This window comes from Rattus rattus, chromosome 2 (assembly GCF_011064425.1).
Source record: "Rattus rattus isolate New Zealand chromosome 2, Rrattus_CSIRO_v1, whole genome shotgun sequence".
NCBI lineage: Eukaryota > Metazoa > Chordata > Mammalia > Rodentia > Muridae > Rattus > Rattus rattus.
The window spans coordinates 68,957,824-69,018,771 of NC_046155.1; the positions used below are offsets into that span (position 1 = coordinate 68,957,824).

General features: G+C 41.4%; 2 protein-coding genes across 7 annotated transcripts; one reads left to right on the plus strand and one right to left on the minus strand.

The window, feature by feature from the left end:
- Positions 1–5,202: 5,202 nt before the first annotated feature.
- On the minus strand, positions 5,203–30,263 carry Abraxas2 (abraxas 2, BRISC complex subunit). The gene is made up of 9 exons (XM_032892410.1): positions 30,149–30,263; positions 24,993–25,083; positions 21,380–21,416; positions 18,813–18,879; positions 15,817–16,007; positions 14,137–14,256; positions 12,083–12,167; positions 9,376–9,490; positions 5,203–7,346 (listed from the first exon to the last, which is right to left on the minus strand). Exons 1-9 carry the CDS (start codon positions 30,245–30,247, stop codon positions 6,877–6,879), a joined length of 1,275 nt encoding a protein of 424 aa, XP_032748301.1. The 5' UTR covers positions 30,248–30,263; the 3' UTR covers positions 5,203–6,876.
- Positions 30,264–36,431: 6,168 nt separating this feature from the next.
- On the plus strand, positions 36,432–60,331 carry Eef1akmt2 (EEF1A lysine methyltransferase 2). 6 transcript variants are annotated; one of them, XM_032892411.1, is made up of 6 exons: positions 36,432–36,618; positions 37,706–37,771; positions 38,588–38,702; positions 49,740–49,847; positions 54,953–55,169; positions 59,768–60,331. In XM_032892411.1, exons 1-6 carry the CDS (start codon positions 36,509–36,511, stop codon positions 59,884–59,886), a joined length of 735 nt encoding a protein of 244 aa, XP_032748302.1. In that variant the 5' UTR covers positions 36,432–36,508; the 3' UTR covers positions 59,887–60,331. The 6 variants fall into 6 exon arrangements, with proteins under 6 accessions (XP_032748302.1, XP_032748308.1, XP_032748303.1 ...); XM_032892412.1 differs by lacking the exon at positions 36,432–36,618 and adding an exon at positions 36,662–36,717; XM_032892413.1 differs by lacking the exon at positions 36,432–36,618 and adding an exon at positions 36,715–36,806.
- Positions 60,332–60,948: the final 617 nt, after the last annotated feature.

Genomic DNA, 60,948 nt, shown 5'->3' on the forward strand with positions numbered 1-60,948 from the left:
TACTTCAGGACATGGTGTTTTCAGTGTTTATACTGAGATGTCTGTAGTATGACTGGGAAGCAGGGGATTGGTCACTATCCAAAAAACCCTAGCTTTCAAACTGATGTTGGTCCCATGGGCACCAGACACTGAAGGTAGCTTTACACATACTAACCAGAGGTAGGGTAGTCCTGTGGCCTTCCACCTGTGTTGGTGGCCAGGCAGGGCAAGAGAAATGTCCAGATCATTGCCATGAATGGGAATAGCTAAGCCTGCGGAGTTGAGGGCAGTGATGCAGTCCTGTAATCGCATCACTAAACTGGCAGAAGCCAGAAACAAGATGGTGAATGGTCCCCCGGAAATTGCTGCAGTAAGGTGTCGTGCGCCCAACGTCTCGCCAGCAAGAACGACTCGAGGCAACAGGATTCTTCTGCGAACAAGCATTTATTGTACAGCTCTCTTGAACAGGGACCCTGAGGGAGGAAAAGGCACTGCTTATATATACTTAGGAGACTCGTGTCGCTACCCGATTGGTGCAAGCCCCAATGCCCAATTTGCATGCCCCGAGAGCGGGCTGTGACGTGCTTGGCTCATGTGCACTGCGTCCTTCGGGGTGGACAACAGCTGTGCCCTGTTGACTCACTCACAGGAAATCAGCCCCACGTTGGTCACAGTACGGGCAGCTACCAACAGTAAGGAACTCACACTGTGCAGTGAGTGGGTGTGGCTTGGCCTACCACCTTCAGAGGTCAACCTGTGATGAACGTGACTACCCTACCAACTGCTAGAGAAAGTCTGATTGGAGCGCCAAGGCTAAGAGATGAAACACTGCGGGACCGGGAGGATGAAGCACCTGAGAATTGTCTATCGTAGATTCAGACAATTCTGTGTAGATTCTGTGAAGGAACAACACCTAAACCCAAGAGGACAACTGGGACACTGTAGGACAGTAATTCTCAACCTTCCCAATGCCTCAACCCTGTAATACAGTTCCTCATACTGTGGTGACCCCGACCATAAAATTATTTCCCTTGCTACTTCATTAGTCTTGCTGTTATGAATCATAATATAAATATCTGATACGAGACTCCCAAAGGAGTCGTGACCCACAGGTTAAGAACCATTGCCCTAGAAGATGGTGTGCTCTGGCTAGGAAACACAAACCAATAGAGATAACAGAGGTTGCTGGGGGAATTCTGAGTGGCATCCTTTATCAGAGGAAGTGCTGGGGAGCCAGGGCCAGAGGGGAGCGCTCCGGAGACTTCAGGAGCAGAACCTCTTGGGCCACGCCTCTAGGCTTTGGGCCCCGCCCCCACCCATGACTCAGCTCCTTGAGGTTTTATATAGTTCTACAAATTTCTAGAATCTGATCGGCTTCACTTGGGCCAGGCATATAGCACTAGAATGAGGTTGAATGGTCGTCTGAGAGACACACTGTGAGGTCCAAGGCCACTCAACAGTGCCAAATGCAACAAGTACTCACATACTCAGAGAATAAATTCACATGTGGGCACAGGAAGCCACCTTCTGTGGCCTCAAACTCCCTTCCTGCTCCATGTCAGGCTGTGCCTAGGACTTTATTTTGTCCGTCTATGAATGGCTGCCTCTCTGAGAAGGACACTGGGAATAAGAGCACCTGGTTGACAGAACCACAGACCCTAGAGGGAAATGTCAGCCCTGGCCGCTCGCTGATGGAGAATCCAGAAATTCAGACCTCAGATTCAGGACCAAACAGACGGAGGTCAGTACTCTACCAGATTCTCCACTCTTTTTTGTTTTGTTTTCCCGTTCTGAGTTCTCTGGGTACACAACACTAGCTTCATCTAGAATTTTCCACAGAAACTTAGAATGGGACCTAACAAGCCATTAATGGCTACCTCTTGCTCTTGCAGAACAGGAAACTGAGACCCAGGAAGGGGTGTGTGTGTGTGTGTGTGTGTGTGTGTGTGTGTGTGTGTGTGTGTGTGTGTGTGTGTGTGTGTCTAAATCATTGCTTATGTCTGAAAGGTCTCCTCAGTCTTAATTTGGGGTTCTTTGTACTGGGGGCAGGAATCCTCTGTTGCTGCAGTGGGACGTTGAAGACACCAGCTTAATTCCCTGTTTATTTCACACAGCTGTGAGTTGGGTAGATAAGTCTGCAGATATTGGCATATGGGGGTGATCTTTTCAGGACTTATACATTTAGGGATTAGTTGACTAATTCCTGGTATATTAATTACTTGACTCGTGATGAAATATCTAGCAAAATTAATGTAAGGAAAGGTGTTTATTTTGGTGTACAGTTCCAGAGCATGTACCCATCATTATAAGGAAGATACAGCTGCAGGCATGTGTGTGTGTGTGTGTGTGTGTGTGTGTGTGTGTGTGTGTGTGTGTGTGTGATAGCACACAAGTGGAGGTCAGAGAAGAACTTTGTGGAGTCAGTGTGTGGATCCTGGGGCTCCAATGCTGGTTTGTGTGGCATATCCTTTACTGAGCCATCTCACAGCCTAGTCAGAGTTCTCGCAGCACCTCCCAGGGGCTAACTAACCTCCGTCATTCTCCTAAGCAAGTATATCTGCAGAATTTTATTTGACTCCTTTTTTTTTTTTTTTTTTTAAACACAGTGACTGTCTTCCTTTACTCAACCCATATTTTCTGGTACCCAGCCTGCACCAGTCCCTGGAGTCTGAGGTGCTTTCATCACTATTCTGCCCTCTAGGGCATCACCACCTACCAGCAGAGTGGGGTTTAAGTCTCAATCTGCACTGTGTTGGACAGTGACTGCATCACAACAAATGCATGACACTTGGGTTACACAGTTCTCCCCAGGCACTCAGAGGGTTTTCTAAAGGAGACATTTGAGCTGGCCCCTAAACAATGGGCAGCCTTGTCCCAGACTGAAAACTCTTTTAAAGGCTTAAGTTGCATAAACTCTGACTCCTAACTTCCCATCCCCTGCAAGCCAAGGATTCACTGCTTAAGTCCAGGAAGCTACTGTTTTTTTTTTTTTTTGTTTTGTTTTGTTTTTTTTGTTTTTTTTTACTCCTCCTACACACCTGGTTTGAAACTGTCAGAAAGGTCTTTTGGGTGATCCATGTTTTAATACAGCTAAACCACATCTGTTTGTCATTGAGACCTAATGCCCCTAGCTCTGCCAACCACAGTGAGCTGGCCACAGCAAAAGTTCCTAACAAGGAAATGCTTGTTTTGGAATCAAACACCTCCCAGACTTGTTTGTATGGGGACCAGACTAACCAGACACTCTGCACCTCCTGATACAAGTTGAAGGCCACCACATTAAGGAACAGTAGCAGGCAGGAGGCAGAGTTTTGTGAAGGGAGTATCCCTATGATCAAGAACATGCTTGTGTGACCTCACACGCCCACTCATGAGTGCACGCACACACACACACACACACACACACACACACACACACACACACACACACACAGGGGTGTATCAAGGAAATTGTTCCTACATTTTAGGTCTCTCAAATCCTCACAGTAGCACTTCCTGGCTTCTGCCTTAGAGTCTGGCTTCATGTGTCTATTCTCTGAGACTTTATGGACCTGTAGGAAACAGATTCTAGGCTAAGAAAAATTAACTTGGTTTCAGGTTTATTAGGGAGAAAAAATCATTGTGGACAGAACCTTGAAAGAGTGATGCTGCCAGTAACTGAATGGAACTTGTAACCAACACAAAACAGATCCAGGACACAGTTCACAACTGTTACTTTCTCCTAAGTTTTTATTTACATTGACTTAAAAAAATCTTTTTTTAATGGGGGGCCTTTTTTGTGTCTGTGTGTACACTGTGTATATTTGCCCATGCCTATACATGTGGAGAGCAGAGGTCATTAGCTGCCTTGTTTTATTCATTCATTGTGTATGTGTGTGTCTGTCTGTGTGTGCATGTGCTCGAGTGCGTGCCATGGCACACATAGGTCGGAGAACATACTGGAATTGGTTATCTCTTTCCACCATGTGGATCCTAGAAATGAACTCAGATCTTTACCAGCTGAGCCATCTCTCCAGCCCCTCAACCTTTTTTTTTTTTTTTTTTTCGACAGGGTCTTGCTGAACCTCGAGTTTATGATTGTGCTTGAATAAGTAGATCCCCCAGTCCCTCCCCAGTACTGGGACTATAGATATGCATTACCAAAGCTGGCTTTTTATGCAGGTGTTGAAGATCTACACTTGGGTCCTCATTTTGATAGCAAACACTTTACTCATTGAACCCTCTTGACCACTTCTTAAAGTACATTATTTCATGTGTCCATGATGTGTAGACACAAGCGCCATGGTATATGTGTGCAGGTTAGGGGATAATTTTGTCTCTCTCTACCTTTGTATGGACTCTGGGGACTGAACTCAGGTTGTCAGACTTTGTAAGCAAATATTTTTTCCTGCTGAGCAACCTCACTAGCCTTTTTAAAAACCTCCTTAACGTAGTTAAACTATTTTGTTAGAGTAGTATCACCTGCCCAATTGCCTGGCGTTTAAAGCTCTATATCCTATTTAGGGACGAGATTTCCAATTTTCTGTTTTGACACTACTTCAGAAACACCAATCACACATTTAATTATGCATCACTCAACTGCCACAGCTCGACTGAGTTCAGAACACATTTGCTGGCCCTGTTCTGGGAGCCCACATGTCCTACGATACTCTCAGAGCACCGACTTCTGCTTCCCAGTTGCTGGGTGACCAGGGCAGAGCAGTCACTTCAAACCAGAGAGGATCTTCTGGGTAGGTGCCATCTGGCCTCTCCAGGCTTCAGCTTTATCCACTCTGGGTACTTCTCTATATAGCTCTGTTCTCACCACACCATCCTTGCAATCAACATGAACACTTTGGGCACTTGTATTCCTTTTCAACCAGACAGACAGGTCCATATGGAGACCGAGAACAAGTCTTAATGCCCTTTAAAAACGACTTTCCATGGCTGGAGAGATGGCTCAGTGGTCAGGAGTGTTTGCTGCTTTTACAAAAAAATCACTTTAGTTCCTAGTTCCTATATTGGAGGCTACCAATCATCTGTAAATCTAGTTCCAGGGGACCTGATGTTGTCTTCTGGACTTCACTAGTACCTGCACACACAAATGTACACCCCAATAGATACACACACACACACACACACACACACACACACACACACACACGAAGTATTAGAAAAAAATCCTACCCAATAGGCACCACACACTGTGACAAGAACTTGCTGGTACTCAGACAGACACTAAAATAATGTATCATGATTAAATAAGTTTTTATTGTCACATTTAACTGCTTTGTCAGATATACACTGTATATTTCAGTATGGCATAAAAATAAGAATATTTTCCTGAATGTCAAAATCTGAACAGAGGAGATGGCGATGGCACTTGAACAAACTGGGATTCAGACCGTGCTGAAGCTGCTAGTAAGTAAGGTAGCTGAGAAAAGCTGGAGCACTGCAGACAAAGTGACCCCCGACATCCAAATCAAACGGAAGTGGTTTGAGCCCAGAAAAACGAGGACAGCAGTTACAATGCAGACCCTGGGGCACAACCCAAGCAGGGCAGTCCAGCATCTCATTTCTAAGCCTGTATCCACTGTCTGAGACTGGGAGCTGGAGCTCATGAGTAAATATCACTATAAAACAAAATGAATCCTTTGGAACCAGATTTTAAGCCTTTTAACGGCGTCTTCATCCTTACAGGTTTTAACTAGTCCAAGGAAAGGCTGGTCAGCGCCAAGCATCATGGGCTGATTGATTGCCATAAATGGTAGGTCTTGCCGTTTCCAATTCAGTGGCCCAACGTACTCAAAACTGGTTTTTAGTGGTTTCACACATTCTGGGCAAAACTAGAAAACAAGCAGTACTTAAATAAAAGCGTAAGTGCATCCCAATGGTCTCCACACATTTGCAGTTATCTCCTAAATGGCAACTTTAGGAAAAGAGAAAAAGTATGGTTATTCATACTTGACGTGGATCTCTGCAGTCCTCAAGATTCCTGGATATTTTCTTAAAAATGTCTTTCCTCCACAACTCTAGCTGGGACCTGCCACACCTAAGTACACTACATCCTTTACACAGGAACTTAGTTAAATCCACTGTGTCTGGGATCTGGTCACTACAGACTCAGCCTGGCTTCTCCCTTCTGCCATCCACGGGTGTGTGGCCTTCCTCTAAGACTCCAGAACAGAGGCCAACTGTGCTGGTGCAGCCCAGCAGTTGCTGCTGTACCAAAAGACAAGGAACTGACTTCAGGACACTGATCTGGATGAGTACTCACTGGGGATTAGTATTCCTACATTTGGAAAAAGGCAACCATTTTAAGTGACAATACGTATCAGGCTAGTAGAAAAAAGTTGAAACAAAGCCCTCTCTTCCCATCTTACAAAACCATGCAGACGGGAGAAGGAATGTCTGACTTGTTCCAATTAGGCTTCTTGGAATTAACAAAATTTCTTTTCTGGCAAAGATGAATTTGGCTCATCATAGAAAGGTCTTTGAAGGCTGCTGCTAAATTCGTTTCCCTTTGAAAAAGCAAATTTCAAGGCATGATAGTGCAGAGGTAAGTTTCTGACTTAGAGAGTATTTATAGACTAATTGTGCTTAGTCTCTGATCTCTGATTTATCTTAAAGAACAGACTACACTGAGGAGTTTCACTCTGCCTAAATTTACTAGTACATCCATGAATCGCACCAGAATTAGGACAATTTGATTATCATAATGATTTTGTTGTGAACCTGTGCACTGTACCCAGAGGTGAGGACCAGTGGACAGAGGATTCTGGGAGTTCTATGCACAGGATGCTCCACTCAGGAGCCACGGCATCTGAGAAAGAAGGTCTCCCCACAGATTAAGTCCTCAACAACACTCAATAAGCCATTAAGAAAAGTAGTGCCACGTGGAGAGTGTCATTTGTTTACTTAAATCTGGGAGGTCTGAGTGTTCCTGGGGTCCTCGTCGGGATGTGTCGTGGGCCGTGAATTCTTTGAATGTGAGTATTCGCTATGAGGGGACTCTGCAGGGTCAATCAAATTTTCATAATCACTGTCATCTGTCTCCTCCCCGCTGTCTCCAGCTGCACTCTGGGAAGGAAGAAGATCTGCTCCACTTCCAGTGAACTTCAGTCCGGCACTGGTGGAAGCATAGTTGGAAGAGCCCACAGCCTGAGGCCGGGGCATGAAGACACTCCTTTCCATGCGAGAATGGCTCAGAGTACTTTCTTGATTGTTTGGGTGGAAATCGGAGTAAGGAGGTGGAGGATCAGAGGGCTCGGCATCTGCTAGAGCACTTCTCCCTTCGGCTGAAAACCCAGAATATGGCATCCGAGGGCTGAATGCTGGCTCCAGGCTTTCAGATGGCATCTGTCTGCTTAACAGGGCCTGTTGCAGTCCTGCACAGAAACAGGGAGAATGTCTTAACAAGTTCTGCGTCTTCATAGCTTTTACCTTCACTTGTTAATGGTAACGAATGTTCTGGAAATGAGCAGCAATGCTGTGAACTCATCATTGCTAATATTTTATAAATGGTTTCTCTATACATTAATTTTTTTTTGCATATCAAGCATCAGACAGTTACACAGTCTCAAAAAACAAAAAACAAAAAGTAACCAGAGTTTAAAGTCCAGGCAATCTGATTAGAAGTACAGCCCCATGAAGCAGAACATAGACTTGTAACTCCAGATTTTGAGCTATTTTACCCATCTGTTGCCCACTGTGCTAAAAAACTTGGGACTACCAGCTGACACTGAAAACCATTCTTAATACCTTTACAAGTCACATGAACAGGGAATATTTATCCTATCAAATGCCATCTGCTCTTCTTTTAGTGCATATTTGTGTCTGTGCCTACCATTTGCATAAAAGTGGCCAATGAGGCCAGAAGAGGGCACTGCGTCCTCTGGAACTAGATTTCCATATAGTTGTGAGTTTCCCCACATGGGTGCTAGGAACCAAACTTAGTCCTCTGCAGGAACAGCAAGATCTCTTAAACCATCTCTCTGGCCCCCAAGAATTTGGTGCTAGAAACAGATAATATTGCAATACATTCAAAAATCTGAACCAAATTTCTTAGATCTGTTCTGACTTCTATCTGCTTCAGCTTTCTCTTTGGTCCTCTTGTTTCAGTTTTGGAAACTTGAGCAACAGCATGAAAACAGCATTTCTCACTAGGAAGGGAATGCCCTCCCTCCCTCCCTCCTTCATGTGAACCTGGTGTTTGCGTAGTGTAGGATTCTTGCCAAACTGAAAATATGGCTCAGTGAGTAAAAAGCTTACCTAAGAAGGACAAAGCCTGGGGTTCAGTCTCCAGCACTATGTAAAAGTGTGGTGGTCCTTGTACTAATTTCCAGAATTTGGGAAGAAAAATCAGGAGAATCAGAAATTCTAGGTCATCTTCAACTACAGAAAAAGTTCAAGGCCAGTCTAGGATATACAAGACTCATCATTACAATTGTAGGGACTAAGGGAGGAGGGTTTTCAAAAATGGTCTCAAGTCATTTAATGGATACTTTGATAATAAAATAATGAATAGTTTAGCCAGGTAACATGACCGTAATTCTAGCTACTTTGAGCTAGACATGGTGGCAACATGGCTTTAATTCCAGTTGAGGCAGGTGGATCTCTATGAGTTTGAAGCCACCCTGATCTACAAAGCAGAGGTCCAGGACAGCCAGGGCTACACAAAGAGCCCTTGTCTCTAAAAACAAACAGAAATTCTAGGTACTTTGGAGACTGAGGCAGGAGGATCACAAGTGTTAGGCCTGCCTGGATAATATAGCAAATTCAAAGCCTGCCTGGCAGCTTATGAACATTGTCTCAGAAATAAAAAGTAGGGCCAGTGAGATGGTGCAGCAGATTAAGAACCTGGTCTCCAAACTTGACAACCTGAGTTCAATCCCTGGGGCCTACACAGTGGAAAAAGAGAACCAACTCCTGCAAACTGACCTCCCACTGGTGCTCATAGTAAATAAATAAAAACAAATATAAACAAACAGATGAATGAATGAACAAAAACAAAACAATATTAAAAAGTAAAGCTGGGCATGGTAAGCACATGACTTTAATTCCAACACCCAGGAGGTAGAGTCACGTGGATTTCATGGAAAGACAATCCTTATCAGGCACGTAGCATACACCTGTAATCCTAGGACTTGGGAGGCTTTGGGGGTCAGATCTCAAGTTAGAGGCCAGCTTGGGCTACAGAGTAAACTCCAAGCCCACAAAGGATACATAGTGAGACAGTGTATAGGATAAATATAAAATAAGGCTGCAATAAAATAGAACAATGCCAGAAGGGCTGGAACGTAGGTTAGTGGTGGAGCACGTGCCTAGACCTGGGAACCCTGTGTTCAGGCACAGTCCCCCACCCAGTGAGCAGAGCGAATCTCATACTGAACAGGAGATCGATCTCTAGGTGCTTACTTCTTTCTTGTTCCTTTTCATTTTTCTTCTGAGTGATTTGTCTTCTCAATTTGTTCACTTCTGCCTGACAAGATTCAACAACTCGCTCACTCTTTTCTACATCTGCACACACTGCCTGAGAAGAAAAAACACAAGAAAAAAGATTAGCTTCAAACCCAGGCAGGAAGTAATCTACAAATTCAGCTTCACTACAATGGAAAAATGGGACTGGAGAGATGGCTTAGCACTTAAATTCAGAGCATTTGCAGCTTTTCCAGAGGACCCAGGTACGATTTCCAGCAGGCTCACAACCACCTGTTACTCCAGTTCCAAGAGATCCATATCTTACTTTGGCCTCCAAGGTTACCAGACATTGAAGTCATCAAAGTTAAGCACAGACATGAAAGGTAGAGCAATCTTGGGTGTTCATGAAAACAGAGCTGTGTTCCCCCACTTCCCTTTATGAGACAAACACTATGTAGTTCAGATTGGCCTCCAACTGGATATCTGTCCCCCAAAGCCTCCCAAGTCCTAGGATTACAGGTGTATGCCTGCTCAGGATTGCTTTTCTTCTGTGTGTTCATATGCTCAGTTAAGGGTTGGGGATTTAGCTCAGTGGTAGAGCGCTTGCCTAGGAAGTGCAAGGCCCTGGGTTCGGTCCCCAGCTCCGGAAAAAAAAAAATGTCTATGTGTTGGGGTTCACACACAAAGATGAGAGGAAAGCATCAGGTGTCCCCCTCTACCACTCCCTGCTTTATTTCTTTGAGAAAGTTTCTCTCCCTAACATGGAGTTCATGAGGTTTTTGGCTAGACTGGAAGCTGGAAGCTAGACAAGAAGCTATTGATTCTGTCTCTGCCTGCTTAGTGCTAGGATTACAGGTACGCACAGGACCATACCCAGCTTTTTACACGGATACTGGGATCTGAACTCTAGTCCTCATGCTTGAGCCACTTTTTCCAGCTTGATTTTTTTTTAAAGGCTGTGTATTGGAAGCTGTATTATATTAATCAATACAATGAAGAATCAGTTTTAGTCATCATTTTTTAAAAAAATTATCATTAGGGACTAGAGAGATGGCCCAGTGGTTAAGAGCAGGACTGCTCTTGCAGAGGACCTGAGTTTAGTTCCTACCACCCATTGGGTGACTCATAACTACCTGTAACTTTAGCTCATTGGAATTATCTGGTCTGAGTGGGTACTTGTGTGTGCGCTTTGGTACTTGTGTGTGCACGCAAGCGCACACAGAAGCACGCACATGCACACACACACATTTAATACATTTAAAAAATTAACAAGTGCAGAATTAGCATGTATGTGTATGGCTGGGGTTGTGCCATGCCATGATTACATGTGGAGGTCAGAGAGAATATTGGTGGAATCAGTTCTCTCCTTCTACCTTTTAAGTAGGTTCCAGGGATCAAACTCAAGTTCCAGGGGATCTGATGCCATTGTCTGGCCTCTACAGGCACTGCATGTATATGGTGCACATCCATACACAGGCAAAATATCCATATACACAGGCAAAATATCTATATACATAAAATAAAAAATTAAGAAACAGATAAGATAGATTTAACTAACTGAAAATAATTATAAGGGAAATCTGAAAAAGAAAGTAAGTTTCAAAGTTGAGGTTTGAATGTATGTAATTCAGCTACCAATAATGACTATGAGAGCTGGCCTTCTTTAATCAGCAAAGTAATGTGTGACACCACTTAGAAGCTGTTTGGCTAGTATAAACCATCTGAAAGGGCATGGTAATGAATTCAGGACAAAAAACTGTTTTCTACCACACATTCCTCCCATAGCAGAAATATCAGAAACTTCCAGGAAAGAAGTTTGGCACAAATGAGTGTGAATACTGTCCCCTCCACTTCCTGTGTGAACACAGGCCCTGGAAACTGCACTGTACCACTTTGCCCTTTTACTGAGGCTTTCCCCATTTTATCTTATTGTAGTCTTTGGTTTTTCAAGACATGATTTCTCTGTGTGGTCCTTGGCTATCCTGGAACTCACTTTGTAGTCCAACTCAGAGATCTACCTTCCTCTGCCTCCCAAGGGCTGGGATTAAAGACATATGCCACCATGCCCGGTGGCTTTCCCCATTTTAGATGCTTCCTTCACTCCTCCCTCTATCTGCTGTGGTCTTTCCCAGGCCTAGGAGAGTTTCAACTTTGCCACTTTTCTTCTCATTCTCAAATATAAGTGCAGTGGGAAGGACTGTCAGCAAGTGGCTGGCAGTTGGAGGTGGTACCATAAACACGTTGCATGATGGACCAGGAAAAGACAGATCCCACTGCAATCTTCTAACTCCACAGTGGCGGCTGGGGGCAAAATGAACTGATTAGATGGAAGCAGAGCTAGACTGGGTGTGAGCTTTTGACATTGTCTCCCCTTAGAACATAACTGACAGACTGTTCTTAGCACCTCTCTTCAAACTCACCTTTGAAGGTACTCGCCCTGAAGAAGCACCACTGCAAAGGGGTCCTGCATGTTCTAGGAAGCAGCACTACTAAGTCCTGCAGTGCCTCTGCCTCAGCACGCGAGGCAGGATCTGGAAGCTGATACCGGACTACGTTATCCTAGCAAAGTCCATCCTGACTTTTGAACCACTGCTCATTCATTGGTCAGCTAAAAGATACATTCACTTACTCACTCATTCACTCATTCATTCATTCCAAAAAAGTAGGGTTTGAGCAATATGAACAAGTTGAAAATACCAGTTACCTGTACTTTCTCCTGAAGTGCATTATAAACCTGATAAATTGCCCTGATGTCCTTCATGACTCCATCCTTGTCAAAAAAGTCAGTACTAGAAGACAGGAAAAAGATGTCAGAGTTATTAAAATCACCACGAACATCACTTCTACCACAGCATTAATTATGTGCTGTGACTCTAAGGTGAGGTCTAAGCAATAAAATGGGTATCCTGATAGAGTTACAGGAAGGAAATAAAAAAGAAACTAATTAAAAACAGAATATTTGGGCTGGAGAGATGGCTCAGCAGTAAAGAACACTGACTGCTTTTCTAGAAGTCCTGAGTTCAATTCCCAGTAATCATCTGTAATGGGGTCTGGTATGTCTGAAGACAGCTACAGTGTGCTCATATGCATAAAATAAATCTTAAAAAAAACAAACAAACAATATTTTTCAGTGACTATGTTTATCCTTTTTTTTTTTTTTTAACTATTTTTATTTTTAGAGAGGGTCTTTCTATGTACCCCTGGCTGGCCTGAAACTCATTATGAAGTCCCGGTTGGTGTGGACAGCATGACAATCCACCGCCCTCTGCCTCCCAAGTACTGGGATTAAAGGTGTGTGTAATCACATCTGGCTGTTGTACTTTTCAAAACCTGAGGAAAGCAGCTTGAGTGATGGCTCAGAGGTTAAAAGCACTTGCTGCTCTTGCAGAGGACCTGGGTTCAGGTCCCAGCACCAACACTGCCAATCAGAAAATCCATAGCTCTAGTTCCAGAGGATCCAATGCTCTCTTCTGCTCTCCTCAGGCACTGCACACACAGTGAGTGGACACACATACACCCAGGCAAACAGTTACATATGTACAATAAAATGTAAAAGAAAATCTTTAAAAACATAATACATAAAACGAGGAAAAATACAGTAAAATTATCTTTTTAGTAAGTATAAAAAAATTAGTACTTTTAGGGATTCTTTTATTTATGTGTCTGTATTTGCCTAAGTGTATATAGTGCATGTATGCATGTGTGTGTGAAGGTACACATGTATGTTTGTTCATGTGTGTATAAAAGTGAGCTCCAATGTGTATGCTTGTGTAGGGGCCAGAGGTCACTGTCAGGTGTCCTCTTATTTCTCTCCACCTTATTGTTTGAGACAGAGTCTCTCATAGAACCTGGGCTTCTCCATTTTGGCTGTTTTGCTAGCTGACTGGCATGTCCCAGACACCTGTCTATTGTGTGCTCCCAGTGCAGGAGTTATAAATGTGCTATGCCCAGCCCAGCCTTTGATTTTTAACTAATTAATTTGTTTTATGTGTATGAATATTTTATTTGCACGCATGTCTTTGATCCAAATGTACACCTGGTACTTGCAGAATCCAAAAGTGGGTCTCCTAAGACGGGAGTGGCTGTGAGCCACTGTGCAGGGGCTGGAAACAGAACCCAGGTTCTCTGCAAGAGCAACAGTGCTCTTAATCATTGAGCTCCCTTTCCCCAGCCTCCCACTCACCTGTTTTTACAGGATAAGAATCTAAACTCAGGTCTCATGCTTGCACAGCAAGTACTTAATCTCTGCTGAGTGTCTCTCCAGCCTCAGTTTTTTAGATTTATTTTCATCTTTTTGAGACAAGGTTTTACTATGTAGCAGAGGCAAGCATAGAAGTCAGCAGAAATCCACTGCTGCTTCTTCCTGGGTACTAGGGTTACAAGCATGCACTACCATGCCCTGTAGGGCAGGTTTGTTTTGCTGGGTTTTGTGGTTATTGTTGTTGTTGTTACTGTTTTGTTTTGAGGAAGGGTCTTACTCGGTAAGCTGGCCTTGAACTTATGACCACCTCCAGCTTCAGCCTCTCAGGTGATGGGAACGCAGGTGTGAGTCACCACACTAAGCTTTAGGGATCATTTCTACAGTTTATTAAGAACAAATTCTGATATATGGTGGGGATATTGTTGGTGGCCTAGAGAACTTTCTGTTTTCTTCAATTTCAGTTAAAACAAACTTGACTTTGCATTTCTCCTTACACTTTGAAAAACATCAACAAAGAGTACCATTTCCCAAAGAACCCAGTTTACCTTTCAACTTACCCATGCTCTTTAATAACTTTGGCATAACTCTGAGATGTGTTTGGCACTGAAGACACTTTGTACTCTTGCTGGCTAGTATTGCCTAGATTGGGAATAGCAAGTGATATCCTTTGATTATACCTATGAGGAGAATTGAGAAAAACAGCATGTAATAAGTACATTTCTCTTATATCTGAGGCAGGGTCTCACTGTATAGCTTATGCTGGCTTCAAATGTACACTCTGCCTATTCAGCCTCCCATGTGCTGGGATTATTGACATATGCCACCATACTTGGCTCTACTGCTATGTTGCCTGGCTAAGTGTTCAACTTGTGGGCTCAAACAGTCTGCTCCCCTCAGCACCTCACTGTTGGGTTTACAGGTTCATATCACCATTCCCAGGGTTAAAAGTATTCCTTCAAGAATTGGAAATGACAGGGTTTGATTCCCAACACCCACCTGATGGCTCACTATCACCTGTAACTCCAGTTCCAGGGGATCCAACACCCTCTTCTGGACGTACCAGCATCAGGCACACATGTAGTATAAAGAAATACATGAGGGCAAAACACATACGTAAACATTTTTTTTTAAAAAATGTAAAGAATTGGGATTGGAGGCTACAGATGTAGCTCACTGGCAGAGTACTTGCCTAGAGTGCCCAAAGCCCTGGGCTTAATACCCAGTACCACATGAACCAGACATGGTGGCACACATCTGTAATCTTGGCTTCTTAAGAAGTAGAGGCAGAAGGATCAAAAGTTCAAGGTCATTCTTAGCTACACAAGCAAGTTCTGAGCTACACGGTTAGTACCCAGTCTGTGAGGGATCAACAGGGAGATCAAAAGAGCAAACAATCAACCCAGGAGGATCACCACAAGGTCAAGGCTGGCCTGGTCTACACAGCAAATTCCACGTCATTTGTACTACAGAGCAAGACCCTGCCTCAAAAACAAAAAGCCAAACAAAAGGATAAGGTTGGCCCAGACTCCTGTGTCTCCATAAGCTAACACAAAGGGCTGCGGCCATCTCGGATGCATAGTCAGCAACTTCCTTTTCCTTAAAGCAAGACTCTGCTGAATATTCCTTGAGGGCAGTGGCTCTAGCTCATATATTATCTGCATGTCAGTGATTGACAGATCCTGAAGAAATACCTAGAGGATATCTAGTGAAATTCTAAACATAGTTACCAAACTGTAACTATTTCACTGATGCTGTCTACTGATCCTATGAGCACATTTCCAGAAAGAAAGCTTTCTGCAACTCCCAAACAGAAAACGTGGTCACGTAATGTTTTCACAAGGTCACAATGCAAAACCCTCATCACTAATAATGAATCATTTTTACAATTTCTGTCTTTGCATTCTGTGTTCTAAAGTCACAATTAGACTCCAAATGTATTGGAACTATTTTTACATAATGGGTCACAAAGAAACAAATTAAGTGCACACCTATAAGCATAACAAACGTATCTAGGTGATACTTACTCCAGACTACTTTAACTCATTTACAAGCCCTTGGGAATCTACTTGGTCCTGCCTGCTGAGTGTTGGGATTACAGATGCAGGCTGCCATGCCCAACTTCTACACAGGTGTGAGGGAGCCAGAATCTGACCCTCATGCTTGCTTTACCCACTGAGTCCTTCCCTCAGGCCGGGAGTCTCTCTTTTTATGTACAGCTGGTGGGAAGCTGGTTTTACCTGCGATTTGGTCGAAAGAGAACATATTCTAAAGCATGAGTAGAATTGTTGGCGGTAGAGATGAAGCTGAAGAGAAGGAAAACAAGGTCTGGCACGCCGAGGATGCGGGTGAGCTGCTTGTGGATGACTTGCTCTCTGTAGGACATCTGCTGCTGGGTGTTTCTCCGGAATCTGTACCATCCGATGACTTTCTACAGCAAAACCAGAAGACAGGACAGTATTAAGAGCTCAGTTAAGGGTTGGGGATTTAGCTCAGTGGTAGAGCGCTTGCCTAGGAAGCTCAAAGCCCTGGGTTCGGTCCCCAGCTCCAGAAAAAAAAAAAAAAAAAAAAAAAAAAAACAGCTCAGTTAATTCAGAATGCATCCAAAGGAGCACTTGTAAGCAAATGTCCATGACAACTTTACATTGGCTAGCCCAGAACTAAGAACAACCTTTCTGTCAACAAGTGAATGGATGAACTGGGTAAATTGTGGTACACCTGCATACTGGAATCATATGCAGTAATAAAGAGGAACAAATCACCATGGAGGAATCTCAAAATAACTATGCTTGGTGAAAGAAGCCAGTTGCAGGTTATGGAAAATAGATGCTGAAGGATCTTATTAGTATAAAATTCTAGAAAATGAATTTACAGTGACTATAGCATAGCCTCTTACACTGTGTTGTGACCCCATATAGGGTCACATAACTAAAAAACTGGTTAACAGTAAAAAGTTTCTAAATGAGAAATGATCAAAAATTAATTCAAACTCAAGTATGTAGGGCTTACGAGATGGCTAACAGGTAAAGGGGCTTGCCACCAAGACTGCTGACATGACTGTGATATCCAAGATCTACACAGTAGAAGGAAACATAAAAGGACTCACACAGGTTACCCTCTGACCTCCACATCTGTGACATGGCTCAGAATGATTGCCCAATGAGTGTGTGACACTCAGGTAAACACATCCACAATGAACCTGAGATGTTTGTGCCAGCACTTCCAATGCTGCACTGCATTAATTTCCGCTCACCAAGCACTCCCTCCTCATTCCCACCACACTGCTAGTACCTCCAATTCTGCGCCAGAGTGATGGGCAAACAATGACACTCATTTCAATTTGTGGTTTTTGGTTGAGGTAGAATTCCTTTCATGTGTGTCCTGGCTACTATAGACTTCTTTTTACATCTTGTAACTTGCCTGTTCTCTCAACCTTTTTCTTTCTTTCTTCCCTCCTTTTGAATACTTAGTCTCCAGTTGCTGTTTGGGGAGGCTTAGTGGGTATATGGCCTTGCTGAAGGAAGTGTGTCACTGGGGGTTTTGAGGTTTCAAAAACCACATGTTACTCCCATTCTGTTTCCTGTTTGATTTGAGATGTGATCTCTCAGCTGTTTCAGTTTCCATGCCTGCTATGCTGTCCAGCCATTGCAGACTCTGACCCTCTGGAACTATAAGCCCTTTCTATAACTGGCTTGGTCACAGTGTTTTATTTACAGCAATAGAAACCTAACTAAGCACTTGTCAGGTGGGTTCTGGGAATAGAATTCAGGTCATCTACAAAAGTAAATGTGATCTTAACCATTGAGCCATATCTTCACCCCTTCGTTCATTTTTAAAAACTTTAAAAAGAATTTCTTAAAAATTGATCTGTATGTGTGTGCATTGTTTTTACAGATGCCACTGGAGGCCAAAAGAGGACATCAGATACCCTGGAGCTGAAGGTACAGGCAGTTGTGAGTTGCCTAGCATAGGTGCTAGAAATTGACCGTGGGTCCTGTGGGAGAGGAGCAAGAACTCTTAGCTACCAAACCATTTTTCCAGTTCCTTCATATTTGGGGACATAAGGTGGTGGATGGTGCTGTTTTGAGACAGGGTGTCAGGTAGTCTAGGCTGGCCTTCAATTCACAATGTAGCCAATGAGAACCTGTAATTTCTGATCCTGCAGTCTTTCCACTTCTTAGGTCCTGGGATTATAGGTATATGCTACCATGCCCAGCATAAATTTACATTTTCCAGGATTATGTTTTGACTATAAAACCAATACATGTTTATGAGGTTTCACCTGAAGCTCAGGAGCTACAGCAACTGAATGCTGCTGGAGGAGGGCAAGCCATTTTGCACTGGGTATGTGGACACTGGTAAGTTACTCATGTACATCTAGGCAGCACTTGGACTCGGTGAGTTAAAGAAATGAAAAGAGGGCATGAAGATGAAGGAGATGAACGTTAGGAAGAGGTCTAAAAGAAGCAGAGGGAGTTGGGGGTGGATAGGATCAAGAAATACACTACCTATGTATGAAACTGTTAAATAAGTTTAAAATATTTTTAAAATTAAAAATCTACAAAATTATTTTTCAAATTATAAACTAAAGAGAGTGAAGCATCCATTTGGACTGACTTAGGGTTTTACTGCTGTGAACAGACACCATGACCAAGGCAAGTCTTATAAAGGACAACATTTAATCAGGGCTGGCTTACAGGTTCAGAAGTTCAGTTTACTACCACCAAGGCTAGAGCGTGGCAGTATCTAGGTAGGCCTGGTGCAGGCAGACCTGAGAGTTCTACATCTTCATCTGAAGGCCCCTAGTAGAAGGCTGGCTTCCAGGCTGCTAAGATGAGAGTCCATACCCATACCTACTCCAACAAGGCCACACTTACTCCAACAGGGCCATATCTTCTAATAGTGCCACTCCCAGGGCAGAACATATAAAAACCATCACATGGATTATTGTTAGTTTTCTGTATTAAAGTTCACTTTTCCCCCCAAAGTTTAAGTAAATGAGATCACATTATTAAGACTCATCCTCTCAATGATATAGTATAAACAGTATTTCGAGTCTATAATTTACCTTTAAAACCTACTCACAGGTGTAGCTCAGTGGCAGGGCACTGGGTTTGATCTCCAGCACCAACAGAGAATGCCTATCACACAGCAGATATCATGGGCCCTGGCTGCTCTTCCTTTTGCATGCTAGAATGTAACTTCTAAATTGGAGCAAGTAATACATAGAACATACCTTCCTCCGATCTTTAAGAATTCTGTCCAAACTCTCTTCATTCACTTTGCTTGCATAATCATAAAAACTGTTTTTTAAAGAAGAAAAAAATAATTAAAATGCTATTATACTGTGAATAGGCATAACCATGGGGCCTACAGAGCATCTAACCCTAAGAGATGCAACTGCTTCTCCTCCAAGGTTGGTAAACAGAGAATCAGCCTAAGTGCTTTCTTGATGGGAAGCTACATTTTGTATCAAATACTACTCAAGAGATTGCTTCATTCAAAAGACATTCCTTTCATGGGTGGAAAGTAATCAAGTAATTACAAAATGTGTGCTTTCAAATGGCTCCACTACTTTGTTTCTAAGTATCAATTACTTATGAAAAAAAAGATAATAGCAACTCATTTTCTGAGAAATGAGGGGAAATGAACATCTGTGGAATGTTTAACCAACCCTCAGCTAGATGCTTTTCTATTACATGTTCCAGCCACAGTGCTGAGGTACAAGTTCATCTCAATTCAACAAGGCTTTCTGCTGCTTTTATAGGAGACAGCAAAGCTAGCCAACTGGATGATGGAGGGTCTTGCACATGCTAAGCATGGTCCAAACTGCACAGCTAAGGGGACAGGCGAAGTGGACTAAAAGCCAAGTCTGGCTAGCTTCTAACAATATGCTCACCTCCAAAACAAACCAATGTGGGTTGTCAGATGTACTGACAGGATGGTCCTTCCTTGTCCCTGGTTATAGTCTTAGAAATGCCTCCCACCACACACTTCACAGGCAAGAAAGCATTCCTGAGTCAGGGAAAAACTGACTCAGAGGTCAGGAGATCCCAGCTCCAGCCCAGTAGCACCTCTTACTGCAGGATGGAGGACAGACTACCTATCCTACCGGCTTCTCCTTTCCTGCTTTGTAAAGCAAGAAGCTTGAAGTACAAAGATGATTTCTAAGATTTCCTTCAATTCTAAGTATGAGTCAAATCCTTGTTCTGAGAGTTCTGCACTTGCAATGTCTTGTGGTATTACTCAGGACAGTGAGACAGAACATGTCCAGTGAAACCTGTCATGCCCGCAACAGACACATCCATAGCCAGGCAGAGATAATATGTGGTCCAAAACCTGATCATCTTTCCAGATGAACCCACAGCTGCTCACCTGGCTTCCCTGCTCCTCTTTCAGTTATGTGGAAATGGAAAGACTTGAGGTCCTTGGCTACTTTGTGGCCTCACTTATAGGAAGCCACCCTGTTTGATGGTAATCCTTTGAAGTATATAAGGAATAAGGGTGTATGCATGGGGTGAGGATGACAGAAATCTCCAGGAGTGCTAGGTGTTTGCAGAGGGGTCTGGGTGAAAACAAAAAGGGACAAACATCAGGAAGAACCAGGCAAAATGACTAGAAGGGATGAAGGAAAGATATGGCTACTAAGAACACGAAGGAAATGATGGCCGTGGTGACACATATCTTTAATATACTTGGGGGGCAGAGGCAGAGGACCTCTGTTTGTCTGAAACTAACCTGATCTATAAGTTAGTTCCAAGTCAGCCAGGACTACATAATCCTTTGAGATCCTGTCTGAAAGAACAATGACTAATGTTTATGTAGGCACATTGGAAGGAAAATACCAGCCTGGGGTCTGGGAGGGGAAGAGGGAAGAAGCAGAGGCAGGGGAATTTTCTGAAAGACACAGCTCAGTCCTCAGGTGGAAGGGTATGGGCTAAGAAAGAGGACAGAGGACTGAAGATGTAGCTCAGTAGTAAAGGGCTTGCTTAGCAGTGAAGACTCCCATCATACAGCCATGCAACAGAGAGGCCTGGTGGGAGTGTGGCATTATCTACTCTTCACTCCAGGCGCCCTTCTCCTGCTGCTTTTCTCCTTCAGAATGTTTCTCTGCCATCAGGTTCTGTCCTTCAGTGGCCATATTAGAGAACTGGTGCATATTAACCAAACACAGAAAGAAATGTTTGTATTCCTTTTTTTACTTTGAAATAAGGTCTCACTGTGTAGGCTTTGAACTCACAGAAATCCACCTGTCTCTATCTCCCAAGAGATGGAATTAAAGATGTGCACTACCACTACCTGGCTCCTAACGCCTTTAATTTTAAAGCTGATCACTAAAAATTAAATGTACATTCAACTGTGATCCCTATAACTAACTTTATCTATATATGATCTTTGATTAACTTTCTTCTCTAAGTAAAGAATTCTCAACTGCAAGGTTGAAGGGAAGGCTCATACTAAACCACTGACACTATGATTTATATATCCCCTTCCCTCTTTCCACTGGAGCACAGTTCTTCAAACATAGTTAGCATCCAATAAATAAGATTTTGGAGCTAAGCATGGTTGCACACTTGAGAAGGAAGATCATGAGTTCAAGTTTAGCAAGATCTTTTCTCAACCAAACAACAATAAAAACACATACACATATAAAACCCCAGAAATAACAAACAGAAAAAAAATTGTAAATAGATGAGCACCCTTAATTAAACTTATAACATAATCAGTTACAGGCATAAATTTACTGGTTTCAAACAACTTTTTCAATGAGGACCCAAAATTATAAAACCAAATGTGTCTTACCTAAAGAGTTTTGAACAGGGTTGATGGTTATGGATTTCTGTAACCAGACAAAGGAAATCAACTTAGTTAATCATGTAAGACACAGGCAACTAAAAAATAGCTCAGGGTTTTTAAAATTTCCTGTATTTATCTTATGTACACGAGTGCTCTGTTTTCACGCACACCAGAAGGAATCAGATTGCACTGCTAATGGTGTTACGTTACCATGTGGTTGCTACAACTGAGCTCGGGACCTCTGTTAAAGAGGTCAGTGCTCTTCATCGCTGACCCATCTATTCAACCCTATCTCAGACTTTTTAAAATAAAGTTTAGGATAACCAAGACCATTTTGTTCCTGTAAACAGGTAGCAGTGTATGCTAGGAAGGCGGTGCCGCTGCTTCTCATTACACCCAGACAGAGTCTCAGGACAAAGCAGAATGGAGGCAGAGTGAGATGTCTGCTTCCTGAGTCCCTGTGTGGTGAGTGCACGTCTGACAGCTATTGTACAGCTTACTCAATCTTACCTATTTAAACAAAGCATCATAGGAAGAAGTAGCCACTGACTGGAAGCATTTAATCAAACTGGATAAAAGCTGTGGGGACAGCTTTGGAAGAGAAGGGCCTCAACTTTCCTACCATTAATAACCATGAACTTAGGCCAGGTGCTTGGAACACTGGATGTCCATTAACTCTTTCAAAGCTGGTTGGTATTAAGGGAAAGTCATTTATAAGACCGATCCTAATGGCTTCTGAAAAGATGCTGGGATTAAGCAGAATGAACAATTTCTTCAAGCTCATCAGGGGGCCACGGACTGATTTTTTTTAGAAGAGCATGAGACTAATTGACTATTCAATTCTATTTACCATATTCTCCCAGAGAGCAACTCATCACCTGCTGTTTAAAAAAGAGACAGCCTTGGGATTTTAGGCAATGATTTTACCTCAATTAAAATAAAGCCAGAGCCTTCGAGGACAGAGCTATTCTCACTAGTTAACACTGCCAAACCACACGTATGGATGCAGGACTGACACTGAAGAAGAGTTTATATTTGCCTCACTACGGCACCAACTCATGGCACAATGAGAAAATGTCAGCTACGAAAGTCCTTCTTCTGATGCTTAAATGATGCAGGACATGCGTGAGTTACTTCACGCACTGGTGGTCACTGGGATGTGGAGCATGGTAGCAAAAGTAATACTTAAGATTCAGAAAAAAGAAAACTTATCTTTTACTTAAAGGTAACACTATTTGTTTACTGAAAACCCTAGAAGCAAGTTTTGATGTCTGAACAAGTAGTAGTCCTCAAGCTAAACTGTCTAACAGCTTCCTTCTTAACTTACAAATCAGATTAGAGACACACCATAGACATGACCTAGGCAAGATACTCATGGGGGAAATATCTGTATAGTATATGTGGAGGGCCTGGATTTGACATCCATACTTGAATATATACTGGAAGTGCAATTTTTGCAGTCACTTAACTACGTCTGGCAATTTAGATTTAAAACAAAACAAAACAAAACAAAACAAAAACATCTATTTGCCTGCTTGCAACACCATGGCATATGTGTGGAGGTCAGAGGACAATTTAGTCTTTCCTTCCACTGTGTGGAAGGAAGTCTCAGGACCTTATGGTGGTAAGAGGTGCCTTTGTCTATTGAATTAGTTCACTGGCCTTGTATCTATCAATTTAACCTTTACTTACTAGATGAATTTTAAAATCCTAGGTGCAAATAATAGCTAACTACATACACAGATGACGTAAGAGATAAAATTCTATTTAGAGTTTTAACATGTATCTGTGTCTCTGGAGATAAAATTCTATTTAGAGCTTTAACATGTATCTGTGTCTCTGTGTGCACCTCTATGTGCCTGGCATAGCGTGGAGGTGGTTCTCTCCTTCCACCATGTGAACGTCAAGAATCGAACTCAGGTTGTTGGGCTCACTGCAAGCCCTATACTCAGTGAGCCACCCTGCCAGCTCAGTTTTTAGGATTTTAAAGAGTTAAGCAAAATGAAACCCCAAACTTCCTGATGAAAGGCCCTGCACACAAAACATGTCTTTGCAAGGCAGGGAAGGGCTATGTGAATGCTATTATAGTCTTTACTCTTGCAGACAGATCAGCTGTTCTCCCTCAATTCTAACTCCACCTCAGTCTTACCCTTGCCCCCATGCTCTGTACTAGAAGCCCACTAGAATAGAATTAGTGATTTGATCCAAGTGTAAAAGCCCAGACCCCACTCAGCTTCACTTTAAATTCTGTTTCAGAGTTAGAGAGATGGCTCAGTGGTTAAGAGCACTGTCTGCTCTTCCAGAGGACCCAGGTTCAAGGACCCAAGAGTGGGTACTCAGATCCCAGTACCCACATCAGACAGCTCACAACCACCTGTAAGAGGGAGCTGATCCAGACACCTATATTCACATATATATATACTCACACATCTGTGAGAGTGTGTGTGTGTGTGTTCTTTAATACATTTGCTATATAAATAAACAAAGCATCCCTTGCTCTATTCTGCTTATGAAGACTCCACTTGATGATATGTTTAAGGCATTCCTGAAAAGACTATGCTATTTATCAAAAGGAAACTGGTTGAAAGGGAGAGGATACATTCATTAACCCCCCCGCCCCTCAGCAATCTTCCCCAGAGTAACTGTTGAGTGCAGCCTTCGGACTCTTAGGAGCATGCGGAGCTGTGTCTTTGCCAAATCTTCTTGGAAAGACAAAGACAACACCTTCATTCATTATAGCACAGGGTGAAAAAAATCAACAACAGACTGATCCAGAGGCTTCAGCTTCACTGTGGTTTTGAGGACACTATCAAGCCAGCTGCTGAGTAAGAAACAGCTTTAGAAAAGACCCAAACGTGCAGCTGTGCACTCTAAGTGACATAACATCTTATATAACTTGTTTTTACTAAGAAAATATTTACTTTAGGGATTGCTCAGCAGTTAAGAACACTGGCTGCTTATCCAGAGGAACTGGGTTCAATTCCTAGCGCTCATATGATGCCTTGTAACCATCTATAACTCTAGTTCCAGGAGATACAACAACCTCTTCCGACACACACGTGGTTCCTGGACATACATTAGACAAGCCACCCATACACATAAAAACTAAAAATAAATAAGTAAAAACAAAATTTAAAAGATTTATTTAGGTCTGGCATGGTGGCACATGCCTTTAATCCCAGCACTCTGGAAATGGAAGTAGGCAATCTCTTTTGGGGACAGCCTGATCTACAAAAGTAAGTTCCAGGACAGTCAGTCAAGGCTACACAAAGAAACCCTATCTAACTGAACTACACTCCCATTTAGGAGCCAAAGAATAAAACAAACAAGTACACATTTTGAAAAGGGTATTTCTGGAGCTGGAGAGATGATGGATTAGCAGTTAATGCTGCTTTTCTAGAGGACCTACGTTTGATTCCCAAGACCCAAACAGTGGCTCACAACTGTGTGTAACTCCAATTTCAAGGTATCTGAAATACCTAGAATGAATTTCTAGCTTCTAGTCACCAGACTTCCAAGGGCACCAGGCACACATATGGCACACAGACATACTTGCAGGTAAAATATCCATATACATAAAATTAAAGCTATATATAATTTATAAAGACTGCAAGCTTACCAATTACTTGTAGAAACTCTGTGTTGCTGATTTGTGAGTCACTGATGCTAAACGTTTCCTCTTGTCTTACCTCTCCCAGCAAAAATCCTTCCTAAAATGATAGAAGAAAATAGCTGGTTAAACTTAAAGATGATTTGTATTAAAACTGAAAGAAAATTAGGATGTATTTTATATCAATTTTAACAATAATCCACATAAGCTTGGCATGTAAAGTGCTGTTTTATAAGCCAGTAACTGGATCACAGCAAGCTGGTCTAATCTATTAATAGGATCATATGAAAGAAAATATTCCAAAATCACATATCACTGTGAATCAACAAGTCTCCCTGTTTTTTGGTGAGTTCATTACTTAAATCCTAGAAAGTCCCACAGCATGCTTAGACAATTGCAATATGCCATGGTTGCTTATATAAAGTTATATATAACTTCATGTTGCTTATATGAAGTTATAACTTCATAAAACTTACTTTACTGCTTTAAAACCACCACTAATAGTGAACAATAAAGACAATGGCAAGACGGGCTGGAATGAGAAATCAGGGTTTCAGCCAACATATTTGCCCACATCTAATAAACACAAGGCTTATTTACACTTGTGGAAAACATCTATTAACACAGTCAACATAGAATTCCTTTGCAAATTACCAGTTTGAGCACTTGCAGCCATGCCCAGTACAAGCATGGCTGGTGAGGATATACCCTATAAGCCAAAATAACCCTCCTGCAGAGAGGACAAACTGATCCACTGTCTTGTAATCTCTCTCCTGAATGACCCAAGACTTATTCCTTCCCTTTGCTCAAATGGCGCCTTAACTGTGAGGCTCTGCCCAACTAACATATAGGAAATGACACCTGCCATGCACTTTGTCCCCATCTCCTGCCTCCACATGTCTTCTCCATCTACCATGACTTACAGGATCACCAATGCCTGCTCTGGCTGAAATGTAAGCTTGAGGCAGGCGCTGTGCTTGTTCACTGGTAGGACTGTTGCACTTATGGCACACCCAACACTTATTGTGCATCAGATACTAATTGCATAAAATCCACTGCAACAAGGCCTTGCTCTATATAATCCTCCATTTTCTGCTCAAACCAGCCACAGAAACCCTCAGTTTAAAAACATTTCTAACTGCTAGTCTACATCTCTGAGTGGAGAGGGCAAGAAAGATATTTTGTGGCCTCCCTTTTGTATTTGACTTGAGGGAGTGTTTGCTAGGTGTGCAGAGAATTTGCTAGGAGATGGGCTGCCCTAGGTTCTACCCACAGCACTGCCAGCCACCCCAAAAGAGATGAAGTATTCCAAACTTCCCAACTCAGCAGTCTTAAATCTGATGTAAGTACAGATTTCCTCTGCAAAAACAAACCTTGGGCTGGGGATACATGTGGGTCAGTAGTTCAATTCCCAGCACTACAGGGAAAAAGACAAGAATTGCTCGGACTCAAAACAGATGACTATGACTACTAGAAATACCGACTAACTGGTTCTGGTGGTCCAGGACAGTAGTGTAGTGATATTTTTGAGAATTCTGGAATCTTGGTTTCTTTTTTTTTTTTTTTTCTTTTTTTCGGAGCTGGGGACCGAACCCAGGACCTTGCACTTGCTAGGCAAACGCTGTACCACTGAGCTAAATCCCCAACCCCGGAATCTTGGTTTCTTTAAAGAACACAGGAACATTATAAGAATGTGTTGTCATTTTAATCCCAGGTGTGGGGATTAGGGCTGCTCTGGACTGTCTGCAGCAGATAACCATGCTTCCTCATGCTCTAGCAGAGGCAGGGTGTTGTCAGCTGCAGATAGTTTCTGCGACTGACTGTGTAACATTTGGAATTCTAGGGACTTTTTAGCAGGTACATAAATGCTAGGGCCCCTGAGAGGTGTAGTGGGTGGCTGCTGGTTGCCTGGTCTATATATGGAGTTCCAGAATAGCCAGGGCCACACAGAAGAGACCCTGTCTCAAAAAAAAAAAAAAAAAAAAAAAAAGCAAACAAAACCTCACATGACATTAAACATTCTAAAGTTAACTAGGAATGTTTATTTATCTCTGGTCTGGATTATCTGAGTAACTATTACATCAGTGGTTCTCAACCTGTGGGTCATAACCCCTTTAGGAGGTTGAATGATACTTTCACAGAGGTTATGTAGCAGATACCCTGCATATCAGTTATTTACAACTCATAACAGTAGCAAAATAGTTATGAAGTAGCAATAAAAATAACTGTATAGTTGAGGGTCACCACAACATGAGCAACTGTATTAAAGGGTCACAGCGTTAGGAAGGTTGAGACCACTGGATTACATTATAACAGGAAGAGGTAAACCACAGGCCCAACTTTGTTAGTGCACAGTCTGCAAGGTAAGAATGGTTTCTACATGTTCAAATGGTTGTAAAAATTAAAACAGATGTCTCATGAACTGTTAAAAAGCATTGGGTACTCAAATTTCAGTGCTATAAGTTCTTATTAGAACACAGTCACCTCATTTGTTCATGATCTACCCTTGTTCTTTCCTTACAAGAACTGAAGAGGTATTAAAGAGACATATGACTCCAAAACTTTTTAAGAAGAGAGAAAGTACCATCTTTTATTATCTGGTCCTTTTCAGAAAATGTCTGCTTTCCTTCAAAAGCTAAAAAAAAAAAAAAAAAAAAAAAAAAAAAACAACAAAACTTTTTTCTGAGGTGTTATTCAGGGCTGTCCAAGAAACTCTCAAAACCAAAAGTCTAACTGCTATTGTCCTTGGTTGCCTCCAAGAGGTAGAAGTCCCTATTGCTGAAGATGCACTGTGCACTTCAGAAAACTGAACCCAGAGGCCCAGAGTTGGAACTGATCTGAATCCACCCTCCCTGAGGACTAGCTTTTATGGTACCAGAAGGCACCATTCGAGCCTGACGGTTCTACCCAGCTATAACACTTATGAACCATATCAATGACCAGCATCACAATAACTCCAAGGCTGCAGTAGTGGCACACATACCTTGGCAGTAACCACCAGCTCTCTAATTGGACTTAAGATCTGCTCAATAAAAGGAAAACCATGGCTGATGCCAGATGACTAACCAACTCCTTTGTGCTAGTGAAATCATGGACCTTGGAGAACCTACAACAATCACTTTACTAAACCAGCATAATCCCTAATAACAATCTAAACCTTTGTCTTTAGACTCACAGATAAGTGTAGTCCTCACTCCTTATCAAGGAAACATCTCTTTGCAACAAATGGAAATATTACAGAAAACCATAACCAAAGGCACAGTTGTGGAGTGCAGTTCCAGTGAATACATTTGCAAAACTCTCCCATACCTCAGGCTCAGGGAACATTGCAGAAGAGAGGGCAGAAAGACTGTTAAGTCTCACACACATGACTGCCCAAACATGTTTTTAAAAATGTTTGCTAACCTTAGCTCCACAGAATAAGTTTGGCTTTAGATTAATTTTCTTAGACCAAACAAACATGTCTTACAAAAGTAAATTTTGGTTCTTCAACTTTAAAACTGACATTACTTTCAAGTATTCCATATCCATAACTGGTAAGGTTAATACAAAAGTGATAATCATATAAAACACAATGCAAACTATTGGCCTTGTATAAAATTTCTTCCCTCATGCCAAGTATGAGATAAATGTTAAGGAGATTGCTATTAAATGGCTAGAAATCTAGCGCTAGGTTTAATGTTATATCCCTGAAACCCCTGCCCCGAGGAGGTTGGAGGTAGGAGGACCAGGAGTTCAGGGCCAGCTTTGGTTGTATGACACTATCTCAAAACAACAAAGGATGAGTAACAAAAGAAGAAATAGAACTATGGCAATTTCTAGAAATATTGTCCAAGTTTCTTATCTTTATAATAATCTTGCCTTATAAATAAACTATATTCCTAGGCATTCTATAAAACAGAATAAACAAGCACCAACTCATAACTGTGGTCCATGGACACTAGGAACATTACAACCACTTACATTATTAAGAGCTGACTGCAATACCAAAGGCTAGGAGTTCAGAGCTGTCTTTAAGAAAAAAAAAAAAAAAGAAAAAACTGTGCTGAATATATTCTACCATCAACACTGCAGAGATGAAAAAGAACAGCAAATTCATTCCACTCAATTTACTAATGGAATCACTTTTCAGAATCAGTCTTTATTAATGGAATCGAAGATTGCTGACATCAAACCAAATCCAATTTCCCCTCCAACTACTGTTGTTTTGAAATGACAACCACAAAAAGCCCAATCTCTTATTTAACGAATTTAAACCGTTCACCAATAACAACACACACTAATCGCCAAATGGTGGGCAAATTATGTCCTGTAAAAGCACCTATATCACAAAGAATTTCCAGTCAGAGGTCACTGGCATTGAAAGGCAATTCGTGGGGTTGGGGATTTAGCTCAGTGGTAGAGCGCTTGCCTAGGAAGCACAAGGCCCTGGGTTCGATCCCCAGCTCCGAAAAAAAGAACCAGAAAAAAAAAAAAAAAAAAAAGGCAATTCGTAAAATAAAGTCACTGAAGAGAGACTTTGCTCCTATGAACTCCATGCCCTGTACATTTCTGATCGCTCATATGTGGGCCTGTCACTTCCCTATTAAGACTAGTTCCGGGGATTAGGACACTCGCTGAGGAACTAAACAGGCAACTTTGAGGAAGTGCAAACAAGACTCTGCACCTAACATGCCTATTCACACTCTCCATTTTCCACTGGGGTGAAAACATACACAGTCATATCTGATAAGTATGAACGGTGACAGACACGACGACCCGTGAGGCCGGGGGTCAGGACTTGGATCCTCTCCTCTCATAAATTACAACCCAGATCTCTGAACTCTATCCCGACCCAAGGCACTCAAGTTTGGAAGCCCGACTCTCAGCGAGGGGTAGGCACCCATTTTTGGCTAGGCGACTCCTGACACCGGCGGGGCCGGGCGCTTTAGGTCCGTTGGACTGAGAACAGCTGTGCCAGGACCCGCCCGAGGCCGAGAGCGCCAAGAAAAGGGCCCGCGGAGTACTGGAGCTGGAAGGGGGCGGGAGCCGCCTGGGTCACAGCTCATCGGTTTGTCCCCGGGATTGAGGGCCAAGCGTCCAGCGGTCGTCGCTTGGCCGCAGGCGTCCGCCTGAGGAGAAAGCCGAAGGCCCCCAGCGGCCACGGCAGGGGGCCCGGCACCTACGTGGTCGGCGTTGCTGTTGGCGCTGTGGAAACACACAGCGCTGAAGGTGTAGCCCGAAATGGAAGCCGCCATGATGGAAATCTCCACCTCCCCCATCATGCCCCGCGGAGGATGCACAGCCTTCCGGATGCCCCGCCACTGAGCATTCTGGGAAATGAAGTCGTCCAGGCTACCCCAAGCTAGGACAGGGAAGTAAAGGATTCCAGATCAAAGAGAGCCAGCTTCTTCTGTTCTGTGTGCCCTTTAGACAGCGGCCTGACTGTACAACCTTGTTATAATCCAGTTTGTCCGTTCTGCAAATGAAGTTGAAGGATGAAAGGTCGGAGATGATTCAAGCAATTGAAAAGGTTGAGATTTGACTCGGGAACAGCATGATGTAACTTCAACTTGAACAGACCACTTTCCCTGCCTGGTTGAGACTAATGCTTAGGAGAAATGGAAGGGAAGGAGATCTACAATAATCCCTGACTGGTGTAGTGACAGGGGAATTTTGGTCAGAAGTAGTGGAGCTGATAAAACGATTGGATTCTGGATTGAAAAACAATTTCAAATATAAGCCATGTAGTGGCAGAAGGGTTGCAAGTCTGAGGCCAGCCAATGCTACATAGATTTGTTTCAACAAACAACAACAAAACCTACAAGTTTGACGAAAATCATAGAAGACAAAAGCAAGAAGCAATGAATAAACTATCAAACTTAGGAAAAAAGGAACTCAGGGAAGGAACTAATTCTTCTGCAACTTGTTAAGACTTGAGAATTCCAAACTGGGCTCCTGATTTCCCTGTAAAGTTGCTTCTTGCTCCTTTTCCAAATTCAGCAAATAAAACTGTTTATGACAATTGCTCAAGTCAAAACCTTTGCAGCTAACCCTGACAACTTCTTTTCTCTTGTTTCCTGCATCAGATCAACTAAAATGGTCTTCAAAACACATGGAGTCCTATAATTCACTACCAGCACATCTGCCACCCCGATCCAAAGCACCATTATCTCTCTCCTGGTTATGGCAACTCCTCAGAGAGAGTCCCAGTTGGTGGCAATTTTGCCCTTAAGAGACACTTGACATTATTATTTTTCCAATGCCAACCCCAGGGGAAGGAGCTAAACTCGGGAAAGGCCTCATAACAGAATTAACTAGTCCAAAATGTCAAGGTAATGAAGTGATGCTGTTAACCTGCCAAATATATTAACACAGCCAGTGAAATGGTTACGTTAATGTTTAAATATAGGGTATCAATTATACTTGGCCGATCTCCAAATCTTACCTTGACATACCACCCCCATCTCCTATTTCTGATAATATTTCCTGCTCGGCTACCCTGGTGTACTTGGCCTCGGCTACAACAACAGCCTTTTTGCTTTCTGGAAGCACTGAATGTTCATCAGGTCATAGGGTCATAGTGCCTTTACATTTGCCCTGTTTCCTCTGCCTGGGATGCTAGTCTCTTGGATGACTGTATAGCTCACTGTTTTATGCCTGCCCTCAGTGCTCTGAAAGGCCACCCAGACCTCTTCTTGCAGGACTGATTGGTTTGGCCTGGCTGCTGCAGAAGTTTTCCATTGATAGCTCCCAGCTCACATCTCCTGGAACTATTCCCTGTGAGAGAGAACCTAACTTTCCAACAGCAATCCTTTCAGCTAGTTTTCTTATATAGTTCAGGACCACCTGCCTAAGCGCCACCCACTAAGAGCTGGACCTTCCTCCATCAATTAGCAGTTGCTAGAAATAAAATCTGATAGCTCACTTTTCAAAAGTGCCTCGAGCCAGCTCAGGTCCAGCTAATGGTGAACAGAAAACAGTAGACCCTTGCTAGTGCTTGATAGTCTAGCTAAGTACCCTTCCCCCAACGTTAATAAGCTACCCTCCCATAATCTAGCTAAGTCCCCCTCCCCCAACATTAATAAGCTACCCTCCAAACTGTAAGTTTAGAGTAGAAAAAAATCACAAACATCCAAAGTTGTCTACAAGGTCATATCTTTGATAAGCTTTAAAATACACAGGATGTAAAACACAGAGATAGACTCATACATTACATGGTTTTTGTTGTTAGGATTATATCTTCCTAATTATTAAAAAAAAATAAGAAAGGATACTTTCTTAAGGTTTATACACAATGTTCTAATCTCCAGGATTGCCATCCCAGGCTGACACAGAAACTTTCCAGGTTACAAAATAAACTGCTTCACTTTCTCTCCTCTGAGTTCCCAGTACTCTTATTATGAAGTGAGGCTTGTTGTTTCTGACATGAAAGGGACAGTGTCCCACAGTTGCACCCACAGATTCTCAACCAGTGGGTTGTGACCCCCTTGGGGGTCGCATATCAGATATTGTGCATATCAAATATTTACATTACAATTCATAACAGTAGCAAAATTACAGCCCACCAAGACAATCTGATCTAGACAATTTCTCAGTTGAGGTTCTCTCCCCAGGTAATTCTAGGATGTCAACAAACTCTTACCCCCATCTAGCAGTGTCTGTACTTTTTATTTCATTTCCCTGTTTATTATTTTTTCCTCTGCAAGGCTATTTGGAAATTTAGGAAGGATTCATGTTTTAGTTGCTTGCAGTTGCATTTTTTTTTTGTCTTATGGAATAATGCCATATTCCAGCAGGCTTAGAGATACTGCCCAGTCTGTAACTGTTGAGTAAATGTGTGGAAAAATGTGGAGTTCAAAGGGAGATGGTTTTATTCTATCAGCAGGTTGAGGTAGGGATATGGAGATGTGCTAGGTTGGTGCTGTGTGCTTTTAATCTTAATGCTTGGGAGGCAGGCAGGTACCACTACCCCAGTACAAAGTTCAATCCCTGGACCCCACATGGTGAGAGAAGAAAACTGACTCTTGAGGGTTGTCCTCTGACCTCTGACCTCTACACACACAATGAAGGGGTGTGTGTGTGTGTGTGTGTGTGTGTGTGATGCTTCCATACACAATAAGCATGTTGTAATATCTTTAAAAGAGAGGGTCTGGCCAGGCAATGGTGGCCCATGCCTTTAATCTCAGCACTCGGAAGGCAGAGGCAGAGAAAGGCAGAGAGTCAGAGACAGAGGCAGAGGCAGAGAGATCTCTGATTTTGAGGCTAGCCTGGTCGACAGAGTAATTTCCGGGGCAGCCAGCAGTACACAGAGAAACTTTGTCTCAAAACTAAAGGAAGAACAAACAAACAAAAAATGGTCTGAAGGCATGGGGGTGAGCATGAGTTTAGTTTCCTTGATTTTAAGATATCAAGGGAAAGCCAGGCAGCTCCAATTTTTGCTTCTAGCTGCCTGCATTTCCCTTTATAGCTTAAATTCAATGAAACAAAACTCAGGCTCTTTCCATATCCCCAGACACTACTCTCCCTCCCCCACCCCGCCATGTGTGTGTGTGTGTGTGTGTGTGTGTGTGTGTGGTTTTTTTTTTTTTTCTTGGTTTTTTTTCGGAGCTGGGGACTGAACCCAGGGCCTTGCGCTTCCTAGGCAAGCGCCTACCACTGAGCTAAATCCCCAACCCCGTGTCTCGGTTTTTTGAGACAAGTTTTCTCTGTGTAGTCCTGGCTGCCCTGAAGCTCACTCTGTAGATCGGGCTGGCCTTGCTTGAATTCAAAGATCTGCCTGCCCCTGCCTTCAGAGTGCTGGGATTAAAAACATGGACTACCACCACCCAGACAGACTCTCTCTTCAAAAATATTATTATATGCTTATTGTGCATTGTTACTGCTGCTGCTGCTGCTGCTGCTGCTGCTGCTGCTGCTGCATGAGCAAGGCATGGGGAGCAATCCAGTGAGTATTCCTGCATGGACTCTGCTAGCGTTCTTGTCTTGTTTTCCCTCAGTGGTGAGCTATATAATCTGTATGCCAAATAGACCCTTTCCTGGAGGAGATGCTTTTGGTCAGTATTTTATCACAGCACATGCAAAGCCAACTAGAGCAAAGATGTAATAAAGATAAGTGCTGACATTTTCTGAACCCTGACTATGTGCCAGGCCCTTTCTAAGCTCTATAAACATTCGTGAATTCACTCGCAGTTCCTCACATCTCTCTGAAGTGGCATCGTTTTAAGCCTCATTTTATAGCTGCAGAACCAGAATTTATATTTACTGACCATTTCTCATGTGTCAGACAGGTTTGGGTGGACTAATCGCATAGGCACTCTCAGGGTGTCTTGTGTGACAGCTGCTACTATTATGCTTGTAATAATATAGGCTCCACAAACTGACCTGGGGAAAGTCAAGAACTTGTCCACAGTGATGCTCCAAAACATGGAGGGGGATCTAACTCAAGAACTGAATGCCCACTGTCCCCTCTCAAAAGCTCCTATTAATGCAAAAGTAAGAGATGGGGGCAGATGAGAAGGGTTTTTCTAGAAGTGTGTTCTCTGGTACTGAGTGTTGCATGGTCAGAAAAGGGAAAGCTCTGCCCTATGATCATGGCGCTGTCAAATGTGACGTGCTTGAGGACTCTGGGAAGCGTAGTTCCAGAGGGGCTCTGGGTGCTCACTGTGTACAGATAAAACAAACAAGGGCTGGAGAGATGGCTCAGGGGTTAAGAGCACTGACAGTTCTTCCAGAGGTCCTGAGTTCAATTCCCAGCAACCACATGGTGTCTCACAACCATCTATAGTGAGATCTGATGCCCTCTTCTGGTGTGTCTGAAGACAGCTACAATGTACTCATATACATAAAATAAATAAACCTTAAAAAAAACAAACAAACGAACAAACAAAAAAGGCTGGCAGCTCAAGTCCCATGAGTCTGCCTTTGGCCTCTATAACTAGTGCTCAGAGAGAGGGGCTGTGTCCGTCATATAGTTCTGCTTCTCCCTGGTGCTAGGCAGCTTACCCAGTGGAACTTCTCCCCCAGCCAATAATCCTGTTTCCCTGGGTGATCAGAGGTGGTGCCTTGCAGTCCTCAGCACTAAGCAGCCAGAATAATCCTTCCTGGAGCCAGGGAAGAAACTTGGTATAAACCATGGTTTTGTTGGTTTTTTTTCCCCCCTAGGGCTCCATACCAACAACTGTTTATAGCTTTCATCACACACATCTTAAGTGTTGGCAAGACATGAGACTGAAGATGGGCTTATCTTTCATGGATGCTTCTTAATTAAAACCTAAAGCTTTTAAAGACCCAGTCTGTCATACTCAGGCTTTCTTTCTGTAACATCGAGAGTCTAGAAAAGATCAAAACAGCTACTTGCCCAAGGCAGCACAAATTGGCTGTGGTATCCGGTGGTTTTATTGCTCTGTAATAAGGTTACTTACTCTCTTTCTTGAGTTCTTTAATCACTACATACATGGATTTTCATCTGCCCTTTACTTTATTCTTTATTGCCAGGAGATCTTGAAACACCATGTATAGGAACGGACAAACTGCGAACCGGGAGGGCAAGTGTTGTTGCCATTTGCCTCAAGGGACTTGTTATTGGGCTTCTGTCTTCGAAGTCAACAGAAATGTAGCCCTGGAAACAAGTTCTTGTTGGAAGGCAGCTTGCTAGGGGCCTCTGAGATCCTTGCCTTACACATTGAACCATGCTTCTTTGAGTATGTCATGACTAGTACAGAAAAGATACTAGGCCCCTGACATCTTTTGCATTATACTGCAGAACTACTGGCTGTAGTCAGACCATTAGGCAGAAGATATCTCAGGTTCACTCAGTCTTGAAGAACAAGTAACTTTTTATTTTGAGCAAACTACAGTGAACAAACCAAAGCTTGCAGGGGTTGAGACTTGGGACAGGCTCACATGACTAGCTGGGGACAGAGCAAGAACCACTGAGGCTCCCTAGCATTCGGTTACTCTTTTTCATCATAATTCCATGGCTGGTGCTGTACTCTGGGTGGTCCTAAGGCATTCAGTTCCTTGGCTATAAGCTCTTAAAAGGTCAGACAGTTATATCAATTCACTTTCCATACTGCTAGCTACAAATGAAATTAGTCTTTTGGTCGGGAAGCCAGCAATGCAATGAGGCTGACCTATCCACTTTCCAGAAAGGCCTCGAAAGAGAGAGATGGCATGCATTTGGACTGAGTGGTGTGTGTTTCAGACGGTTTTTTGTGGCTACTGACAGCTTGTTTTCCAAAGTGCAGTAATTTGAACGAGGACTTACAGACAGCAGTCCCAAGATTTGGTCACTTTGAGAGCTAGAGAGTAAGGGGTGCATGTAATGTTGGCTGGAAGCCTATGTTGGCTTCTTCTAGCCTGCGCTGCACACTAGGCCGCCTCTAAGTAGCCTTGGTTCTCTGCTGCGGTTAGTCTCCCAAGGCCGGATCTGGAGCATTAGAGAGGCAGCCTCCCATTGCCTAGAGAGGCCAGGCCCGTGCATCCCCTCTGCTCGAGTCCCCGTCTCTATGGCGGCTTCGACTGCCCGTTAGTTGCCGAGCGACATGAACGCGGATGCTGAGGGCAACAGCGGTGCTGTGGTCTCCGCGCAGTCTCGAGAGGGCAGTCCCGCGGCGGATGACTTCGTTCCGTCCGCGTTGGGGACACGAGAACAGTGAGTGTGGCGGGGAGGGTGAGCGACAGGCCCGGAAGGAGATGGCGCCCTCTCCTGAATGGGGCCTGATGGCGGAGGCAACCTGTGGTGGTTTAAGGGGTGAGATCCCAAGCACAGCCCCAGGGGGCGGTCCACCTTCTTTCAAGGGATTCAAGCCGACCCGAGGCCCTCAGGGAGCCACTGTAGGGGTCTGGAATCTGGATTAGGGAAAAGGGGGAGAGGGTTGGGCAACAAACCATACAAAGGCCGCAGAGCTGTGAGATCCCGCAGCAGGAGGTAGTGGAAGATGCTCTAAAGTGGGAACTAGGGAGATAGGTAATAGGGGTTCTGGGGAAAGAAAGTTGAATCTCAGAAATTAATGGATCAGGCTGTAGAGAAGTGTGTGTGTGTGTGTGTGTGTGTGTGTGTGTGTGTGTGTGTGTGTGTGTGTGTGTGTGGTGGGGTGTGTGTGTGGTGTGTGGGTGTGTGTGTGGGTGTGTGTGTGTGTTAAGCGTTAAGATGAGAAGGAATTTTGGAGGAGGGAGCAGGGATTTTAGAGATGAAATAGGAAGACGAAAGCAGATGATAATGGGAAGGGGTTGCAGTTTTAAGGATTAATAGATGATTTAATGGGAGAGCTAGAATACAGGGAGAGGCAGAGACTGTTTTAGCTCTGAATTTTAAGCCCATTTTATCTTGGCTGCGTTCATTGTGAGCAAGCCACTGACCTACTGATTAGAAAATCCTGTAGCTGCACGTTGAAGACCAACTTTGGAGTAACAATCTTAGTTCGTGCAGTTCAATTTTGGACTTGGGACTGGGACTTAGAGATTCTTGGACAATTGCCTCTTTTTATTTAAGATAAAATGTATATAGGAGTATTCATCAGATGAATATAAGTACTTGTATAATTCATCCCGCTTGTCCATAATTTTCATTCTTTTAACCCAAGGATTTTTTTTTAAATGAACTATATGCACTTAATTGATAACACTAATAATGTTTAAGGCCGTTGTGAGGAGCCATGAACTTCATTAGAAATATTTGTTTAATTCACAAAAGGCAGTTGAATTTGAGATTTTTGCTCCACATTTCATTGTTCATGTAGTTGGGATGCTGTTTATGAGAGAGAACTGAAAACATTCCAAGACTATGGAGCTACAGGAGAAATCTGGTAAGTTAAACTGAGGAGCTGTGTGTGGGGGCGTGAGAGAGCGTTAACATGTGAACTTAGAACAACAAAGCAAAGCAGCCTAGAGTTCTTCATAAACTGAATCTGGCTTCTGTGGCAGCTTAAAAATCTCAATCAATCTCTTTCTCTCTCTCTCTCTCTCTCTCTCTCTCTCTCTCTCTCTCTCGCTCTCTCGCTCTCTCGCTCTCTCGCTCTCTCGCTCTCGCTCTCGCTCTCGCTCTCTTGCCCTCGCTCTCTCATCTTGTTATTCATTTTATTTTTTTTTTTGAGACAAGGTTTCTCTGGAACTCACTTTGTAGACCAGGCTGATCTGGAACTCAGAGATCCACTTGCCTCTGCCTAAATCTGGCTTCACTGACAGCTTTAAAATATGTCTTTTAGTTTTTAATGGTCCAGATTTAAGTTGATCATAGTGCCAGGAAGTTGCTTCCATTCCATAGTTGTCATTTCTCAGTAAGTAAGAACCAGCATTTGCTGATGTCTAAGAAGGTAGTTATTAGGACACCATGTTTAAGGATTACTGTTGCTGTAGATAGAATATGTGTGTTTATAGATATATTATACTTTTATATTATATGTGGATATATACGTAAATATTTATAATACACACGTATCTTGGGTATTCCATTTTTAGAGGTGTAACATCTGAAATACCAGTAAAGATAAAATTTAAACACTTAGAAGTGCTGCTTATCACTTTTTAAAAAAGGCATAGGTGAGCTTATGGTATAAACAGCTTAAGTGGAATGTAGTTGTAACTTTTGCTGTCTATCTGCTCTTTGTATTCTGTTCTAACAGGTTTGGGGAAGAGAGTATGTACCGAGTAATACGGTGGATGCAGAAACACAAGATCCCGTTGGATGCCTCAGTGCTTGATATTGGAACTGGAAATGGTGTTTTCCTGGTTGAACTTGTTGGTACTTTTAGTATTCATATGTTTGAGCCAATTTCTAAGTTAAGAGATTACCATCTGACTGTGAAACAGCAAAGCAGTTGGAACACTGACTTTGAGTGTTTACCCTGGAGAAAAGGGAGACTGTTTGTATTGTGGGAAAACACTTAAGACATAGTGTCAGGCATAGTCCTGAAAGATGGACTCCCAGATGTCTAGTGAATGGTGAAGTCCCAGATAAAAATCTCAAAAGTCATAGTCCTGAAAAAGTAAAATCTTGAATGTTGAAATTCTGGAAGCCAGAATTCTGAAAACATGAACCCCTGTATTCCTAATAGCAAAAAGCAGAGGCTGTGAAGGGATTAGAATGCTTAATAATGTGGAGGGGATTAGAACATTTATAGTCCTGTGAGAGTTGTATCATGTTAGGTGTAGTGATTCCAAAAGTCCTGATTGAGTACTATTTAGGGTATTTATGTGAGGTTTCCAGAGGAGGTCAGTGACTGAGTCTGGTTGGAGTAAGGGAAGAGCTGTCTCAGTATAAGTGTACACTATCCAGTAGGTTGAGGCCTGTCAAGGACAAACATAGCAGGTAAGTTGGTTTTTCTGAAAGTTAGGACAATTTTCTTTTGCTGTTGTATGTTTTGAAACTTGGCCTTGGGACCCTAGGGATTACACCAGTGGCCTTCAATCTTTCAGATTTGAGCCACTGATTGAGTGTTATGTCATTAGCTTCACTGCTTCCTAGGCATTTGGGCTTGAAGTAAGTCATGCTACTGAAATTCCCTTGCAGACAGCCTGTGAGACCTCTCAGTCAAAATAATTGTGTGAACCACTTCCTCCAATAAACCCCTCTCTAGTCTATATCTCTTACTGGTTTTTGTCTCTAGATATTTTTCCACTAATAATTTGGTATTGGGGAAACAGCATAATTCCTTCTTACTATATTCCTTAGAATTCAATGAAAGAAATATGAAAAATTGTTCTCTCACAAGCAGGTTTTGCAATATTTTAATTTTGAATATTTGTTTGTTTATTCGTGCATATGTATTAGGCTTGGTAGCCAAGTGCCTTTACCTGCTGAACTATCATACTGTTCCCAAGGCTTTGATAATTTAATTGCGTAGAGCTCCTTAATGGTTAAAGATAAATGCTTTAATACTAGGGTCAGTGAGCCAGCTCAGTGGGTGAGGATGCTTGCCCCCAAGCCTGTCCATCTAAGTTTGATTCCTGAAATCCATGTGTGGAAGGAGAGAACTGATTGAGTAATGTTACTTATATGCTGACCTCTGTAGGGCTACTTATACATGCACATTAAATAAGTGTAAACATTTTTTTCCAGTTAATTTTTTTTTTAATTGAGAAAGTGTCTTTGTGTAGCCCTAGCTGTCCTGGAATTCTCTATTTAGAACAGGCTGACCTCAGACACAGAGATCTGCCTGCCTCTGTCTCCTGAGTGCTTGAATTAAAGGTGTATGTGACCATGCCCAGCAAGTTAAAAAAACATTTAAGGCTAGTTACTGGTACTGTGGAAACTCTTTTTATTGCAACAACCAAACAAAGTCAGACCTTCAAATAGACTTATATGCTTAACAGAATTTGGCAACTGAAATAGTCTTCAAATGACAGTCCAGTGTTGCAGAGATGGCAGTGAAAATGGTGGTTTAAAATGCAAGATAACCAGGGTTGGCTTAGTGGTAGAAAGGCCTTAGGTTCAGTCCTCAACTCTGAACAAAAAGTTTTTGTCTGGGGGACCAAAAATATTTAGGGGGGTAGAGAGATCATTCGCACCGGCTGCTCTTCCAAGTTCAATTCCAACCCAAGTTCAATTTCCAGCACCAATATGGCAGCTCACAACTGTCTGTAACTCCAGTTCAAGGGGATCCGACACCTTCACAGACATAAGCAAAACACCAATGCGCATGAGTGAATAAATGAATGAATAAATGAATGCAAGAAATTCTTCCTTCCGGAATTACTCAGTTGTGTGTTGCCGCCACTCCTGCATTGCACTGTGCTCCTTGCAGAGAATGCCCCTGTCAGAAGGAGCTTGAGCAGCTTACTGGCCTTGTGAACAGAGCTCAGTTTGCCCACTGAAGAAGGTGCATAGTTATCAAGTCTAATAGCAGAATACCTCACTTTGACTAACCGATGGCCTAAACTGTATTTTGAAGCTATCTCCATTTAAAAACAAAACAAAACAAAAAACCTGTTAGGGTTAAACATTTTAAAACTTAATGATCTGTTATGTATTAATATCTGGAAAAAGCAAAGCTTTGGAAAATGAGTTTAAATTGCATTCCAAGACAGTAATGGCAGATGAATGAGGGTTTAGGTACAGTCCAGCCATCTGCAGGTGAGTTTTAAAGTGTGATCAGTAAAATGTTTTGCATTTGTGACAAAATTCAGTTATGATCAAGTGCTTTCAGTAGCATAGCTGTAGACAACAGAATATGCAGATAATGAGACATTGGCTGTGCAGCACAGTACTGATGAAACCCAGTTTAAAGATTTATCTACATATTTATATTTCTAGGGAGTCACTTCAGCAGTTAACAATCTCTGGCTGCTCTTTAGGAGATCTGGTTTAATTCCTAGCGCCCTCATGGCAGCTCATATAACCCTCTCATCCTGTTTCCAGGGATTGTGGCTTATAACGGTCTGTAACTCCAGTGTAAAGACTTGATTGTCGGGCTGGAGAGATGGCTCAGCGGTTAAGAGCACTGACTACTCTTCCAGAGGTCCTGAGTTCAATTCCCAGCAACCACATGGTGGCTCACAACCATCTGTAATGGGATCCGATGCCCTCTTCTGGTGTATCTGAAGACAGCTACAGTGTACTTATATATAATAAATGAATAAATCTTTAAAAAAAAAAAAAGACTTGATTGTCATGTAGGCAAATCATGAGGAGACACACCTTTAATTGCAGCACTCACAAGCAAAGGCAGGTAGATCTTTGTGAGTTCAAGGCACTCCTGGTCTGAGAATTCCAGGCCGGCCAAGGATGCACAATCAAACCTGTCTCAAAAACAAACAAGCAAACAGCAACGAAACCAGAATAATAGTTGTTTTTATATTTTTTGCAGATTTGAATTATCACTGTTGTAGGTGTGTGGTGAACAGCTTGTGCATGGAGACACTAATACTAGCCAGTGAAGAGGTGGGAGGGTTTTGGGTTTGGTTTTTTTTTTTGGCATTTGTGAAAATTTCAGAAAGTTTATTTTTCTTTGTTTGCAAATTATCAACAAAACTTTATTGTGGGTTTATTTTTAAACTTTAATTTTTATTTGTTTTATATAAATGGGTGTTTCATCTACATGAGTTTATGTAGCATTAGAAATGGTTGTGAGCCATTATGTGTGTGCTGGGAACTTAACTTACATCTTCTGCAAGAGATTGCTCTTAACTGCTGAGCAATCTCTCCACAGCTTGTTTTTACTCATGTTTTTGTTCTTTGAGACAGGGTCAATGTGTAGCTCTGGCTGCCCTGGGTGTTGATTTGTAGCCTAGGCTAGTCTTGAACTCACAAGAGAACCACTTGACTCTGTCTCCCAAATTCTGGGATTAAAGGAGTGTGTTATCATGCCCACCCCCTGTTTTGGTTTTTTTTTTGTTCTTTTTTTTTTCTGGAGCTGGGGACCGAACCCAGGGCCTTGCGCTTCCTAGGCAAGGGCTCTACCACTGAGCTAAATCCCCAACCCCTTGTTTTGTTTTTGAAGTAAGGTCTTACTCTGTTATCTAGACTGGCCTCCTATCTCAGATCCTCTAGCTTTTCTTCCCGAATGCTAGGATTACTATGTGTATGCCATAATGCTGATAACCTGTTTTTCCATGGACATAACATCATGTTCTGTCTTCAGCCCTTAAGTAAATGCCTTTCAAGCATCGTGTTTTGTTTATTATTGTTCTTTTGAAGTAGAGTCTCACATAGCTCAGGCTGGCCTCTGGATTACTCTGTAGCTAAGGACGTTCTGAACTTACATTCCTTCTGTCCCTTCTCACGTGCGAGAATACAGATGCACATTACTATGCCTAGCTTAAATAGTTTTTAAAATTATTTTTCCCAGAGTTACTATTGAGATTTTTGTAGGATTTTATGTTTAGTGATTTTGGTCTTTCAAGGTTCCATCATTTGGGATTATGGTGTTTAAGATTCTGTCTTTAGTGATTAGGACCTAATTCCCTGAGTGAGAAGCCCCAGGGGATTAGAGTCCTAGTCTTGGTTCTTTTGGTTATAGTCTTTACCTTGAGCAAGCCTGCTTAAGTTTTTTGGGCTTCAGTTTCTCTTGAGGGTATAGGCTGGGTGATCTGTATTAGCTTCTCTTATAGTTCAAAGGTCTAGAGATCTGTGTATATATAGGGCTGGAGAGGCAGCTCACTGCTTACCACTCCAAACCACCTGCAGCTCCAGTTCAGGGGATTATTTAAGTCTTCTGGCCTTCATAGGCACCAGACGTGTTGGTAGTGTACATACAAGTAGGGAAAACATTTATGTCTATAAAATTTTAAGAATAGTTTAAAAGGAGATTTTGCAATTCTTTTTTTTAACTTTATTTATTTATTATATATAGATACACTGTCTCTGTCTTCAGACACACCAGAAGAGGGCATCAGATCCCATTGCTATGGTTGTGAGCCACCATGTGGTTGCTGGGATTTGAACTCAGGACCTCTGGAAGAGCAGTCAGTGCTCTTAACCACTGAGCCATCTCTCCAGCCCAGATTTTACAATTCTAATAGGGCATGTATTCTTCATTTTATATAATTATATTGCTTAACAAAAATATATTGTTCATGCACCAAGGTTTTGGCACAAGTTCCTCTCTCAGTGTTCTCCTGTGTTTGTAGTAGTCATTGCATGCAGGAAGTGTAAGAGGGCGGTTCATCCTAGGTGGGTTACCATCTCCTTCCCTGCCTCCCGCCTTCCGTCTCCCTCCCTCAGTCCCTCCCCCCCTCTTTTGTTTTGTTTTCTTTTTAAAGACAGGACTTCTTTGTGCAGTCCATGCTGTATGCTGTCCTGCCACTCACTAGATCAGCCTGGCCTTGAACTCAGATCCACTTGCCTCTGCCTCTTGAGTGCTGGGATTAAAGACATGTGCCACCACTGCCTAGCTTATTGTTATTTCTTATTTAAAAGTTGTTGTTACATTTATATATTTATGTGTGCATGCGTGTATATGTGTGTGTATGTCTTATTGCAGTGCCCATGTGAGGTCAGAGGACAACTTGAGGGAGTCACTTCTTTCCTTCTATCATGTGAGTTTCAGGGATTAAACTCTGGACATCAGGCTTGGCAGCAGGCTTTACTAACTGAGCCGCTTAGCATACACACATAAGATTGAAGGTTACTAGTGACTACCACATACCAATATTGGTACTTGAAGCTTGGACGTGTGATCTCTTGTGCTTGGATTATAGTATAATAGAGGATGGGCTGACAGATAGTTAAGTTGTAGCTCATAGATGATAGTGTATAAATTGAGTATAAAAGAAGAAGCAATTAGCAATGGAAAGGGGGGATAAGGAAAGATCTTGAGGAATTAATATTCAAATTGGGTGGGAATCTAAGTGAGTGTGGATAGAGTATAATTACACAGAGAGAAAATACTAGATTATGAGAATTAAATATATGAAAGTTGAGGCATTGAAAGTTGAAGTATCGTAGGTCTTCTGCCTTTAAGTAATTGGTAAAATAGAATTTGCGTGGAGTAAGGATAGAGATGAGGATTAAGTTCAGGTTGGCTACCATATTGTGTTTTTTATTGTGTAAGAGCAAAGTTTTCCTTTTAGGTGTAGTAAGGAGAGAGGCAGAGTAACATTTCTTGAAACAGTTTAAAACGTCAAGACAAAACAAACATGTTCTTTAGAGCTCAGGAATGAAATGTCTGCAGCTCAGTGGATTGTTACTAAGTGAACACCCACACAGTGGTCACTGTGGTCAAGTTTCTTCAGTAAAAGTAACCACTGTCCTCTGCAGGTTAGCCAAATGGGTCTTCACTTCCTACATTGATTAACTTAGGTTTCCATGTAACATTCTGCAAGATTCCAGTGGTGATTTCGGTAGTTGGTTATTTTCATTGCTTTCTGTCTGTGTATGATTCTTTTTATAGCCATCTCACACACATATTTATTCACATGTTCATTTTACCTGTAGATTTTTTTAGATTTTACTTATTCAATTTTGTGGTTTAGGGATTGAATCCAGGGTCTTGTGCATGTTGGACACCCATTCTTATCATTGAGCCATTGTCCAAGCCTTCTTTTGAATTATAGTACATTACTTGTAGAAGCTAATGGTTTATCCTTGAGATTATAGATTCTTTTAGGCTTTCTCTGTCTGTAATTATCAGCTTTGTTGTAAGTGGTAATTTCAGTTTTCTCTATTTAATCTTTTACTGCTTCTCTCTTGGTGTGTGCATATGTGTTCATGTGAATGTATTATGTGTATGTGTAGGCCAAAAGTTAACACTGGTGTCTTTCTCAATCACTCTCCACCTTACCTTTTTTGAAATTCTGTCATTTATTTTGTTTATGTATGCTTGTGTTTCTGTATACTATGCATATATACTATGGAGGTCAGTGGACAACTTTGAGGAGTTAGTGGTTCTGGGATCAGTTCAGGTCATCAGGCTGGCTGGTGGGCACCTGTGCCTGGTAAACCATTCTGCCTGCCCGTTCCACTTTTTTTTTTTTTTCTGAGATAGCCTCCCTCACTGACCCTGGAGCTTACTGTGTGGCTCCAGAGATCCTCCTTCCCAGTGCTGGATTATAGATGTGTGATACTTTTACATGGGTGCTGGATGTTCAGTTCAGATCTTCATGCTTGTGCAACAGACACTGTACCAATTGACTCATCTCTATTTAGTCCCCTAAATAGTCATGCTTTTGTTTGTTTGGATAAGGTCTCTGGAGCTCAGGATAGCCATGAACTGCTGGTGGTCGGATTATAACGTCTAGCCTACAGTCCTTGTCCTTTGCCTCCCCAGCACTGGGATGCTTGGATATGGGATGTGTTTGTTATTGCTGAGCATTCTGTTACGTGGTTGTGGCTCACATTATTTTTCCATTCACTCACTGCTTTATGCTTTATTTTTGAGAAGAGTCTTGCTTTGTAGCTCAGGCTAGAGCTTACAATGTAGCTTGAACTTTATGGCGGTTCTGCCTCAGATTCCTGAGCACTGAATTACAGGCAGGAGTCTTCACATATGGATTCTTTCATTTGCCTTGCTTTTTAAAAAATATTCTTAGGGTAGGGATTTTAGAGTATTATTATTATTTACTTTTAGATTCGCTTATGTATGTAACGCTTTTGCCTGAATATATGTCTATGCATCACATACCCAAGCAGGTCCTAAGAATCCAGCAGTCTTAGAACTGGAGTTACAGACAGTTGTGAATCACTGTAGGTGCTGGGATTGAACCAAAGGCCCTCTGCAAGAGTAACAGTGCTCTTAACTGTTGAGCCATTTGTCCAGCCCCGGAGTTAGGTTATTGACTCAAGACCTCCACTGTACTCAGTAAAAGCAATAACTGCTGTGAGTTTATCTGTAAGCAGATGCTGGTGTGGATGTAGGAAAGGGGGACAGTTCTGACACTGTATTTGTTTTCATCACCCAGTGTATTTTCTACTTACTTTTCTAGCTTTTATCCATCAATTTAGAATTTTGTTTCACTTTTAAAACAGCAACTTTTTCTATTACCTTATTGTTCGGGTTTTATAGTTCTAATGCACTTATTAGCAGGGAACATACTTTGTGGATTTCGATGCTTTTAAGTTTGTTATGGTTTGTTTTACGTCCTCTAGCACATAGTCTGTCTTGGATGATGTGCACTTGAGAGTGGGTATTGTGGTTAGTAGAATATTCTATAAATGTTAGATGCATATAGTGTTTTGAGGGTATTTAGTTCTGTATTTTTTGCTGGTTTCTACTATTTCTATTAGTTGCTGAAACAGTGTACAGCCATAGTTGTGGATTTATATTTTCTTTGATTTTTGTCAGTTTTTGCTATATGAACTTCTAAGTTTTTTTAGGAGCATATACAAGTTAAGATTGTATTTTTGTGAATGAACTGATGAACTGATTTTTCTTTTTTCCTAATTTATTACTGTATACTTTTTCTTTTGTTTTGTTTTGTTTTGTTTTTAGAGACAAGGTTTTGCTATGTAACCCTGACTGTCCTAGAACTAGCACTGTAGACCATGCTGGTCCTGAACTCAGAGCTCTGTCTGCCTCTGCCTCTCAAGTGCTGGGATTAAAGGTGTAAGCTGCCATCCATGGCATAATGTACCTTTTTTTTTTTTTTTTTTAAAGATTTTTTATTTATTATAGATGAGTACACTGTAGCTGTCTTCAGACACACCAGAAGAGGGCATCAGATCCCATTACAGATGGTTGTGAGCCACCATGTGGTTGCTGGGATTTGAGCTCAGGACCTCTGGAAGAGCAGTCAGTGCTCTTAACCGCTGAGCCATCTCTCCAGCTCCATAATGTACCTTTTTATTTTTTTCTTTTTTTCGGAGCTCAGGACCTCTGGAAGAGCTGTCAATGCTCTTAACCACTGAGCCCTCTCTCCAGCCTCTTCTTGTTTTTAGAAATAAAGTCTTATATATTTTGGCTGACCTAGTACACTCACAGTTATAGTCCAGGCTAGTCTGGAACTTGCTGTGATCTTCCTGCCTTAGTCTCCCAAGTGCTGAAGTTATAGATATGTGCCACTGTGTTAACTGATTTGTCTATTTTGTATATTTCACATGTAGCCTTTGTGTGTGACTTCTTTCATTTGCATAATTTTAAAAAAGGCCCATCTACATTGTAGCATGTCAGGACTTTATTCCTTTATGTGGATGAAAAATATTCCATCGTATGGCTATACCACTGCGTGTATATCCACGCGTTGCTGGATTTTAGTTTTTTCTATTTGTTTTTCTATTGTAAACTTTGTATATGTTTGTGTGGAGATATGTTCTCATCCTTTTGAGGAGTATTTTCGTAGGATTGGAATTGATAAGTCAAATTGCTGGATTTAAGGAACTATTAGATAGTTTTACTCAGGGGTTGGGGATTTAGCTCAGCGGTAGAGCGCTTGCCTAGCAACCGCAAGGCCCTGGGTTCGGTCCCCAGCTCCGAGAAAAAAAAAAAAAAGATAGTTTTACTCAGCAGCTCCTCTTACATTTCTACCAACAGTGAATGATAGTTCTCCATAGTCTTACCAGTTTTATTTATTTATTTATTTATTTATTTATTTATTTATAGACAAGTTCTTATTATGCAGTCCTTGTGGGCTTAGAACTCATTATGTAGACAAGGCTGGCCTCAAAATCATAGAGATCTGGTTCCTCATTTGAGCCTTTAGTTGTCCCAGTGGATTACATCCTGAGCCCTGTCAGTTCTGGCTCTGCACATGGCATTCCAGCAGTGCTGAATGGGTAAGGCCCTTCAGTGATGCTGCTGATGGGCCTTCCTCGTGAGATGGTGCCCATGGCAGCTGCTCCTGGATGAGGCTACCCATGGGAGGCCACATGCCTCCCACTTGTCAGATGATGGTTCCCACTCCCCGTGGCATGACTCAGCCAGACAGATAAGAGCAGAAGGCTCTTTATCAGTTTTGTATTTCACCAGGAGATCATGGTGCTGAGCCTGAGTGTTTTCTGGCAGAGAGAATAAATTTAGAGGGAGAGAAATGGGGTTAAAAAAGAATAGTTTTCACTTGTATTGTGACATGTGAAAATAAAATTGGTGGCTGTTTTCATTAAAAAAAAAATCACAGAGATCAACTTGCCTCTGTCTCCTGAGTGCTGGGATCAAAGGTGTATACCATATCTGACTCACATGTATTTTTTTGTCTCATCTTTTAAAATATGTTTCTATGCCTGCGTGAGTGTGCATGTGTATGTCAGGGTGCTTCTGTACAGGTAGGGACAGCCTTGGGTGTTTGTTTTCACTTCCTACCTTGATTGAGACAGGGCCTCTTGTTCTCCACTGCATACTCTGGGGGTTCACCTGTCTTTACCTTTCATTTTCTTCTAGGACAGTCATTCTCTGCCTTCCTAATATACAGTTCTTCATGCTATGGTGACCCCCAACCATAAAAGTATTTTGTTGCTACTTCATAACCGTAATTTTGCTACAGTTATGAATCGTAATATAAGTATCTAATATGCAACCCCTCCCCCCAAAGGGGTCATGACCTACAGGTTGAGAATGCTGCTCTAGGCTACTAGAATTGCAGATGCATGCTACTGTTTGACTGAGATTCATGTGGGTTCTGAAGTTCTGAACTCAGGTCTTCATCCCTGGTGTAGCAAACACTTCACTTACTGACCCATCTCTCTAGCCCAAAGAATTATTTATTTATTTTATGTATATGAGTACACTGTCGCTGTCTTCAGAAACACCAGAAGAGGGCAATGGGTCACATTATAGATGACACCACATGTCTGAGGAGGGTCCATACCCAGAAGATAGTAAGCTCTCAAGCCTAGTCATCCTTCTCTAGTTCCCTGCAGAAACTGGTACCTGCCAAGCCTATTTCACAGGCCTGTCACAAAGATCTAATAAAATATGTGAAATAGTTCAAAAAGTGAAAAAATGCTATACAAATATTATTTGTAAATTATGTGGTGGAAGAGAATTAAATAATTTATAATTTGCTGAAGGAAAATAACTTAAAACCAATTCACTACATATGCATCTAATTTATTTATATAACTTACTTGAGTCGAGTAAAATGTGAGATAAATTCCTGTGTGAATTTGAGCATAACAGCATCAGAAATTAATATTATATTTTTATTCCAAAGGCTTATATATTATCTTTGAGAAAATAAATTTTCTTTTGAAAGGAAACCAGATATTACAAAAGCAAAAAACTTGTGGATTTAAGCTTTTGCTTTCTACATAGGATATAATAACAATTTTAAACATGTAAATAACTGGCTATTCTATGACACTTGATCTATAACAGTTAAAATAACTAATATTCAAAGAATATGATAATTCATAAGCAAAAAATATTAAGTTTTAAACTAAACTATGAAATTATTCTCTGTCTCTAGGTGAAACATGGTTTCTCTAATATAACTGGGATTGATTATTCTCCTTCTGCAATTAAGCTTTCTGCAAGTATTTTAGAGAAAGAAGGGCTATCTGACGTTAACTTGAAGGTAACTTATTTACATTAATATTTTACAATAAGCTATAATGTTTGAATGTTATACAGAATGTTAATCTACTTGCATTTTTGCATTCATAAATTAAGAATCAACCGTAAATAATACAAACTGAAACAGTTCAAAGCTGAAACATTTCAAAGTAAATGTTAAAATTTTAGTCTAGTTAGTTTAGGGAAGTTATTTTTTTCATTTTTGTGTGGCAGAGTCCTTCTGTGTATTTCAGGCTCGTCTCAAACTTGCCTTCTTCTGCCTCAGTCTAGCTGGATAATAGGCTTGTAATACTATGCTTTGTGGGAAAGTGTTCTTCTTTGTGTGTGTATGTATACATGTGTGTGTTCATACAGTTATCTTACATATATGTTTGTAAAATTATTCAGTAGCTGGCTCTGGGTTAATCAGATCAAAAAGTTATAAATGCAGATATCCCTGTGGTCCTGTTTTCTGTCTGAAGCTCCACTTAGCAGTGGAGGCCGCACCATTTGAACTGTGAGGATGGCAGAATTTGGTTATATTTATTTTTCAAATAAAATGGCTTATATTTTAAAAAGTCAACTTATAAATGTATAGGATGTTCTACCAAACATAGTTATTTAATTCTTTGTCCTAGTTGGTTTTGTCAATTTTATATAACCTAAAGTCATCAGAGATATAGCCTCAACTGATTAATTGTCTAGATCAGATTGGCCTGTGAGCATATCTTTGGGCATTGTCAATTGATTACCAATTGATACAGGAAGGCTCAGTCCACTGTGAGTGGTTCCATCCCTAGTATTCCTGGGCTGTACAAGGAAGCTACTAGTTAAGCATAAGCCTGTGAGAAAGTCAGCAAGTTAACCAGCTTCAGGTTCCTGCTTTGAGTTCCTGCTCAGACTTTCTGGACTACAACCTGGAAATGTTAGAGAAAGTAAGTCCTTTCCTCTTCAGAGTTAGTTTTGGTCTGAGTGCTTTCTCACAGCAATGGAAGGAAATTAGAACACTTAAAACTCAAGGAGTGGACCTCATTTCTTCTCTTTTCTTTCAATCATTTTGCCTCACTACTCCAAAGCTTACAGACCTCAGATCCATGTACCTACCACAAAGTAGTATTTTTGATCTAAAATGAAAATTGGCTTACATCACTGTTTTGCTCACAGACCTCTGTTTTGTCCCCTTTGCATGCAGCATGGGACGATGCTACAGCCAGCTTTTGGAAGCCCTTCTTTATGCTAGAGTCAGATACGTTCCCTTGCATGTGTTAGATAGGCACTCTGCCACTGAACTCCATCTTTAGCCCTCGGTCCTTCCCTCCTTTCTTTTCTCAGCACAGGGTTTCTCTATGTAGTCCTTGCTATCTTAGAACTTGCTGTGTAGACTAGGCTGGCCTTGAACTCAGAGATCCTCTTGCCTCTGCCCCTGTCGAGTGCTTGGATTAAAGGTGTGTACCACTGCCTGGTTCACTAGCCCTCATTTTTTAACCCTTTCCTTTTATTCAGCATTTCAATCACTGGCTGTATTGTTTATGGAATGTGTTAAGTTTGTCTAAGACTTTATCCTTGCTACCTCTGCCTTTCTTTCCTTAGCAGGCCAAGTTTGTTCCCATTATTCACATCTCTGTTGGAATAGCACCTCCTTAGAGAGGAGGCCTTTCCAGGCTGCTTTACTCCCCTGACCCCTTTCCTTCTCCCTCCCTATTCCCTCCCCCCCCCCCCCCCCCTCCCTCTCCCCCCCCCCCCCTTTCTTTTTTTTTTTTTTTTTTTTTCCCCCTCCAAATTTCTTGCCTGCATGTATGCGTATGTATCATGTGTGCCTGGGCCCTGAGGAGGCCAGAAGTGGGTGTTCTATTTCCTGGGACTAGAGTTATAGATGGTTGTGAACTGTCATGTGGACACTGGGAATCAAATCTGGGTCCTCTGGAAGGCCAGCCAGCTTTAACCTGTGAGCCATTTCTCCAGCCACTTCAGGCTGCTTTTTTTTATTGTTGTTTGTATTTTTCATAACAGCATTGCTTTGTGTAGCCCTGGCTGTCCTGAACTTGCTCTGTAGTCCAGGTTGGCCTCAAACTCAGAGATTTGCCTGTCTTTGCCTCTCAAGAGCTGGGATTAAACGTGTGTGCTCAGGCTGACTTTTTTATGTAAGATTTATCTTCCTAGTCGCTCACAATCTTACTACTGTTTTTCCTTTTTCCCCCCACAAGATTAGGGTGCTTCCCTTTGTAGCTTAGGCTGGCCTAAGAATCCCACTACTTTCTCTTTCTACAGACTATGGTATGCACCATCTTGGCTGGCTCATGATTCTTTGTTTTGTTTTGTGCTATTGAGACAGGATCTTCTGTAGTTCAGGCTAGCTTCCAGCATGCTATGTAGCTGAATTTCTGGCCTTTCTATGCCTCTGCTTTCCCAAGTGCTAGAATTACAGGCATGTACCACCATGCTGTTTTTTTCTCTTTAAAATTACACTCATGTATTTATTGTATGTGTGAGGTGGATACATACGCCACAGTACAGAGTGGAGGCATTTATTGTGTGTTGGGGAGGGAGGATACATGCACACAGTGGAAAGTCTCCTTCTTTCATATGGGCTTCAGGGATTGAACTCAATTTGTTTGGTGGCAAGTGCCTTTATTTCTTGAGCTCAGGCCCTATTTTTATTTTATTTAAGATTTATTTATTTTTATGTGTATTAATGTTTTGCCAGCAAAGGCCAGAAGATGGCTGCAAATTCCCTATGCCTTGAGTTACAGGTGATAGTAGGTTGCTGTGATGGTACTGAGAACCCAACCTGAAGCTACTGAAGGGCAGCCAATGGCTTATTTCCACACCTTATTTTCACTCTTTAATAGCACTGTATCTGAAATACTTTTTTTTTTTTTTTTTGGTTCTTTTTTTTTTTGAGCTGGGGACCGAACCCAGGGCCTTGCGCTTCCTAGGCAAGCGCTCTACCACTGAGCTAAATCCCCAACCTCCTGAAATACTTTTTAAGAGAGATTTCATGATATGCCATTATTAAATGGCCGTATTTATATTTTAAAATTTAAATTGCATTATTTTTGTGTGTGTACTTGTGTGGACATACATGTGTTCATGAATTGAGATCAGAGATCAACTTGCTGCTGTTGCTTCTCTCATTTCATTCCAGGGCTAACACTTATGCTTTCAGGCTTCCCTGCTGAGCCATCCTGCTGGCCCTATCTGAAATAGTATTACTATCTTATTATAGTCATCTGTTTACTTTGTGTGGTGTGTGGATGCACTCCAGCAAGCTTGTACAGATCAGATTGTCTAGTGAGTGTGCTTGTGTGTGTGTGCTTGTGTGAGTGTGTGTATGTGAGTATGTGTAAGTGTATGTGGGTGCATGTGAGTGTGTGCATGTGGGTGTGTGTGAGTGTGTGCATGTGGAGGCATATGAGTGTGCATGTGGGTACTTGTGAGTGTGTGCATGTGGAGGCAGAGGCATTAAACTTCCAGGAGCTCAAGCTGTAGGCAGTTGTGAACCACCTGATGTGGCTCTTTCATAAGAGTAGCGCCCTAACTACTGAGCCATCTCTGCAGCTGCTTGAAATATTTCCTTTATGAGTTTGTTTTCATTAGCTTTTTGTTACTATGACTGAACAACGTAGACTAGGTAATTTATAAAGCATAAAGTCCACAGTTCTAGTGACTGAAAAGTCCAGGATTCTTACATGATGTGGTAAGGGGCCTTCTTCCTACTTCACAGCAGAGCAAGTAGACTAGGGAAAGTTTTCCTTCATAACAAAGCCAGTCTCTTATTAGTCCATTGATCTGTTCGTGAGGAGAGAGACTTCATGACTCAATCACCTTCCAATGACCTTTTCCTAATACTGTTAACATATGACTGTGCTTAGGTTTCCGATGTGTATTCTGGAAGATGCTCGTAAACAATAGAAGCTTATTTGTTGTTTATCTCTCCCTGTATAAAATACAAGGTTGCTATATTCTAACACAGGCTTCTTTACTCTTTTACATACTACTGTATCCTCTATGTAGTAAGCACAAGTGTCATGAAGACCTTTGCAATACAAGAATGTTTTGTACAGGTTTTTAGGATGAGGATGTTTGTCTTTGTTTTGATTCAAATGTAATGAATTCTATACATTGGATATGGAGAGTGGGAAATCCCATCTTTTAATAGAAGTACCTGCCGAGTGTAGTGTTGTTGGTATGCACCTGCAATTTTAGCAGATCTAGGAGAGCCTGGGCTACATGTGTGAGACCCTGTCACCCAAAGAAGAGGCTCAATACCAACACACAGTACTCATTTTAAGGCAATTGTGTAGATAGCTACTTACCTTATTGAAATTATATAAATGATGATTGGCTAATTGTTTGATTTTAAAAGTATTTTAGATTTAAATTTATTGGTAAATTTTTTTTTTCTCGGAGTTGGGGACCCCACCTAGGGCCTTAAACGCTAGGCACAGCGCTTTTCACCACTGAGCTAAATCCCAACCCTAGTAAATTTTTGTATTATAAAATAGAGGCACATCTCAATTTCAAATATTGTAGTTGTATTAGGTTATTAAAAACAGGATGCTGATGAATTATTAAGAGCTAAAGTGCAAGACATTTACTGAGTTAAGTAATCATAGTTTAAATAGTCCCTTAATTTCTTAAGCTTTTTTTTTTTTTTGGTTATATCCATTAGTAGCTTTGTGAGCTGCTAAATCAAAACAAAGGAACTTTTGATAATTCCTTGTTTACTTTAGGCCACTCAAGTGGTAGTATAAGCCATAAATCTTATTTCCAATGTCCTGGGTTCCAAATAAATTTTGTTATTTTGATAAATATGTTGAATGTTTTCATAAGAAACAACTTTTCATAAACTGGACTTTTGACCCAGTATTCCTGGCTTTGATTTGTTTCCAAATTTGTAGAGGTTTGAAATGTCCAGGAAACACTATCAGCCTCTCTTCTAATTTTGACTTTAATGACCTAAGAAATAAAGCACATGAAAGTTAGCTATAAAGTTGAAAATATGTTTATTATATGTAAAGTACCATTATAATGGGCCCTTTTATGTCTAAACTTTTACATGTTGTCACTTAAGTTATATAAAAATTGTGTTAATTGTTCTCATATGGACACTCATTTTTAATATAGGTAGAAGACTTTTTGAATCTTTCCACAAAGCTGTCTGGATTTCATGTCTGTGTTGACAAAGGGACTTATGATGCCATAAGTCTTAATCCTGACAATGCAGTTGAGAAGAGGAAGCAATATGTGATGTCTCTCTCCAGGGTGTTGGAAGTAAAAGGCTTTTTTCTAATAACCTCCTGTAATTGGACCAAGGCAGAGTTACTAGATGCATTCAGTGAAGGTAACCGTTTTGAATGTGGGCTTCCTTAGTACTTGTACTCAGCTCCCCTGTGGGTACAGTATTTTACATTTTCGGTTGTGGGAATTGCCTGCTTTTCTTCTGTGTTAATGACCTTGGTAATAACTTTGAACTGTGTATACAAAGCACAGAAAAGTAAATTGGTTGGGATCCAGGAGCCTTTTTAACATTTTTCCCAGAAATCCTGGCAGTTAAGTACTAAAATTTATGAGCTTGTAAAGATCAAGCTCTTTATTTAAGCAATGCAATCTTTTATTTAAGCTGTATGATCTGCTATCCAGAGACTCAGAGCACAGTGCTGTGCTTTTGACTTCAGTGCACTAATTTATTTGTGAATCTATAATCATACAAATGGAAGTACATGACCAATGTTTTAATTTTATATGTAATTTATATGGTTTGCTTTAGGGGTCATTTAAGTATTTAGAATTTGTCTTTTTGTTTCCAGTATATTTGGAACAATTATTTATAATTGCACAGAAATGAAATGGGGAATGTATAGCACTTCTACATACTGGTTCTTAAGAAAGTCCTCCTCTTCTTCCCCCTCCTCTCCCTCCCCCTCCTCTTCCTCTTCCTCCTCCCCCCTCTCCCTCCCCCTCTTCTTCCTCTCCTTCCTCTTCTTCTTCTTCCTCCTCCTCCTCCTCTTCTTCCAATGCAAGGCAGGACTTTTTCTGTCTCATTAGCCAAGGGTAATTAGGACTGTACTACTAATGGGGAGTCTTGTGAGCACTGAGAATAAATCTATACAGAGAGCATTTGGAGTTTTCTCAGACTCTTCCTTGGACACTTTAAGAAGTATTTTACCTTCCAGTTTATTCATGTAGCACACAGGCATTCCTGGGAAAGTATTTTGACAATTTTTCTTTTTTTTTTGGTATTTGTTTGCTTTTTCCTTAGAGTCTTTTTCAGGGTTAGTACTAATTATTTTATAGAGGAATGGAAGGAATTTTTGGGATGAAGTATTAAGTAAATGATTCTAGACTAAATATTTGGTTACATTTTGACCTCTGTCACAAGAGATGAGCTACCTCAAGAGAGTTTCCTGCACACTGTTTTCTGTAACCATGTTGTATCATACTGAACACATCTGTCTTAGATTTTGACTTCTTTTTAGTATTAAAGGACTAGGCAGAGAGAACATATCCTGTGTCCTCTTGTACACATGCAGTGGTCTTGGTAGGTTTTATAATGGAAAACCTGAAGTGTTTATTCCTAAAAATACAAGCTTTTGGCTTTGTTACTGTTACTTTTAGAAAACAAGAATTTGTGTGTGATTTACTGTCTTTTATTTTGTCATTCATTTTATTATATTACATCTTACCTTTGTTTCTCTTAGAACAGTTTGGTTCTAACAATAATCCTTCCTCCTTTCCAAAACTCAACAGTTTAATAAATGCTCAAGAGTTCTGCTGTGTAGAGCAAGTTCCTTTCCTGGTTCTTAAATACAGGTGTTCTCTTTTACCCCTGGAACCAGTAGACAGAAACACATTTGTCTGTCTTTGGTAATGAGGAACAGGCTTTAACCTGGAATACTGTGCTTTAAAATATGAATGTCTGAGAACTGTTGAGTAAACTCTTTATATTATATTCAGTTTAGAACTAAGTAGAGAATTAAGATAAGGAAAATATTATAATAGTGTTAAAGACACAATTACATAGCATTAGAGAGTTTTAAGGATTAATTTACTTAGAAAATGGTACATGGACTTAGATGCAAGACAGCAGCGGAGTGCTCTGCTGCAGAGTTTGCTGAAGCCCTCTTTATTAGCTGCCTCGAATGGCTGCCACAGTTCATTGGCTTAGAATGAAATTTACCTCACCAGTCTTTTTCTTTCTTAATTGAAAAAATTTTTTTCATACCATGTATTTTTGTACACTTCCTTCCTCTAACTTCTCCCACCCAACTTTGTGTTCTTTTTTCTTTAAAAACAAAACCAAAATAAAACCCAGAAGCAAAAAACAAACAAACCAACAAACCACCAAGAAACATACAACAATAAAAACAACAGCAAAAATCTCTACAAAAATAGAAAGAAAAATTTAAAAAAGCAAAAATGCCTAAATAGACCATAATGAGACAAAAAGTTGCCAGGTGGTGGTGGCACAGGCCTGTGATCACAGCACTCCAGAAGCAGAGCAGGCAGATTTCTGAGTTCAAGGCCAGCTTGGTCTACAGAGTGGGTTCTTGAACAGTGAAGGTTACACACACAAAAAAAACAAACAAACAAAAAACCAAAACAATAGCAAAAAACTCTACAAAAATACTGTTGAGTATGTTTTGTGTTGGCCCGCTACTCCTAGGCATGGGACTTGTCCTGAAGTTCATTGACAGTCCATTGGCGAGAAGTGAGTTTTTCTTTGCTAGTGGGTACCAACTATGGATATCTTCTGTGGAGCCTGTGTCTATTTCAGCCGCTCGGTTCTGAGACTGTCTGGCTTGAACCTGTTGAGGGCCTGTGTGTGTGCTGCCTGCCGCAGTATCTGTGAGTTCATGTGCCTCACTTAACCAGTCTTTTTTAAGGGTCTTTGTCTTTTGTTTTTTCCATATTTGAAATGAATCATGCAGTTTTCCTTGGTAGTCCTGTTCATACAATGTAAGTGTTTTTATGATTTTGTTTAGTGACCTTTCAGCTTCCTTTTATTTATTTCAGATTCAAGCCTCATACATCAGAGGCAAATGTTCTACTACCGAAATAAATACCCTGATGGGTTTTGTGTTTTGTTTTGTTTTTGAGACAGGGTTTTCCTATGTAGCCCTGGCTGGAACTCACTGTACCAACCAGACTAGAATTGAACTCAGAGACTTGCCTGCTTCTACCTTCCAAGTGCTAGGATTACAGGCATGTACTGCCACTGCCCTGCTTCCTTCTTTTATTTTTAATGAAAAAAAAAATCATGTCAGGTGGTGCTGGCACCTGTCGTTAATCCCAGCATTCACAGGCAGGGGCAGAGAGGCAGAGAGGCAGAAGCAGATAGATCTGTGAGTTCAAGGCCAGTCTAGTCTTCATATCAAGTTCCAGGACAGCCAGGCCTACACAGAGAAAACCTGTCTCAGAAAAAAAAGAGAGAAAGAAAGAAAGCAAGCAAGCCAGCCAGCCAAACCCCTAAAACCTGAAGTGTGTGTGTATGATGCATGCATATCTGTGGGGTGCAATTGCCATGGCTTGTGTGTAATGAGAAGACAACTTAGTAGTCTCTTCTCTCCTTCCACTTATATACAGACTTCAGGGATTGAAACAAAGATGCAGCAAAAGCCTTTACCTCAGCGGCTCTCAACCTTCGTAATGCTGCAGCCCTTTAATATAGTTCCCATGCTGTGGTGATCCCCAGCCATAAAATTATTTTTGTTGCTACTTTATAACTGTAATTTTACTACCATTGTGAATTGTAATGTAAGTATCTGACATGTAGATGGTCTTAGTTGATTCCTGTGAAAGGATCACTTGATACCCTCTCAAATGGGCTGCAGCCTAAGGTTGAAAGCCTCTGTTTTACCTGCTGAGTACTGAGCCATCTTGCCAAACCTGCTTTATTTAATATACATACTTACACACACACACACACACACACACACACACACACACACACACACACACACACACACACACACCCCTTACTTATAGTTTAGAGAAACAGTCATTTTATTTTAATCTTACAAAGTTACAAAGGTAACTTTGCTATCTACCATCTTTGTATAGAATTTGGATCATGGAGAAGCTTCCTTGAGGAGAAGGCTATCTCTTAGAGGTGGAAAAACTGAGACTTGAACCTACTATTGGGTTCAAAGTTAGCCTTTTGGTGTTTTTTTTTTTTTTTTTTAAAGTATGCTGTGTTCTGAAGGTTTTTTTTTTTTTCTTTCAAGAGAGTTAGTAGTTTAATCTTTCTAAAATTGTGATAAAACATGCATAGATTTTTTTTATTCTTGTAACCATTTTTAATTGTACAATTCAGACTGGACATGGGAGTGCACACCTTTAATTTTAGTACTTATTAGGAGGATCAGGAGTTGAAGGTCATCCTTAGGTATATAGGAAGTATAGGGTGAATGTCTGCTGTACAAAGCCCCATCTTAGAAAAAACAGATACAACTAAACCCATAAGTAGATAGTGGTTAAATGTGCAGTTTAGAACTTCGTCTATATTGTAATATAACCATCAGAACTCTGTCCTCTAGAACTTTCTCATTATTACAAAATCACTTTTATTCTAAGTAATTTAACCTTTCTGTGTTGCATGCCTTTATATTTCTGATGTGATTGAGTTCCTATATATAAAGCCACATAAGAAGCAGTGCTGGCATGTGACAGTAATTCAGTGTGTCACAGCTCATTCCCACTAAGGCGACAGTGAAATAGACTAAGGGACATGGAGAGGAGGGGATGGCAAGCAGGACTACAGGAAATGAGGACACAACTTCCCTGCCAGTTGTGTTTGGTCCTTTTTGTTTCCTGCTTAATTTTTAAAAACTGGGGGGGGGGTAAGTTGGAAAAAAATTGCAAAATTAAGTGTAGAAAGGATTTGAAAGAACATTGTCAGTACAAAATCTCTAACACAGATATTTTAATTTTGTTTTATAGGATTTGAACTTTTCGAAGAGCTTCCAACACCCAAGTTCAGCTTTGGAGGTAGATGTGGAAACACTGTAGCAGCTTTGGTTTTTCAAAAAAGGGAGACTTCCTTGGACAAAGTCAGTTAGCTTTCTAGAAGAAACTGCAAAGTAAACCTGATACAGAAGAAGCAAGTGCAAATAGTGCTTAGTAAGTACCCAGGCTTAGTAAGTACCCAGGCTGCACAGATTGAATACCAATAATGGGTTGGTGGGAAGCCACAAGCAGTATCTAGATATAAACTAAGAATAATTTAAGGTTTTCTTTTGTATTATTTTTACTGTGATTTATGACAGTTTTCTGTAGCTGTTAATCAGTTGAAAACTTCAAAGCAGTAAATGGATTTATAGAAAGCATCTGTTTTTGGTGTTTGTACTTTGATCCAGTTGACTATAGCTATTTATGAAGACTTGACCAAACTGTTTCAAGGCCAGAATAGTTAAACTTTTTCATGTGTTAATAGAATATTATGTATAATAAACAATGCCATTTTGGGTTTATAGCTGGGAAAGCTCCCAGGTTGTCATGTATATTAAGCAAACTCAGAAAAATTGATGAAATACATTTATTTATTTAATTAGAGATAATATCTCACTATGAGCCCCATTTAGCCTAGAATTCACAGAGGGCCACCTGCCCTCTGCCTCCTCAGTGCTTAAAGGCATGCACCTCCGCACTGGTAACTGTAGTCTTTACCCCGTGAAGTATAAATGGAAGAAGAATTAAGGAATATTGTTAAATGCGTAGCCCCATATTAAGTAATGATGTTTTATTAAATCATTGAGTCCTCCTGGTACTTTCATGAAGCATTATGAATATGTATATATATAAAATCTTATATATAAAATAATATTATATATGTATAATATAATATAGTATTATGTATATGTATTAGTTTATGTATAGGAGAGCTGCAGCTGAGAGAGACGATATTTTTGCAAGGTCAAATAGTACCAGATGGAGCCAAGATTGGGAGTGGCTGACTCTAGAAGCCGCCTTCTTCTAACAGTCTACCTCCCAGGTGCCAGATCTCTATTTCGTAGTACCTGTAAGTCAGGGCTACATATACAATTCAGGTGAGCACTTACCTCTAGGAGCTCTATAACTCTTTGTCACTGTTGATTGCTAAACTAACTGGCTAGTCCACTTTG

Coding starts and splice junctions, on each gene's coding strand:
- Abraxas2 (XM_032892410.1), bottom strand. CDS start 30,247: ATGATGGGGGAGGTGGAGATTTCCATCATGGCGGCTTCCATTTCGGGC. Junction 18,880..21,379: donor CCCTGTTCAAAACTCTTTAG/GTAAGACACATT, acceptor TTTAAAAAACAG/TTTTTATGATTATGCAAGCA. Junction 12,168..14,136: donor AAAGTTATTAAAGAGCATGG/GTAAGTTGAAAG, acceptor CCTGTCTTCTAG/TACTGACTTTTTTGACAAGG.
- Eef1akmt2 (XM_032892411.1), top strand. CDS start 36,509: ATGAACGCGGATGCTGAGGGCAACAGCGGTGCTGTGGTCTCCGCGCAG. Junction 36,619..37,705: donor GCGTTGGGGACACGAGAACA/GTGAGTGTGGCG, acceptor TTGTTCATGTAG/TTGGGATGCTGTTTATGAGA. Junction 37,772..38,587: donor GGAGCTACAGGAGAAATCTG/GTAAGTTAAACT, acceptor CTGTTCTAACAG/GTTTGGGGAAGAGAGTATGT.